At 46.3% G+C, this 71,637-nt stretch overlaps 1 protein-coding gene, 1 non-coding gene and 2 pseudogenes across 2 annotated transcripts; 2 read left to right on the top strand and 2 right to left on the bottom strand.

Moving 5' to 3' along the window:
• The first annotated feature begins 12,951 nt into the window (after positions 1-12,951).
• Positions 12,952-29,047, top strand: CD8B (CD8 subunit beta). The gene is made up of 6 exons (XM_037125599.2): positions 12,952-13,058; positions 16,167-16,526; positions 20,184-20,276; positions 24,422-24,511; positions 26,109-26,145; positions 28,324-29,047. Exons 1-6 carry the CDS (start codon positions 13,013-13,015, stop codon positions 28,334-28,336), a joined length of 639 nt encoding a protein of 212 aa, XP_036981494.2. The 5' UTR covers positions 12,952-13,012; the 3' UTR covers positions 28,337-29,047.
• On the bottom strand, positions 27,429-27,563 carry LOC119034513 (small nucleolar RNA SNORA21). Its single transcript, XR_005079578.2, has one exon. It is a non-coding gene; the product is annotated as a small nucleolar RNA SNORA21 (small nucleolar RNA).
• A 36,588-nt stretch (positions 29,048-65,635) lies between the features above and the next one.
• LOC128627316 (mitochondrial import inner membrane translocase subunit Tim29-like) lies at positions 65,636-66,596 on the bottom strand (annotated as a pseudogene).
• Positions 66,595-70,564, top strand: LOC128627317 (biogenesis of lysosome-related organelles complex 1 subunit 5-like; annotated as a pseudogene).
• The last annotated feature ends 1,073 nt before the right edge of the window (positions 70,565-71,637 follow it).

The raw sequence follows: 71,637 nt of genomic DNA on the forward strand, positions 1-71,637 counted from the left end.
TTTTATTTTAAGATTTTATTTATTTATCTTTAGAGGGGAAGGGAAGGAGAGAGGGAGAGAAATATCGATGTATGGTTGCCTTTTGTGCGTCCGCTGCTGGGAACTGGCCTGCAACCCAGGCATGTGCCCTGACGGGGAATCAAACCGTGATCCTTTGCTTCACAGGCCCACCCTCAATCCACTGAGCTACACCAGCCAGGGCTGGTAGAACCTGTTTAGAAAAACGTTTAGTGTTCTGTGTCTGATAAAGTTGACTGTGCCATGCCATGTAACATGGAAATCCCCCTCCTAGGCAAAGAGTGTACAGTAATGCGAGCTTATGTATCTGAGGAGATGTATATGTGACTATGAATGACAATGTGGTTTAAAAGGGCCCTGGACTAGAAACATCCACAATGACCGTGAATGGATAAATGATCTGTGATCGGAAGTGTGTATGTGTGTGTGTGTGTGTGTGCATTTTTATAGAACACCATAGAGCCTTGAAAATGAGCACATTGTGCTGAAATCCAAACACATGTTGAACACAAAAGTGCATGCTGTAAGATGCCATTCATGTAATACTCTAGAAAAAGCCAAACTAAACTCTCAGTCTTTGAGATTTATGTTTAACTGATAAACTATCCAGAAAAGCAAGCATGAGATCACCGCAGAAGTCAGCTAGTGGGGTACGAGTTAGGAGTAGGAGGGAGCGGAGCCAGGGTTCTGGATGTGGGCAGTGCTCTATCTACTGAGCTAAATGGTGGTTTGGTGGGCATTTCCTTTGTGCTATAGTTTGTGTGTGTGCGTACATTTCTACATGTGTGCTGTATTTTACAATATGAGAATGCTGTATATTATTTACTTTTTTCAGAATAAGCTCTTAAAACAGCATGTAATGATATTGAGGAGGTTATATATTGACTGTGGTCCAAAGTATGAGCTTAACTGTTCCAGGATCACCTTAAAAACTACGATTGGATTCGTTTCTCTAGAGCCTGGAGCTGTGTGCTGATGATCCTAAAATCCAAAATCCAGAGACAAAAGCAGGGCGGGGTCTCCCCGCTTCCCTGCTCCCAGGGGCGGTGCAGAGAAATAGGAGCAGGAAGGAAGTTGGGGTTTTCTCCAGGAGCCTGGGTTATAACTTCCTCCTCACAACAGGACACTGCCTTACTTCCCGTCCAGGTTCTAACCAGTGGACATCTGCCATCTGTGGGCCACAGGACTTCCACTTACATGACCCCAAAGACTTGTAGGCTTAAAGAGGTGAGGGTTCCATCTGATTGTAGAAATTTCTTTTCATAAACTAGTGGATGGTGGTAATACCAGATAAGAGGTGAAACAAACCTGTTTCTTTTGCTCTGAGGTTTGGCGGCATTTGGAGTGCTCTTTGGGAGGGAGGATGGCTGCGTGTGAACAGGAAGAGGCTGGGTTGGCAGAACTCTTTGGATCTGAGGTTCCTAGTGGACCTGAGCTTGCAGAGGGGAAGTCAGGGCCTTTCTTCATTCATTCTTTTACTCATCAAGTATTTATTAAGTATCTATTTGGTGTTAAGCAAAATTTCATGTGTTGAGGACACAGTAATGAATAAGGAATCTCTGCTTACTGAGGAACTTCTATTCAAGTGGGGCAAAATAGAAAACAGACCAAATTTTAAAGTTAAATTGTATCCTAAGCCCTGGCCAGCCAGCTCAATTGGTTAGAACATTGTCCCGATATCAAGTTTGCGGTTTGATCCCTGGTCAGGGCACATACGAAGATAACCAATGAGTGCATAAATAAGTGGAACAAGAAATTATTCTCTCTCTCTCTCTAATTAATAAATTAAAAAAATTATAACTTAGATCCTTGCTTCTCACATCACTTGGGAGTTTGGTAGAAATGCAGAATCTCAGGCCCTGCCCCAGACTCGCTGCATCAGAATCAGCATTTTAACAATATCTCGAAGCACCATTACGTGATGGTAAGCTCCATGGAGAAAAATAAAGCAGGGAAGGGGAGCAGGGTGCCCCAGGGGTTGGGGGAGGAGGTGGTCAAAACTCCGAGAAGGTGCCATCTAAGGCACAGGGAGTTTTCCCGTGGGGATGGATAAATAGGTAAAGAGTTTTGCAGGCTTAAGGAAAGAGAAGTACAAGGCCATGAGGTCAGCATGTGCCTGTGTGCGCCCACCCAGCTGGGAAAACGGTGTGATGGGAAGTGAGAAGAAAGGGGAAGGTTGTCAGAAAGAAACCAGAGAACTCAGGACAGGACAGTGGGACAACCAACAGAGTCTGGGCCTTGTAGGCGCTTTGCAGACTTGAGCGCCCTTCTGAGGGAGGGAGGACACCTGGTGGGTTTTGAGCAGAAGAGTGACGTCAGCCAGGAATATATAACATGAAAAGGAGAGAACCTGATCTTTTCAAGACAAAGAATACATTCATAGCAAAATAATACATTTTAACAGGAAGTTTTTCCTTCATCTTCCCCAACAGAGATTCACCCATAGTCAATCTAATGGAAAACTCTGAGACTTACAACGCTTTTCAACATGAACTTGAGATTACATCAGAAAGCAGAAAGCCAAAGGATTACAGATTTCCTTTAAAAAGGAGACAGAAGACTGTGCGCACCGAGCAAGGGACGGCGCTGCGCCCAAACCTCGCCTGCTGGAGCATCGCCTCTCCCTCCGGAGCTCCCCTACGTCCCCCAGTTCCTACAAAAGGCTGCGAACAGTGGAAAGCCCCTGACCCCTATGATCCAAAACTCATCACTCCACACAAAGGCTGGAATCTCTAAATCACTGTCAGGAAAATCACGTCCATTTCTTCAAAAACCCATGGCTTCCAAGCCCACCTGTGCAAGGAGAGACCGCTGGAGCACGATGCAGAAAAGATGCCAGCCGCTCTCGGAGGGCCGCCCCGGCCGTCCATCAGGCTGGATTGACATCAGGCCAGGGGAGAAGGTCCAGGGAGGAGAGAGCAGGCGCCGCCTGGAGGAACAGGCAAAGCGGCAGAGGAAGCACCGCGCGGATGGAGAGTCGGGCAAGAGAACTTGGGAAAGACGGAGGTGGGGCTAGGGAGCGCAGAAAAGCGGGGAGGACACCGGAAGAAAAGCCACGAAGAGCAGGACGCCACCAACGAGAGATAGCGCGCAGAAGAGGGACCTGTGGGACAAAGCTGCCCTCGGCAATTGTTGCTGATATGAAATCGGTAACAATATTGTTCAAGTCGATACTAAACGACTTGATTCCGTTGGAAGGGCTGGAGTAAATGACAGTGAAGCCACCAAGAAACCAAATTTAGATTCCGAAATAAGACTCTGTTCAAATATGAAACCCGGATGGTTTAAAGATATAAATGTAAAAAGTAAAATACAAAACTACTACAGAAAAATCGTTTTTAATCTTGGAGTATGCATGGTCTTCCTGAACAGTACACATTAGTCAGAGGCAATAAAAGAAAAATAATAATAAACATAATTGCAGAAACATTTAAAATCTGTGTATAACAGATTTTGTTGTATTAAAAAAAGAAGTTAAAAGATAAGCTTTGTACATGTGTATACAAACAGCTCCAGAAAGATACACAAAACGCTGATGACTCTGGACTCAGGGGTAAGAGCTAAGTGGGAGACGCACATTTCTTTCTGTTTTAAATTTTGTGCTATATTAGACAATTACCTTTTCAAGAAGTAAATATTTTTAAATGCAAGCAACATATTTGGAATAAGTATCTGCAACACTACATTAATATCTCTTTTGTCCGTTATCAAATTACTGCCTCCTAACCTCCTAGCGGCTGGCTTCTGCTCAGCTTTGTGAAACTGGACCCAGTAGGCTTGTCTGCTTTGCCAGTTGGCTTGATGCTAGTCTGCCAGTAGAGGGCGCAGGAGGGACGTCTTCAACTGGTAGCAGGAGAAAGGGACTTCCCTTTTTCCAGGGTTGCCAGTTTTCTGGGGCAGCAAGTCTCTCTCTCTCTCTCTCTCTCTCTCTCTCTCTCAGATCTAGCAGTTTTCTGGGGCAGTGTGTGTGTGTGTGTGTGTGTGTGTGTGAGAGAGAGAGAGAGAGAGAGAGATCTAGCTGAAGCCCATGCTATCTGACAAATTTCTTTGTCACTGGTGGGTGGGCTGTGTTACCTGAGGCACCCACGTGCTCTCTGCAAAGGTCTGAATCTCAGTCATGTGGGGAGCCCCCTTCCAAATTTCTGTCCCTTTTATGTTCACTCTCCAACAAAGGTTAAGGGTGGACAAAAAGCATCCTGCAGGCCAAATCCAGCCCTCTACCTGTTTTGGTACTGCCTTCACCTAAGAATGGTTTTCACATTTGGACTCCAACTAAGCAAAATGTTATTCCAACAAAATGGACCCTATTCTGCTTATTAAAGAACTCAAAGCTTGCACTCAATTATTATATTTTTAATTTTATCAATACAAAACGGAACATTTATTTTCTGTGTTGTTATATAATTACTTGCATAATTTCTTTGATTGTGCCTGTATTCCACAAAGGCTGAAATATCTGCTACTTGGCCCTTTACTCAAAAAGCTGGCTAAACCCTCCTTCAATCTCTTGTGACCCTTTTGGTAGATAATCACCTTTCATTAGGGAAAAATTCTTTAAATTTAATTTTATGTTTTATTTATTTGTAAGTATATGTGATTGATTATGCTATTAGAGTTGTCCCTTTTTTTCCTCTCCCCTTTATTCCCCTCTGCCCTGCACCTCCCTCGTACCAGCATTCTCAACCTTAGTTCATGTCCATGGGTCGTACATAACAGTTCTTTGGCTTCTCCACTTTTCATGCTATTCTTAACCTCCCCCTGTCTATTTTGTACCTACCAATTGTGCTTCTTATGCCCTTTACCTTTTCCCCCATTCTGCCTCATCACCATCCCCGCTGATAACCCTCCATGTGATCTCCATTTCTGTGATTCTGTTCCTGTTCTGGTTGTTTGCTTAGTTTGTTCTTGTTCTTGTTTTTGTTTTTATTTTTTAGGTTCAGTTGTTAGTTGTGAGTTTGTTGTTATTTTACTGTTCATAGTTTTGATGTTTTTTTCCTTAGATAAGTCCCTTTAACATTTCATATAATAAGGGCTTGGTGATGATGAACTCCTTTAACTTGACCTTATCTTGGGAGCACTTTATCTGCCCTTCCATTCTAAATGATAGCTTTGCTGGATAGAGTAATCTTGGATGTAGGCTCTTGCCTTTCCTGATTTTGAATAGTTCTTTCCAGCCCTTTCTTGCCTGCAAGTTTTACTTTGAGAAATCACCAGATAGTCTTATGGGAACTCCTTAGTCTTATCCACTCCTTTGTAGATAAATGTCTCCTTTTCTCTTGCAGCTTTTAAGATTCTCTCCTTATCTTTTATCTTGGGGAATGTATCTTGCTTGGGGCGTGTGCTTCCTTGGAGTCATCTTCTTTGAGACACTCTGAGCCTTCTGGACTTCCTAGAAGTCTTTGTTTTTTTTTGCCAGATGAGGGAAGTTCTTCATTATTATTTCAAGTAAGTTTTCCATTTCTTGCTCTTCCTCTTCTCCTTCTGGTACCCCTATGATTCAGATGTAGAAATGTTCAAAGGTGTCCTAGAGGTTCCTAAGCCTCTCTTCATTTTTTTGAATTCCTGTTTCTTCCTTCTGTTCTGGTTGAATGTTTATTTCTTCCTTCTGCTCCAAATCATTAATTTGAGTCCTGGTTTCCTTCCCTTCACTGTTGTTTCCCTGTCTATTTGCCTTTACTTTTTCCTCTATTTTGGGACCATATTCAACCATTTCTGTGAGCATCCTGATTACCAGTGTTTTAAATTCTGCATCTGATAGGTTGGCTATCTCTTCATCGCTTAGTTGTTTTTCTGGAGTTTTGATCTGTTCTTTCATTTGGGCCATATTACTTTGTCTCAGTGCACTGTTACATTGTGTAAGAGGTGGAGCCTTAGGTATTCACCAGGGTGGATAACCCACGTCACTGCTTTGTGGCAGGCACTGTCTGCGGGAGAGGGGTCCAAGAGGGAACAATGCTGCTTGCTCAGCTCTCTGCCGGCTTTCAGTCACTTCCTCTACTACCCACAAGCAAATTGGGCCCTCCTGGTGCTGATTCTTGGCTTGATGGACTTGTGTACATTCTAGGACCCTGTGAGTCTTCCTAATGAATGCCCTTGTGAGCTGGGAGTTTCTTATGCCACTGCAAACACCACAGATTTTTAAAGCCAGGGGTTTTGAGGCTTTCTTTTCTTTTCCCCCACTGGAACCCTGGGTAGAATGGTCAGTCTTGCTCCTCAGTTATTCCTCCCAGTTTACCCACATGGAAATGCAGGACCATCTGGTCCTCCAGCCACCACCTTGCCTGGCGTCCCCTCCACTTGACTGCCTATCTCTGCCCCTCCTACAAGTTCTGGATGAATGTTTCTTCTTCAACTCTTCGATTGTTGGACATCCATACAGTTCGATTTTCTGGCAGTTCTTGTTATTTTTGGTTTTCAAATTTGTCGATGTCCTTCCTTTGTGCAAGGAGGCAAATTATATTTACCTACGCCTCCATCTTGGCATGAAGTCCTAATTTTATCTGTTTTAATTACTGGCATGACTTGTCTTCATAGTTTGACCCTGACTGATACAGCCCTAATAGACAAAAAGCTTCTACCAATGAAAAGGAAAACATAAACAACCCAATAGGAAAATAAACATTTACCTATTTATTAGATAAAATACATTGTTTCTTGTTCTAGGCACTAAAATGAAGCCAAAAATGAAATACAAATGAGATACAAAAAAGGAAAGAAAGAAACTTTGTTATGTATAAAATGGAGCTCATTTTGGGAGCTGGGTCTTAAGAAATAAGGTACCTCGCCCAGACACAGACCAGGAAGGATAGGCTGAAAGACTTGCAGGTGGTGCAGTTCATTGTTTGCTGTTTGGTGCCATCCCACAGTTGTAGAATACCTGGTACCCTTAATTCTTTTACTTTTCTAGCTAATTAATTAATTTATTTTATTTTTCCCATCACCATTTATCCCCCTATACCCTCTTCCACCTTCACTCACCACCCCCTGCCCCCTCCATGGCATCTTTAGTTCTTATCTATTCAATGCCAGTAGCTCCCTCTCCCTACCCAAACACTGTGACGATCAACACAAACCCCCATAAATCTACAAAATGTGCTCCCTCCCAGTGGCTCCTGTGCCCTCTGCGAATGCCTGGCTTAGTGTCTGAGAGTCCAAGTGAACAAACAGTTGAGAATCAAGTCCTGATTTTCTTTGTCCCTGAAGACAATCCATTGGGATAAACTAAGCTGATATTTTATCCCCCTTCATCAAATGAGGAAATCAAGACCCCAGGGCTGCAAGAGCTACATCATGTAATGATCCAACTAAGATCCTTTGAGACCTGACCCACTGCTCTTCCCAACCCCCTTTGTACAAGATCAACGCAGAAAATCAGTGGTGATTCTATACACCAGCAACAAAGACTCTAAAAAGAAAATTAAGAAAAACAATTCCATTTACAACAGCTCCAAAATAATAATATACTAAAGAATAAATTTAACCAAGAAAGTGAGAGACTTGTACATTGAACACCAAAGAACAGCGCTAAGGCACATTAACGAGTCCCTAAGTAAATGGAAAGACATCCTGTGTGCGTGGATGGAAAAACTTAATATTGTTAAGATGGCAAGCTACCCAAAGCAATCTACAAATTCAGCAAAATACCTACCAAAATTCCAACAACCTTTTTTGCAGAAATGAAAAAGCTGATTCTCAAATTCATATGGAAATATGAGGTCCTAGATAGTTAAAACAATATTTTTAAAAGAAGAACAAAGTTGAACAACTCATACATCTTGACTTTAAAACATACTACAGACTTATTTCCGCCAAGATGGAGGCATAGGTGGGGACGCCGCGCCTTCTCACACAACCAAGTTTAGAGACAATAAAATATTAGCAACAGAAAACACCTCCAAAACACAGAAAATTGAACTTTTCGGAAGTCTGATAACAACGAATTCTTCAGCCTGACTGGTAAGAGGGGCAAAGCCAGCAGCTGGCAGAACGGGGTTGCACAGGAAAACTAGGTCAGACAGACTCAGGCACAAGGATCCCAGGCGTGGGGTTGCAACAGGCGGACCCAGCAAGGGCGCAGGGCGGCAGGCTGACCGTGGTCACACATTCGAGAACAGATAGACCGGCAAAGGAGTGAGCAGTGAGAGGGGACTGAGCAGGCCCCAGTGGTGGGAAGCAGCAGAGGAGGCCGCTATTGCCCCACTCCGGCCCTGCTCCAACCCCGCCCCGACCCCACCCCCACATACAGTGTCACAATCCAGCGACCTGGGCGGCCCCGCCCTGGTGAACATCTCAGGCTCCGCTCCTCATTCTTAACGAGCGCAAAGAGACCAAAAATGGCTCAAGAAGATCTCAAAGCCACAGAGCCCATAACTCTAAGCGATGAAGAAATAGCAAAACTTTCAGATGCACAGTTCAAAACACTGGTGATCAGAATGCTTACAGAACTGGTTGATTTTAGTCACAAATTAGAGGAACATATGAAGGCTAAACTAATTGAAATGAATGGAATTGCACAGGAAACCAATAGTGATGAAAAGGAAACTGGGACTCAAATTAAGGGAGTGGACCAGAAGGAAGAAAAAAATGACCAGCCAAAAAAATATAAAGAAACTAGAATTCAAAAAAATGAGGAGAGACTTAGGAAGCTCCAGGACATCTTTAAATGCTCCAATATCTGAATTATAGGGGTACCAGAAGGGGAAGAGGGACAGCCACCAGTGGAAAATTTATTTGAACAAATAATAAAGCAGAATTTCCCCAATCTGGCAAAGGAAATGGAAATCCAGGAAGCTCAGAGAGTCCCAAAGAAGTTGGACCCAAGAAGGAACACACCAAGGCACATCATCATTACATTAGCCAAAATTAAAATGAAGGAGAGAATCCTAGAAGCAGCAAGAGCGAAGGGGACAGTCACCTACAAAGGAGTCCCCATCAGACTGTCAGCAGATTTCTCAAAAGAGACCTTACAGGCAAGAAGGGGCTGGAAAGAGGTATTCCAAGTCATGAAATCCAAAGACCTACAACCAAGATTGCTCTATCCGGCAAAGCTTTCATTTAGAATGGAAGGGCAGATAAGGTGCTTCTCAGATAAGATCAAATTCAAGGAGTTCATCATCACCAAGCCCTTATTATATGAAATGTTAAAGGGACTTATCGAAGAAAAAGAAGTTAAAAAAAAACATGAACAGTGAAAGGACAGCAAACTCACAGTGATTAACAACCACACCTAAAACAAAAGCAAACTAAAAGGACAGCTAGATCAGGAGTGGAAACATAGAAATGAAGATCTCAAGGAGGGTTAGCAACAGGGGAGTGGGAGGAGGAGAAGGGGGGAGAAGGTACAGAAAATAAGTAGCATAGACGTAGGTAGAAAATAGATGGGGGGGGGCAAGAATAGCATGGGAAATATAGAATCTAAAGGAATTGAGACACATGGTCATAAACTAAAGGGGGGGTAATGGTGGGGATGGGGGGGTAGGGTGGAGGGGAATGAAGGGGGGAATAGAACAACTGTAACAGCATAATCAATAAAAAATTTTGTAAAAAAAAAACCAAAACAAACAAAAAAAACAAAATGAGAAGACAACCAACAGTACAGGAAAAAAAATTTGCAAAACATATCTGAGAAGGGTCTAGCATCAAGAATAGATAAAGAGCTCTTATAACTCAACAATTAAAAGACAACCTAATTTTTAAAATGGGTAAAGGATTTGAACAGACATACAAAGAAGGATCAAACGAGCACGTGAAAAGATGTTTAACATCATCAGTCATTAGGGAAATGCAAATCAAAACCACAGTGAGATATTACTTTACAGCTACTAAGATGGATGTACGTATGTACATGTGTGCTTGTGTGTGCGCGCATGCACACAGGCGTGTGTGTAATGATGTTGAGGATTTGGGGAAGCTGAAATTCTCATGCATTGTTGGTGAAAATGTGAAATGGTGCAGCTGCCATGGCAAACAGTTACTCAAAAAGTAAAAACAACTCAGTTTATTCATTAATAGATGAATGGATAAACAGAATGCTGAATATACACACAACAACATATTACCCAGCTACAAAAGGAAGCAAGCACTGATACATGCTGCCACATGGATGGACCTCAAAATGTTGTACTGAGTGCAAGATCCCACTGAATAATGGTTTCACTTAAAGAGGGAGAGACTACATATTTTTCATAAATGAACCAACTTACAAAGTGTACTCATTTATTTAAGGCAGATGATTTTTAAAAATAATTTTGTACGAAACCCCCAAAATTGGTGAAAATATTTTTTTTAGGTAGGACAGATATTTTGATTTTTGTTGGGGGTTTATTTTTGAAACTTTATTTATTTATTTCTAGAGAGACAGGAAGGGAGGGAGAAAGGGAGAGAAACACTGATGTGTGAGAGCTACATCAATCGGTTGCCTTTCGCACCCCCCCCCACTGGGGACCTGGCCTGCAACCCAGACAAGTTCCTGACAAGGAATTGAACCAATGACCCCTCAGTTCACAGGCCAACACTCAGCCCCCTGAGCCACACTAGCCACGGCAGGGACAAATATCTTTTAAAAAAGAAAGAAAGGAAGAATCCAGACTCAAAAGGCCACACAGTATAATTTCTTTTACATGAAATGTCTAGAATAGGTAGAGCCACAGAAACAAAATGAAAATTAGTGGTAACCAAGATTTGGGGAGAGGATTAGGGGGCAAGAGAGAGAAAGTGACTGCTTAATGGGTACAGGTGTTCCTTTCGGAGAGATGAAATGTTCTGGAAATAGAAGTGGTAGTTGCATAACATTGTCAATGTACTAAATACTGCTGGACTGTACACTTTACAATGGTTAATTTTGTTTTTTATACTTTAGTGTTTATGTCATTACAGTTGTTTTATTTTTTCCTTTTTTTTGTCCCCCTCCATCCACCCTCCCGACTCCCTCACTGTTGTCTATGTCCATGAGTCACGCACACATGTTATTTGGCTAATAATCCCCACACCTTCTTACAACCAGTCTCCACCTCCCCCCTCTCCTCCTACAGCTGTCTGTCTGTTCCATGTTTCCATGACTCTGATTCTAGTTTGCTCGTTAATTTATTTTGTTCATTAGATTCCACATATAAGTGGAGATCATATGGTATTTGTCTTTCACTGCCTGGCTTATATCTTTCACTGCCTGGCTTATGTCACTTAGCACAATGCTTTCCAGTTCCACCCATGCTGTCATGAAGGGTAGGAGCTCCTTCTTTTTTCTGCTGTGTTGTAGTATTCCATTGTGTAAATGCACCACAGCTTTTTTATCCACTCATCTCCTGATGGGCACTTGGGCTGTTTCCAGATCTTGACTATTGTAAATAACACTACAGTGAACATAGGGGTGCACATATTCTTTTGAATTGGTGTTTCAGGGTTCTTAGCATATATTCTCGTAAAGTGGTTAATTTTGTGCAAAGGTGGTATTATAGAATTGTACACCTGAAACCTATATATTGGTTTTATTAACCAGTGTCACCCCAATATGTTTGACAAAAAAGAAAAAATAAAATGGTTGATTTTGTGTTATGTAATATCATTTTGATTAAAAAGAAAGCTCACTAGCACCTGGTCTCTGCAGAGCTCTGCTCCCGGTCTGTGGTCAGGCCGCTAGCGGCTCCTGGTACAAGGAAAATGTCATGGGAGACTCTGGCCTTTGCCTGGGCTGGAGGAGCAGCGCGGATTCAGGACACAGTGCTCCCTCTCCTTTAGTGACTGATTTCTCTGCACCTAACTCCACAGTGTTGGTCACCAGCGATGGACAAAGGGGCTGAGGCAGAACGAGGTGCAAAGGAAATTGGCTTTGGACACTGACGTGGACAAGTACCCCTGGGACACTGTCTGCTTTAGGCATCCAGGGACACACCGTCCCCTCTTTGACAAACTCCTAGCTGTTAGGGTGACTCGTGGGGCCTGCATATTTAGGTCCTTTTCGATATTGTGATCTCCTCTCACAGCCACCCCTCCCCAGGCTGCCTCACCCCTGCAGGCCCTCACACAGCCCGCAGTCCTCCTTAGAACGCCCTCCCCCACTCCCCAGGGCCTTCCTCTGTAATCCCCACTGGACCTGGAAGACTCCCCGGGCCAGTGTCCCTGACAGGGCTGGGTGACACTGCCCACAGACAGAGCAGCCGACAGGCAGAGCAGGAAAGCAGGGCGCGCGCGCGCGCGCGCGCGCACACACACACACACACACACTCACTCAGCCGCAAGGTTGGCGTCTTTGTTCATCTGCCGATTTCTCGTTCAGTGCTATTACAACTGTAATTGCACCTGTGGGGACAGTAGGGGAGCCCTAGAATCTTCTCAGCTCTTCCGGGCTATGAAGACCTAGGTCTGGTTTCAACGACCCCCTCGGGCAGCGTTGGGGTTCCCCCTCCGGGGCCCGAGCTTACTGTCCTCAAGCTTCACACTGTGCTTGGGTCACCTTAGTTAACTTCACAAGTGCTTGCCCTTGAGGGCAGGGCCTGGGTCTTGGTGACCTCAGGCCCTGCTGAGCTGGGGGAACCCAGGAGCCTCGCAAATAACTACTCGAAAAAAAAAAAAAAAAGAAGTGCGCTGAGTTAGGGTCCAGCTCCACCACTCACTCGTGGGACTTTGAATACCCTGACCCCTCTGAGCCTCCGGTGCCTTAACTGTCACATGGAGTCACGACCCTGTTTTGACCACCTCCCAGGGCAGGAAGCGATCACACACGTGCAAGTGCTCAGCCCAGGACAGCAGTGTCACCTCCTTGCCTGAAAGCAGGGGGTCCTAGTGCGCTTCTTAAAAACGGAGCCAAGATCTTTGAAATCCGGGAAGGATGAGGGTGGAGACCTTACCAACCTCACCCCAGACTCCGCCCCAGACCCCGCCCCCTCCCTGTAACCTGCTCCCCTCCCTCCGCTGCCCCGCCCGGTCCGCTCCCCGCCCCCCTCACCCCTGCAGGACAGTCTCAGCCGAGCCCTCTGGGTCCGGGTGTTGAGGCGTCGAGATGCGGCTGTGGCTCTGCCTGCTCCTCGCTGCCGCGCAGGTGGCAGGTACGGGGGGCGGGGGGAGGGGGGTTTGGCTGGCAGCGCTCGGGGGCCGGGTGGGTGGTCTGAGTGGTGGAGCTTCGCAAGGCTGTTCGGGTAGGGGGCTGAGGGGCTCCTGGGCTCCCGGAGGCAGGCGGTGCGGCAGAGACAGCCCCTGAGGGTGGAGAGGAAAGTCCTCCAAGGAGCTCAGTATCTCGGGGGTCTGGGGAGCAGGACTGTGGCCACCTCTGCCCAAAAGCCTGGAGCTGGGAGACGAGGAGGCAGACGGGAGGGAAGGAGATAGGAAGGAAGAATAGAGAAAGAGGGAGGAGGTCTGGAGAGGAAGGAAAAATGCCCTCGCTCCAAGACAAGGCAAGATGTGTTCCCAGGAAGGTGCCAGAGGCCCAGTCCTGGTTTGGGTTGTCCCGCACTTGGCCCAGAGTTCTGTAGACACATTTTTATTACTTCCGCGCAAGTTTTCTCAGTACAATTTGTCAAATACCAGGCTGGTGCCAGTTCTCAGGTAACTATGGTGGGGTGTTCCCGCAGGCCGAGTTTCCCTGTTTCCCCAATGTTCCCTGAGGTTGGGTGCGCGTTGTGTGACTTCGGCAACAAGTAGCCAGTGGCTCCCAGCGATAGTCCAGGCTGCCCCTCTGACCAAGGCCAATCAGACCACCTCTTAGAGAAGTCCCTCCGCCTCCCAAAATACCTACTAACCGGGGCTTGGTTTGCTCTCTTGCCCAAAAGCCCCAAGCTGGACACCCCAGGAGGGGTGCCACACCTCGGCAACCCAGTGAGCTCAAGAACATCTGAAGTAAAAGCTGATCCGGGCCATTCAAAGCTACTAACATTATTGCTGATCACTTCAGAAACAGCAGGTCCCTCCCTCTGGGAACAGAGTCATCTAGCTTACTGATAGAATGAAATGAACCAAATGAGACCACACGTGTGACAAGACCTGGCTAGGTGTCTGGCACATAGACAGGGTTGGGCCTCGGCTGGACAGATAGTTCCCAGGGGCTGAAAAACAAGTGGTCACCAGAGAGAGACCAGGGAGTGTCTCGGCAGGAAGTCTTCATGTCATGATGAAGGAAGCGCCCCTTCCGACCTCTTTACCATGGAGGACTCACTTATGGGCTTTCTTAGAAGGTCTTTGAGAATCTGTGTATTTGTGGCCCCACTATGTGCGCAGAACCACAGGTTCCCTCAGTTCAGGGAGGGCCTCAAACTCAGGTTCTGGAGTTGCAGACCTGGCTTTGAATCTGAATCCACCCCACACAGGCTGTGCGACTCAGCGTGTCTTTAACCTTCCAGAGCCTCCATTTCCTCATCTTTAAAGTGGATGTGAAACAGGGTTTGGTGTGGATTAAATGAGATAGTACATGTACCATGTTTGGCAGGTTCAACAAATACTGGCATTTTCAATTCTTATCTCCCCCAAAAGGTCAGTGACCCAAAACAGTAAAGAACCACTACTCTGCTGAACGAGGCAGTATGGTATTTGGAGGGAAAAGCAAAGGCCCAGCAGCCACTTGGGCCCCAGGTGCCATTTCATTCTTGATATAAGCGGAAACCTGGAGTGATGAGAGTGGAGTGAAAAAGTTTAAGTTTACTTCATCAGTGTTAGAAAAGGCTGCTCTGGAGCCTGAGAACAAGCGTAGGCAGGATTGTGGGCACGGGCCATTGCCTCAGTAAGGCAGCCCCTCCTGGGTGTGTGTGTGCATGCACACACACACACACACACACACACACACACACACACCATTCTCTGGCCTCTCCTGCTCAGCCAGGTCTGTGTCCGCTGATCCTGGGTCTCTGCTGTAGCCTGCGCTCTCCCTCCACCCCACAGCTGAAATGAAAGGCTTGCTGAGTCAGATTCAGTTTGTTGGACTCTGTGGCAAAAAAATCCATCTCTTAAAATTTCTCCTTAAGATTTCATTTCCTGCCAGTAACAGCCCCTGATATGTGAGACACATGAACCATGGTCTGCCCATATACAGTGCTTCACAGTTTGCTTTCCTGGACGTGCTGGCCCTCAGAGGCAGTCAGATCAATGGCCTCAAACCACCCTCTTTTCCAACAGAAGAGGGACCATGACTCGCCTTAGGTTCCACAACTGGCGAGGCGCAGAGTTTGGGTGCAAGGCCAGGTCCCTGAGCTCTGCTCCAGTTTTCCGTGAACAGCCTCCTATGGGCAGTGCTTCCCGTCTGAGACTAAAAATGAGCTCCCAGCCCTGCTTCTGGGGTGTCTGTCCTCCCACTCAGGAATGGGGTCCAGTGACCCATCAACTGCTGGGTTGGGGAGTGGTGGTCATTAATTGTGCCTACCCAGGGGCAGTGAGGGTCCAGAAACTGTGGCTGGCCAGCCCAGCCCTGTGCTCTGCCTGGGATTCTGACTTCCTCTCCCCCCAGTGTGCCCTGGGTCTCCTTCAGCTGCTCGGAGCCTGCTGAGGGTCTATGTGGAGAGCTGCAGCAGGGCAAGGTGAAAGGCTTTGACTTCAGACTTTGAATCTTTGAGTTTGAATCCCAAGTCACTTACTAGCTGTAAGTGGGATTTTTTAAAGATTTTATTTATTTATCTTTAGAGGGGAAGGAGAGAGGGAGAGAAATATCAATGTATGGTTGCCTCTTGTGTGTCCTTTGCTGGGAACTGGCCTGCAACCCAGGCATGTGCCCTGACTGGGAATCAAACTGAGATCCTCTGGTTCACAGGCCCATGCTCAATCCACTGAGCTACACCAGCCAGGGCCGTAAGTGAGATTTTTGAACAAGTAACTTCATGCCTCAGTTTCCTCATCTGTGTAATGGAGATAAAAATCCCCAAGTGAGTTGAGTCTTGATTGAGATAATTATGCAAAGAGCCACGCTTGTAAGCATGCAGTCAACAAATGGCAGCTCCCCCATTGTAAAGCTGGCAGAGTAAACCCCAGCCTTGCAGACAATCTCCTGGGAGGTGGGGTGCTCGTGCTCTTGAGTGCAGGACCACAAGGCACATGTACAACAGCCTTTGGACCCTGCAACTGGGCAGGTTCTTCCATGGCTTTTCCTTTGCTACTCAAGTCAGGGTGGCTCTGAGGCTCCGCCGCGGTGGCCAGGAAACCGTGCTGATGGCTGGTGCTCCTTCTGCTTCTCGTAGCTCTCCACAGCCCCATGGTGTACCAGCAGAGCCCTCTGTTCGAAGTGGCTCAGAACAACACACAGGTGGACATAGCCTGTGAAGTCAAATCCTCCCCTGCTAACACGCGCATCTACTGGCTGAGGCGGCTCCAGGCCCCGAGCACGAACAGTCACTACGAGTTTCTAGCCATCTGGAATCCTACAGAACAGCCTGTGTACGGCAAGAATGTGGGGCCGGAGGAGCTGACTGTGAAACAGACGTCAACCCAGACCATTCTCAGTCTCAAAAGTGTGAAGCCTGCAGACAGTGGGGTCTACTTCTGCATGACCATCGGGACCCCTGAGCTGACCTTCGGGAAGGGAACTCAGCTGACTGTGGGTAAGATCCTGGTTCGGTGTTATCGATAGCGTGGAGCACCTACCTTTTGCCGAGCATGTCTCAGACATGGGGGCCACCCCCACTCTCGGCGAGCCCAACTCCACAGCAGGGGCCAACGGCCGTGAGCAGTCACTACAGCTAACAGTAACAGAAAGCATACTCTGAGACTCACCCAGGGCCAAGCACATGCAAATGTTTTACATAGTTCTCTCACTCAGTGCTGCCAACCGTCCTGGGAGGTAGGTACTGTTATAATTCCCCCTGTAAATGAGATGCTTAGAAGCACCACTGTTTCTTATGGGGACAGAACAGCACTGTCTTTCAGCCACATCGGGCCCACCTGAGACTGTGGCTGGGTTGGGCTGAGTCCCCAGACCTGATGATGGTCTCAGAAATCCCCTGTGTGGGCCCACAGGGCCAGTGAGGGGCAGGTGCCTCACATTCTGCATGTGAGCCTATGGCTCAAACCCCTACCCAGAGTTGCAGAGAATGAGGAGACTGGACCCCAAGACCAGCTGCAAATCCTGTTGCAAATTCATTGTGTGCCTTTGGCCGGTCTCCTCAATGGGCCTCAGTTTTCTCATCTGTGTCAAGGGGTTGCTGATGGCCCCTAAGACCCTCTTGGGTCCTTCAAAGCTGCAGTTCCTTATGAGTGAAGTCAGCACATCCAGGAGAATTCCACTGTGAGCCACAGATGTAATTTAAAATGTTCTGTCAGCCATGTTAAAAAAAGTAAAAAGAAACACATGAGATTCATTTAAATAATACATTTTATTTCACCCAACTTATCAACAGTATCATTTTAAAGTATAATCACGATGAAATCATTACTGAAATATTTTATATTACCCTTTTATACTAAGCACTGCACGTGTTTCCCATGAAGGACACAGCTCGGGCCAGGCTGGCTGTGTCCCACATGCTCAGTAGCACGTGTGGCGAGTGGCTGCTGTACTGAACAGTGAGGATTGAAAGGATCAAAGGTGCAAAGGAATCAGGGGCAGAAATTCCCAGAGGCCCACGTCTGACTTCTGCCCCTTCCCCAGTTAGCCCGGGCTGGGGCGACCCCCTGAACGCCTCCCACCATCCTGCTTCCCCCTTGCCTGGGCCCACCTCACACTGGGGGCGCTGAGAGTGTCAGGGGGCTGCCGAGGAATTAGACCACTCAGCCTGAGGTCTGCAGCAGGCTTCGGGGTTTGTTCACTGATTCCTGTATTGAAAATTGGGTTATGGTTGTCAGAGGGTGTGGGTTTGGCTTTGGTTTGTTGTTTTTGTCTCTGTAAGTCCCACATCTTTTCCACTCATGAGATTTCAGGGTCTGAGAAAGGTGGATGGTGAAAGAGCACAGCTGGTTTTCAGAAGCTCCCCCACCTCCACCCACTCACTCTTGGTTTTGACATTTCCAAAGCCCCCCGCAGCCCCGCTCCAGGAGTGGCAGTGCACCCCCAAAGCATGTGCTTGCAACTGCATCATCTCCCCAGGGGAGGGGGTCCAGCACCAGAGCCCCCCTTGCCAGAAAGTCAGTGCACTTTGAAGGAAGAAGCGGATGGTAAAGAAAGCCTTCGGGAAAGACAGCCTTTTTCAGGCCCCTTAAGCACACACCATGGGTCCCAACCCTTTCAAAGAGGAGAGAAGGGGGAAGATTTGACCTGGGTGGGGAGTGTCAGGAGGAATCAAGGGGATCTGGCTCTGGGCAAGAAGAAATTAGAATGGAACAAGGCTGTCCGCAGGCCCCATCGGACCCCGAACACCGTGCCCAGCCAAAGTACTCAGGTCCTACAGAGCTGGGCCCCTGCAGGCTCACCACTGACCTGCGCAGAGGCCTCTGGTCCTCCTCATGCATGAAGCAAGGGAATGAACGCTTCTGGGGCTTTGAGGATGAAGGGGACGACAGAGCGCTGTGGCACCCTCGCAGGGGGCCAGGCTCCTTGGCACTCTCAGAGCACGAGAGCCCCTGGTGTGTTTCCTTTCACACCGGCTCCCCCCCCCCCACTCTGGTGGCCAGGGCCAAGGGTCCACCTAATGTGCTCACTTTTTTGTGAAAGAGCATTTGCCCCAAGGCCATGTGGCACAGTGAGAGCCCAGAAGCAGGGTCTTTTGACTCAGGTCCGGGCTCTACTGTTTACTGTCTCTCACACTTTGGGCAAGTTATTTCAGTGCTCCGTGCCTAGGTTTCCTCGGGCGTGACGTGGGGACACTGGTGCCTGTCCCCAAAGCTGCTGGGCTCAGTAAACTCCAGCTGAAGTGCTCGGCACTGCCACTCGCTCATGACAGAAGCTGAGTGAGTGTTAATTCTGGTTAGTTGGCTCTTCTCAAAGCTTTGTAGAGCACAGCATGTTATCTCCACTCTCCAGAGGTGGCACGGGGTGCTGAGGGTCCCAAATGTCCACTTTTTATATGGAAGAAGCCAGCCCCAAAGTGACCAGTTTGTTGGCTGCCCTTCCCTGGCTTCTTAACTCTAGAGTTTAAGTTCAAGGTTTCACCCTATTCCCTTTCCTATTATTTTACAGAAAGTCATTTCAGTAACACGTCTTTCCTCAACTCACAAAGGCCAAGGTCGGATACAGGGGCACCCAGTGCTAATACGGTCCTGAGGCGCCTCAGGGCCTGAAGTGTCTCCCTTTGCTCTGTGTACTGGATCCCCTGTTTTATCCCAGCGCTTCAGCGTGTGACACCAAATTAGAGCACAAACAGAGCAGTGACCCACCCAGGATTCAGGAGAGGGGTTTGGGGTCCCCGCCTGGCACTTTCCATGAGGGCCTCCGAGGCCAGCTGCTCCCCCTAATTTTGCTGGCACCCACCTTTGAAATTAAAGTTGAGATTAGACTGAAGATCCCTCTGGCTCTGACTGTATATGATTTTTAAAGACACCAGAGAAGGAAAGAAAATCCCAATATATACAACCTTCATGGTGCTTTGAAAAATTTATTGATTGATTTTAGAGAGATAGGGAAGGGGAGAGAGAGAGAGAAACATGGATTTGTTGTTCCACTGATTCATGCAGTCATTGGTTGATTCTTGTATGTGCCCTGACTGGGGATCGAACCACACCCTTGGCCTTCTGGGATGACACTCCAGCCAACTGAGCTGCTGGGCCTGGGCCACCTGCATGGTACCACACCTGCAGGAAAGGCGCCCCACCTCCCTTCCATGAGCGATCTGCACTCACCTAGGGGTTGGCAGGGCTCAGGGACGCGGGCTTCAGCCAGGCAGAGCATCGTCTGCTGTGCACTTTGCTGGGCACACCATCCCCATTTAGTTCTCACTTCAGCCCCAAGAAGGGGGCAAAGACCATTTCTATTTCGGTAGATGGGAAAACTGAGGTACAGAAAAGTGATAGGACTTGCCCCAAGTTACACACTGGTGAATGGCTAATCAGGGGTGCTGGGCTCGGTTCAGGTCTGTGTAGTTCCAGAACCCCAACCCCCCCCCCCCGACTCCAAGCTGAGCCCCGTCCACAGGCCCACACACAGATCTGAGAGTTGGGGAAGCCGTTCAAAGGTTTTATTGTTCTGTGACCCCGAGGCTCTGGAGCAGCCCAGGCAGTGGTCATAAGGACTTCAGTACCTGGAGGTAGGAAGCGCAGTGTTAAATTTTATCTCTACGTCTGCCTGCTGTTGGCCTGGCTAAGATATGGGTCTTGCTTGTTTTCTGTAGTTGACGTCCTTCCCACCACTGCCCAGCCCACCAAGAAGACCACCCCTAAGAAGAGAAAGTGCCGATCATTCCCGACCCCGGTGACTCAGAAGGGTGAGTTTCCCCCACACCCCTAGATCCTCAGAAGCGCAGCAGGCACAGTCACTCCCTTTCTTCCTTCCTTCTTTCCTCCCTTAAGCTCTTCCCAAGCACACACCCTTGAACCTGTCCCCCTGGCCCTGAGCTGGGGTCAGAGGGAGGCTGTGCTGTCCTTCAGCAGCTCACGGTCTAGTGGGGGACACACTCACCAGTCATCACAGGACAAAACTTAGTGAGAGATGAGTCCACCCAAAACTTCCACACCCTTTCCCAGCATCATTATTCATAGTAGAGTCCAAAAGTAGAGGCAAATCCAATGGACAACAAAATGTGGAATATCCATGCCACGGAACACGACTTGGTCATAATCGAGAATGAATTGCTAATACATGCTGCAACATGAATGAACCTTAAAAATAGTACGCAGTGGAAGAAGCTAGTTACAAAAGACCAGATATGATATGATATGATATATGATATATGATATGATATGATATGATATATGATAATGATGATATGCTATGCTACGGACATTGATGTGAAAAGTCCAGAATATGATATTCCATAGAGACAGAAAGTAGATTCGTGGTTGCCCTAAGGCCAAGCAGTGGGGGGGGAATGAGGCGTGACTGCCAATCGGTACAGAATTTCTTTGGGGGGAAGGATAAAAATGTTCTAAAATCAGATTGTGGTGCTGGTTGCAATTTCTATGAATTTACAAAAAAAATGTGAAATTATACATTTGAAACGGGTGAACTTTACAATATGTAAATTATATCTCAATAAAGGTCTTAACTAACAAAGAGTCCAACCCAAAGGACCAGAACTTTAAACCCTCCCACTCTGATGCCTAACACACGGTATGTGCTCACTGTGTGTGTTAATGGGGGAGCTCGCTGCTCCTCCCGTGGGCACCGGACACTGCAGCTACAGCGCACACACACACACACACACACACACACACACACACATACACACGCACCCGCTTCTTGAATCCATAAACCAAATATGTTTTTAGAAAAATACTGACCTCTGTCCCCAAAAGTTGGTGGCAGCAAACAGAAAGTACCGTCTGCTCCAACCCATAGAACAAACCACACCGGGCTGCCTCGTGCTCCTGGGGCTGCTGTGTCTTAAATAGATGTAAAGTCCCAGGAAGAGTCCAGGGGACGGGAGGGGGAAGCTGCCCCATTAGGTCACTGTAAAAAGAACATCAGAATCTGTGTGCAGAGGGCAGTGTCTCAGGGAACACAAAGGTGGAGACAGAGTGACCTCATTTTACCAGTTGATGCCCCAGGACTTCGCCTAAAGGATTTCAAGCAGAGAATCTCAAAAAAGGAAGAAAGGGAAAATACAGGAGGGCCAGGAGGGCCATAAGGAGGGGCACGACAAACACAGCCCCAGGCGTCGGAGCCTTGATCCGTCCAGCCTTAAATTCTAGATGAAATCCGATCTGCTCGTCCTTATGTAAGGATAGCTGAATGATAGTGAATTCAGTAACACTTCTATAAGTGATGGATGGAAAGTCTTCTCATTTCTTGCCTCATTTCTAATATTAATCTTCAGTAAAATCCTGGGGCAAAATGTAAATCCAATGTTGGTAGGCTCCTTAAAATAAACAGACAGCTAAGTGGTGTGGAGGGGGTGGTAGGTGGTGGTTGCATTTGGGGTGGGGGCCATGGGGCAGTGTAACGTGGTCAGTCGGCCAGGCCTCGGTTATAATCCGTGTCTACCACTGCCTATACCGTGTGACCTTAGGCAAGTGATTCAGCCTGTCTGAGCCTTAGTTTCCTCATCTGTAAAATGGGGGCATTTGCCTGCCTAAAGGGAAGGAGGATTAAATGAGATGCTATCCACAAGGCATTCAGCTGGGCGGGACACCTAGACGGTGCTACAGCTTATGATCATATTGTAAATCATGTGTAAAACCCTCACGGCAATCACAGCAGGCACCTTCTCCCCAAGGCTCAGGCTGCCCTTGGAGAGACACTGAGAAGTCCCGGGGGATAGTTTCTAAACCACTGTCACAGGAGAAATGTGGCGAGATTCAGACCTCAGGAGACCCCAGTGAGGACAAGCAAGCCTAGCTGCACGTGCACAGGCACGGTTCTGGCCACAGCTCCCTGCCCAGGCAGGCTTCAGCGGGTCTGCTAGAAGCAATGGCTTCTCCTGGCTGCACTGTGGACCGGGGCTGCACTGCCGGCCCCAGCTCAGCCACGTGCACCTTCAGGAAGCCACCCTTCCTCAGAAGGGGCCCTTCCCGCCCCGCGCGACCCTGCGACCTTCACCCACTTCTGTTACTTTTCTTAAAATTACCACTTTATTGAGGAATAATTTGCATAAAATTCACCATTTTGGGCATGTCACTGATTGTCAGCACCTTTACTAAGTTATGCAACCATCTCTACAATCTAGTTTTAAAACATTGCCATTAGCCCCAAAAGATACTTTGAACTTGTTTACAGTTAGTTTCTCTTCCCACCCCAGCCCCTGGCAACCTCTAACCTACTTTAGATTTTCTGTCTCTATACTGTAGATTTTCTGTATCTATAGATTTTCTGTCTGTAGCTTTGCCTCTTCTGGACATTTCATATACACAGAGTCATACATACAAAATGCGGACTTCTCGTGCCTGGCTTCTTCTACCTGGCATCACGTGTTTGAGAGAACACAGAGGAGGTGAGAGGGGGGCAGATAGAAACCCTTGCATCTCAGAGGTGGGAAGGACTTTCAAGGACCTCTCTGCGGCCTCCCACCCAGTGCAGGGATCTCCCCCACACGTGGCGCCATCGGCCTTGGTGAAGGCGGCTGCCTCCCATGGCGGGGTACACTCGCTCCCTCCCTGCCTCTCATGCCCCCAGGCTGGGGGGGGGGGCCAGCAGGGGCTTTTGAGCATGGAGGATCTAGATTTATATTCTGGCCCTGCCTTTTGAGAAAAACCAGAACCTTGGTTTTTCTGAACTATAAAATGACAGAATAAAAATGATAGTAACACCCTCCTTTCTCTCAAGATGGAATTTTCGCAGTTAGTGTTATCCTTGGCACATAATAGGTATTCAGTGAAAATTCAAATCTAAACTCTAATTTTTTCCACCTGTGACCCCTTGCCTTTTTCCCCCATGAGTCTGCCCGTCAGCTACTCACAGGCACCAACTGTAGAGGCACCAGGTGTGTCAAACAAGGATTTGGGGCATCAATGATGGACGTTCTGCTGTCTAAGTAGCCCACAAAATGGGCAAAGGAGCAAATAGGCAACTCATAGGAGAAAAAGAAGTGGCCAATATATGGAAACCTCTGGGGCTGACAAGTAATCAAGGAATTGAAGTAAAATATTTTTCACCCACTGGACTGACAAAACCCCAAACCTTTGATAACATACATCAAGTGCCAACAGGGTGCGCAGCTGGAAATTGGAGGTGGAATCAGTGCAGCCCGTGTGCAAGGCATTTGACAGGGTCTATCAGAGCTTCAAGTGGACACACCCTACGGTTTATCAGGTCCTGTCTCAGTGTCTGCATCAGGCAGGCTCCCACCTAAGAAGAAACATACTGGGATGTTCTCTGCAGTCGTTTATAAAACGCAGGAAACAAACAGAATTGCCCACTGATGGCAAAATGATCCACAGTACATCCATAGTCAAATGTTGCTCTGCTAAAACAGAATGTTCGAGTAACAAATCCAGTGATTGCAAGACAATGTGTAGGATGCGACCCTCTGTTTTTAAAAGACCGCATGTGCCTGTGCAAACTGCGTACGTGAAGATGCCAAGGGAAAGGCACCAAATTGGCAATGGCATTTGTCGCTGTGAAGGAGTGAGGGTGTCAAGGGACGCTCATACCCTTGAACCTTTTACAGTGAAAATATATTTAGCTATTTTTTAATGAAATTAAAGTAAAAAATTTTAAAAATAAATGCCCCAAACCCCATAATCAGTTGTTAAAATGGTCTGATTCCCTTGAATATAAATAGATCTTAAATTTTAATTTGGATGTGGGGCATGACATTTTATATATAAAATTATACATGAAATTATAAAGGGGCTAGAGAAAAGACTAGAAGAAGATATGCAGACAGCGGTGTCCTCTGGGAGGTGGGCTTTTAGTTGATTTTCCCCACTGTGTGTTGATCTGCGTGTCTCAGATGTTCTGTGTGTCTCCCAGGCCCGCCCTGTGGCCCCCTGACCCTCGGCCTGCTGGTGACTGGTGCTGCGATTCTGCTGGTGTCCTTGGCTGTGTCCATTCGCCTCTACTGTAAGTGGTCCCCTCTTGGGCCATCATGGCTACCCCTTTTTTTGCTGTCAGGGGTGTCCATGAGGGTCCCTTCTTCTCTAGGGACCCTCATGGGGGGTCTGAGCCTGACCCCAGGGTGTTTCCAGCAGTGATTCTCACCTGAGGCCACGTGCAGGGGTCAGAGACCCCCCGTCTCTGGAGACAGACAAATCTGGGTCTGAATCTAACCCCACTGCTCCCCGATTTGGTGGCCTCGGGTGTGTGTCCTGGCCTCTCTGAGCCTCCCAGGGGTGCTGGGGCGGGGGCAAGGACACATACCTCCCAGAGTGGCCATCCGTACAGTCCTGCCCCAGGTGCCCAGCTAGAGCCCGTGCTTAGTGAGCAGGAACTTCTGCGGGCGGGCGGGTTGGAAGCCGTGCATGGGGCAGATTGAAGTGGGGTCTAGGCTATGTTCCCAGAAGCCAGAAACCCCCTCCCCTCTGTGAGGCTGAAGGAAACCCAGAGACGGCTGCTGCTCTCCACCACGGTGGAGAGAGAGTCATACCCTACACGCCCTCCTCCCCCCGCTGCAGGGGAGGCTGGCACAGCTGCCGCAGAGCCCAGCGCCCCAGGCTCACCTGTGCCTCCCTGACCAATTCACTCAACCTTTCTGGGCTTCAGTAAATGGGAGGGGGTGGCCACGCAGGGCTACGGACCAGACCAGAGCCTCTTTTATAGGTCTCCTTTGGCCAGGCGATGACACTTCCGGACCCTCTCCCTAGACAGAAGTGTCAGGGGCACATCTGTGCGTGCAGCTGCCTCCCACCAAGGAGCCCATTTACGCCATTCTAAGAGCTCCATAGAAGTTCAGTGATCTGCAAACCTTATTTAGTATAATATGTATGAAGCACACCTAATGTGCTTCAAAAATAAAACATTATAAAAGATAAGATAGACTCATATAGCCTTGCTCCTATTTCCTTCCTTTATGATAAAGAAAGTGTCAAACTCATTTTCACCGGGGTCACATCAGCCTTGTGGTTGCCTTCAAAGGGCTGAATGTAATTTAAGGACTGTATAAATGTAATTACTGCTTAACCGTTAAGCGGGAGCTCAGCGCTGCGGCCGGGTAGAAACAAGGTGCCGGCCGGATAAAGCAGGTGGAGGGCGGGATTCAGCCCCCCCCCCGGCCTCGTGTTTGCCCCCTGTGCTTCATCCCAATGGGAAACCTTGCACACCTCCCAAATGCACAGGTTCAAGAGCACCTGTCTCTACCACCTCTCATTCCTGATGTGCTGTGAAGGGCAGAATGGCACGTTTAAGGATACACAGACCGGAATAGATTAACCGAGTGTGAATTCTGGTCTTACCTCTTACCAGCTGTATAACTTTGGGCGCGTTACTCAGTAACACACTTGCTCCGTGCCTTAGTTTCCTCATGTACAAGACGGGCGTCGTAAGAGTCGTATCCCACGCCCAGGTGTGCTGGCAGCGCTAAGGGAGTTAAAACACATGAACCCAAGGCAGAGCCTGGCACCAGAGGAGTGGTCTGAGGTGCTAGCTGTCCCTCCCTCTCTTCACGCTCCTTGCTCCCTGGGCTTGGGGTCAGCTGACTTGGGCTCTTGGTTTCTTTTTCTAGGCCTACGGAGGAGAGCACGGCTTCGCTTCATGAAAAAGTAAGTGCTTGGGCCTTGGACCAGTGCCCACGCCGACGCCCTGGGTGTGGTCCTGGCTTCCTCAGCCCCTGCTGTGCTCACAGCCTCTGTTGGCAAGGAGCCAAAGCCAGACACCACCTTCAAAAAAAATCATAGACTCTGTAAGTCCATGGGGAGCTAGAGCTCAAGAAAAGAGATCACCTAAACAAACAAGATGTCTTTTGAGTACAGGAGAGTCAGCTCTCAGCTCTCCTGGAAGTAACGAGCTGCTCTTGCACACAGGGAGCAGGGCCAGAGATCCCAGAGGCTTACCTAGCCTTACCTGTTCTTTTGTTTGACTCGGTCCTGCATGACATGGGAGGGTTATTTTTACAGAGCAGTTGAAAGACTCGCTCAAAGCATTTGGAGCAGGAAAAGAGCAGAACCGGGTAAAAGCAAGAGCAAGTGGGTCCCTCCGGGGCCACTGTCCTCCCCACTGGTGTCGGATATTGTGCTGCTTGGTCCCGGCACAGGAGTCTGCTAGCTCCTGGTCCTGGCTCCCAGCGGTTAGCGAGCCCACCAGCTGACTCCCCCCCACGCAGGGCTAAGAAGACCTCATCCACTGGTCCCACTGAACTCTGTAAGCACAGGCAGAAGCCAAGGGACAGACGCCTCAAGGACTTGTGGACCCTGCTTGGGCCATGGACAGTGTTCTTGGGTTGGTTTTCCTTCCACAAACTAGAAAATGTTTCTCATCTACCCATCTCATTAATTGCAACCCTCTCCACAGAAAGTCGTTTGAAAATAAAGCAAGCCCAGGCCTCTAGATTGCAGAGGGCAGCAGGGCCTGGTGCCCAAGAGCTCTGGCTCCAGCAGGAGGCAGATCTGGGTTTGAATCCTGCCTGCCACTCACTCACCATGCGATTGTAGGCGAGTTGCTTCCCTGAACCTCTGATTCGGCATCTGCAAAATGGGACGACAACACCAAGCTCGCGGCCACCACAGCACGCGCTCATATCACTTAGGAGAGACAACTCTACAAGCCAACAACCAAAACACAAAATGCATTTTTAAATACTCTAAAATTATAATTTCCATATGAGCTCTCCATGTTATATGTTCCACATTATAATATATATCATATTTTGTACACATTGTTGCCTAAACATGCCTGCTGTATTTTATGGGCAATTTTCAGTGATAATTTTAACTGTACAATTTTCAACTCACATGCTGGATTTGGAAACTAACCCCTACCTAATAGACAGTAACTTGGGTGTATTTGTCTAAACCCAGGCCCCCAGAATGTTATTTTATTTTTTTTCCCTTGTCACACCACCAATTGAAGTGGAACAGCACGACATGCTGCCACTTCACCCAAAAGTGGTGTTTTCACTTTGCCCTTTCTTGAGGCTCAGTGGGTCATTAGCAAAAGGCCCAACGAGTGCTTTTCAAAGGCCCCCAGAATGTCCTTTTATGGAGAATGAGTCTCCCTTGGGGAACCACCTATGGTTCTGCCCCCCACTCGCCCTTTCCCTTTAACTCATTCCCCAGTGATTTGACACCGATCATGGGGACCTGAGCACAGTACCTTACACTTTGGCAAACCCGAGGGCTCTGAGGATCCAACTGAGGCAGAGAAGGAGCTGGGGGTGCTCATGGGGGAGGCCCTGAGTGCCCCTCACCTTCTGTTCACAGCTCAGCTTGCATCTGTTGCCTATGGTTACACTTTACCTGTGAGACAGCATTTGAACAAAAGGGTTTGTGGTTAAAAGAGCTTGAAAACCACCTCTGGTTTTGCTGTGATCCAGGTGTGGACAAAATAATCTGTGGGCCTCACAGATAAGCTGTTCCCAAGTCAAGGTGCGATTTGGAGCAGACACCCTCAGCCTAGCCTCTAACTGGCCTCAGAAAACCACTCTACCAGCGGGCCTCCAGCTTCTGGCCCCATGGTGTTCATTTGTGAAACGCTTGTCTTAGAAGGTACTGCAGGAAGTAACACTCTTCAAAGCCAGAGCCTTTTGAGCTGCCTTTTTTTTTTTAACTTTAAAGGTTTTTTTAATAATTAAGATGGGCCCTAAAAACATACTAACACAGAACTCCTGGCCCGGGCTACTAACGGAGTGATGCCCTGTATCCTTGTTTGCCATTTGTGTGCTGCAGAAATTCAAGAGCGTTTGTCTGAAAATAAGTGGTTTCACAACTTGCTGTTGTTTCCAGGTTTTATAAATGAGCAGAGAATACGCATTGGGTGTCCTGCTACAAAAACACGTTGGCCAGTATGAACGAGACCTAGAAAAACGAGAGAGAAGGGACACACTGAGTGAAAAGTTCACTGCCCCGCTGAAGCTGCCTGCTTTAACTCTGCAAGTTCCTTCTGTGGGCCTTGTGCGTGGGGACAACTTGGTAGTTGTCTGGAGTCTTACAAAGAAGGCTCCAGAGCCTGGACACTTCCTGTACCTTGGACACACTGAGCACTGAGTAAGAAATGCCGCCCATGGCACCACTTCCTGATCTTGTACTTGCCCTGCGCTAGGCTGGGCCTTCTGGGGTTGGCCGTCCAGCCACTGTCCAAAAGTTGTTTTGCCCTGGTAGGGCAGTGACACTGAGACCTGGGTCACAGCATAGCACTGGGCTGGCTTCCCTTTGTTCTTACCAGGCCGGGGCTGACTGTCCTCACAGAGGGCCCAGAAGCCAGACCCAGCTTGAAAAGGAAGCCTCCAGGAGGAGCTGGCCCCTCACAGTCAGCTCTGTCTCTAAGGACCACTGCTGGGGCCAGGAACTTGCGGTTTTGGGTGCAGGAGGCCACTTCTTCTCCCAGTGGGAACTTCTTGGTCCTTGGTCCTCATTTCTGCCTTCCAATGGCTTGTATATTTCTTCTTTCACTTTCTGTTCTCTTTTTATAAAAATGTCTTGGTTGTAAAAATAAAGTCCCGATTGAAAAATCAAATGGCTCTTGTGATGTAAAAGCATAAAAGCCATCTATTCAGCAAAGATGTCGATGCTTAGTTAAAAAGAAATGAGCATAAAATGTGCACGTCCTCATTTGTCCCCACAGCACATCATAGTTCGTGCTGTAGGCAAAGAGAAGGTGGAGGGGCTGGTAAGCACCCGGACACGCGGAGCCAGACAGCAGGTCCCTCAGGGGCTGAGGTCCCTGGCTCACTCCCAAGTTGCCTTCACTAGCACCTGTTCATTTCTGTCCGGGCTGGAAACCCACGGACTTCTGGCCTCAAGACCAGTGACCTTGCTCCAAAGGAAAGGTGAGAGGCACCAAGATGTCTGTCACATGTCCATTGATTTATTTTACTGTCTCTCAGCATCGATGGTCAGAGAAGAAAAAGGCAAGGAGAAAATGGAGAGGAGAGGAGAGTCAAGATGAAGACTCATGCCCTTTGAAAAGGTCCAGGGATCCTGTCTTAGGTCCCCGCCCTGGGCTTTAGCATCATAAGAGCTATTGAGCCAAAAAAGAGCCTTAGCCTGCGTTTATAGAAGCGCCATGCCCAGGTCAAATGAGAAGAGGGTCCCACCTGCTTATCCAGCCTGGCTCTGGACTGAGAGGTATGATATAAGAAGGGTATTGGCAAGCCAGATTCTGTTCAGAGGCCTCTGGCAGCCACAGAACACAAAGAAGAGACAGTGCAGCCACCTCTGTCATCTGATAGGCTTGCTGCCTGCGGGGCTGGAGGGCACAGCAGGACTAGGTGTGGTGGGCGGGAGTTAGAAGGGCACAGATGCTGGACGTGCTCAAGGGAAGCAAATGCTTTCTGCCCATCAGCTTCAAGGGCAATGGGACAGGCTGAGGGAGGGGGCGGGGGGGAAGGGCCAGGGTCACCTGGACCAGACTCTTCCAGGGATCACTTTTAAGGTGGACTCCTTGCTCAGAGACGTCCTATGTAAACCATAAGAGCCTAAGGCCCAGGCAGGCGGACCGCCCGCCCTCGGGACTCACACCCAGTCCGCAGTGAGGTAAGCACAGGCTGCAAGGGCCCTCATCTCACCGCAGGCTCTGCTCTGCAACTTAACAGTGTCTCCCCGCCGCTGTCTCTGGGAATGTGTTTAGTTCTTTGCAAGTTTGTGGAGGGGGCAAGGGTGTGGGGGCAGGGGTGGGGGTGGTGTGCTCCTCGGTGTTTACTGTGCCGCAGGCACCTGCCGAGGCAAAACAGCTCTGCTCGGCCTGCCCAGGGAACAGGCTTGCCTGCCAGTAGCGGGGGCTGCGGTGAGGAGGTCTGCACCCAGCACCTGGTTTTTGTTTTGAAGAAGAAACTGAGCTGTTACTTCTTTTTAGAAAGCCATTATGGCAGAATATCAACAAATAATTATTTTTTTAATACAGCTGTCTTTTGACTATCAATTCTATCTGTAGGCATTTATCTTTAAGAAACACACATCTCAAAGTTACATGCACAAAGAAATACACACCAAATTGTTTCTTGTCTTTGGCTTATCAGCCAACAATTGGAAACAATTCAAATGTCCATCAAAAGGAGCCAGTGAGAGTAACTGTGACACAGCCTTGTGAGAGAGTCCACGACAGCTGTTACCAAGCCAGGCCCCTATATGCTGGCATCACGGGATGGCCACTCAACCTGCACACATTCTAACAACATCTGTAGTGATAATTCTCACATTAAATCCAGTACATGATTAAAATTCAAGCCCAGATAAAATTGGGTAAGAGACATATACGTTAGAAGTGGGGGCATGGTTGCTCTTGGTGCAGGGTGAGTAGCACAAGGCGGCACAAGTTCGGGCGACGGCACGTCCTGCCTCTCCATCCGGGGGCTGGGCAGAGTGTGTGCGGCTGTGAAAAGTCACTGAGTTGTATGTTTGTGAGATGTCAGCTTCCAAGTATGCATATGACTGTAGATGCAGATTATACTTTAATAAAGAGGTATTTTGACATTCACAGACAGGACGTTAATGTGTAAAATCAGTATTTAAAAGTTTCTTGCTCTTTCATATTTTTTCTGCATGCACTTTTTAAAACAGAACATTGCAGTCTTGTAAAATATATAATACATTAGATATAGAATACAAAATTGAATCTGATAATAGTCTGCATATTTGATTCTTTTCTCTAATGTTATAACAAGGTCTGTGGACATACTTGTTTGTATACATGTAAAAGAAGGTCTAAAAAAATATCCTCTAAGTTTCCAATGGCAGTTACTCTGGAGAATTTCCATTTCTGAGTTGTTTACTTCCGTGTTGTATGAACTTTTACAATTCATACACTTGCATTTGGGGGGAAAAGTTTGAAAAAAGAAACAGCCTATTTTATTCTATTATGTTTTCTTTTGACTTTAGATATGGAACGTTGCACAACTGGCGTGTCTTCCTGGCGCAGGGCCATGCCAACCTTCCCTGCAATGTCTGATTTCAGTGTACATGCTGCCAGCAAGCATAAAAGGGCCCTTTTCAAAGAGGCTTTGGTCACTGTAATGTTAAAAAAATTGAAATCAGCTTAAATACCTGTCAATGAGAGACCTGTTCATAAATTATGATTTTTTCAAAATCTGTCCCAAGGAAGTCACTGTGGCGCATGCCAAGGTGGCCAGAAGCAGGGCCTCACTTTACGGGCTGTGTGACCTTGGGCAAGCTGGTAACCCTGTGAGCCTCATTCTGTCCTTTGAAACAAAAGCACCAGTGATGTCTCCCCCTCAGTCTTGCCCTGGGCCTTGTGCCGCTACAGACAGGAAGGTCTGGGAGCAGGACTGGTTTCCTCCCCTCCCTTCCTCTCACTAAGGGCGAAGAATTCTGGGCAGCAGCCTGCAGCTGGGGCGCCCAGCAGGGCCACGTTCTAAGGGGGAAGGGGGCTCCTACACCACCAGCTTCCTTTCATCCTTACTCATCCCCACCCCGCCCCAGCAGCTTGTGTCTCTAGTGTAGGAAGTGGGCAACTTGTTTTCAGAAAGTGATCCCCGACCCTGTGTGGGCTGCAGAGCTGGTGTGAATCTGCTACCCAGTCAAAGGGAAAGAGAGAAAGAGTCAGGTCTTCAGAAGCCTTTCCAGGTGTGGAAGATAAAAGAGATTTCCTCTGTCACTTCTTGGGAAACCTCCTCAGATGCGTCACTCACTCCTCGGTGACCATGAGTCACTGGTTCCTAGAGTCTCCTGGCTACATAACTCGGTGCGTTTACTCAAACAGAGGGAAGCCGTATTCCCCAACACCACGGCAGCTGGGGATTCACAGAAGTGTGCACGCCCGTGAACGCAGCAGTGCCGTAAAGGTGCCTCTGCACTCCTGCCCGGTGTCTTTGGCTAGTCAGGAGTTCTTTTCTTTCTTTCTTTTTTTTTTTCCATTAAATTATTGCCTTCGACATGCAAGTACCCATTTGGAGCTTAGCATAGGCTTCTGAATTTGAAAGGAAACCAGCTACATTTCTTTCATATATTTTTAATTGTGGACCATCTCCCATTAAGTCCCTCATTTATGAGTGAACTCACCCTGCTCCTCTCTCTGCAGTTAGTACTCCTATTCCTTAGGCTTCTTGCAGCCAGTTCAAATACAATTATTTAGGCACCTTGCGTGTGCCCGCCTACTCTGTGCTGGGTCTGGGGGTGGCCGGGACAGACTCAACCTCCAGGGCGCCCACCTTGCTCATTGCACTTAGCAAAGAGGCTTCTAGGCTTCATTTCCCTTCTTACTGGCCAGTCTCTCACCTCCTGGGGGACCAAGCCCTGAGGGAGCTGCCATGCTACAAATGGTCAGCATTCCCAAGCCTGGAGGCCAGAATCTGAATGAACGAATACAGGGAGCAGAAGGCTGGTCCAGGAGGTCCGCAGGCTCCCGCAGCAGATTCTGCTCCAGATGTCAGTGAGGGAGGCTGGGAAGCAGGTCTTCTCCCTTGGCGCCCCTCTCAGCGCCTTTCCTGCCAGCATCCTGACCCGGCACCCCAACACCCAGCTCCTCCAGGCTGCGAGGACTAGAATTCCCCACACTTCTGAACGTTTGCTCTGCTGAGTGTAGTCGACAAACCCCATGGAGAACATATTGCTCAACAAATTAGATATTAACTGAGCACCTTTCGTGTTCCTGGAACTAACACGTGAACACATGCAGACACTGTCCCCGACCCGTGGGCTTACATGATCTTGGGGGACACAGACACAAGACCAGCACTTGTGTGACCCCGAGACTGCCCTCGGCACCCCATCCACCCCACCCTAGCGCCAGTCATGGACAGACAGTACACCAGTGAACAGGTAAACACCCAGGCAACGTGAACACGGGCAGAAGGCACAAACTGCCTCCTCAAAAAAGGTGTGTTTCGTGATACAAGAGTTTGCAGCCTCTCACAGGAGATTTTGTGGAGGTCTCTGCAGTTGGGTGGGGGCAAAGTTAAGAGGGGAAGATTTGAAGTGTTGGTGGGGAGGTGGAAGCCCACCTTCCCCAACACACCCTTCCCAGTGCCTCTTCAGCATCCTGTGGGCCGAACGCTGGTGGTGTGGCTAGACCTGCTGGCTGGGTAGGACCAGGCCAAACAAAGGGGAGGCCTGGACTCCTGTCCCGCTACCCTCCCCCAACTCCAGGCCCCCAACTCCAGGCCTCAGCCAAGCTTGGGGAGGAGGGCCTGGGGAGCAAAGAGCAGTGGGAGACTCAGCCAGCACAAAAGACAGGACTGGCTGGAGATCACCAAGCCCCTGGGTGGGCAGTGCAGGAGAAGGGGAGTTTGAGTTGTTCCTTCCATCCCTCGTCTTCCTCACAGCCACGAGGGTGCTTTGGTTTCAGGAAGGGGAGCGAGGCTGAATTCCACAAGAGCAGCAGACCTCTGTGGGAGTCCTTTCCTGGGCCCCACTCACAGCCCACCTCCCCAGAAACTCGGAGAACCATCCCTGGCAGCCAGTATTGTGGCGTCAGGGTTGAAGGAGGTGAGGAGAAAGGTGTGCTGGGACTCACGCGAACCAGTCCTTGCTCTAATGGTTTCTCACAGCTTCCTCTCTCGAGACTCTGCCAGCCTCCCAGCCCATAGGGAGCTTATCAATAGAAAAAAAATAATAATACTATTGGGATTTTATCTCTATCACTTCAGAGTGAGTGTGCCCCTGCGTGTGCCGTGTGCAGTGGGGGCGGGGCTGTCTGCCTTGTAAACTGCTCCTGACTATTGTGACACACAAGGCCTCTCAGTGGCCAGCTGTCCCCGAGTGCAGCCTGGTCAGACTCCTGCTGATGTTAACTCAGACCCTCCCCACCGGCTTTCCCCCTGCCTGCTCTTAGTGACCAAACCGAGTGAAGGCCTCTGAGTGTGTCCGCATGTGTAGGAGAGGGAGGTTGATCCACATGTTCTGCGACCTACCGTGACCTCTGCACCAAAATTTCTTCTTCACAGAATGAGTTGTGGCTCAGTCAATATTAAAAATACATCCTCCAGAAACATTGAAATTTGTCATTTGCATAGAAATGCCACTGGGTGGGTGAAAATGTGAACGAGTGACCCCACTCTGCTGGTGAGGACATGGACAAGGGCACTCAGTACAGCCTTGTGGGAAACAGTTTGGTAATATCCAGTAACATCTGAAACAAATCACACACTTTAACTCAGCGGTGCTGGGAATACGTCTCCTGGAAAGCAAAAGCATTGTTACATAAGAATAAAAACACATGGGAAAATACAATAAAAACATTTTTTTTAAATCTGGTGAAACCACTCTGTCCATCAAAATGCAGTGATGACGAAGAAAATGGCGTTGTATTCCTGAGTGTGTTCTGCAATTGACCACAAAAGATACTGTCATCGGGTTCAGCGAGCTTTGTTAGGGGTGATGAAAGCACACTTAAAGCACACTCCATTAAGTATCACTATGGCTCCAGTGTGAAAGCAAAAGAAATATATAAAGTTGATTATTTCATGTTTTTGGACACAATAAGAACTGGAAACAACCCCAAGTGCATTCATAGGGAGTTTTAAATGAACGTGACCCATCCACGCCCTAACGTATCAGGCAGCCCTCAAAAGAATGACTTCAAAGAATGACCTGATGAGACTGCCAGGAACGCTCAGGGAGGGAAAGCAGGACGTCAGAGCGCATTTAAAATAGGATCCTATTTTGGTAAAGCCGACAGTCACCTGCAGAAAACCCCGGGCACGTCTAGTGCTGAGCGTGTACGACTGTGTGAGAGCCAATGCGCCTGTGCAGCACTCACCTGACCGCCAGCGTCAGGCACCGCCATCGGAAAGCAAACGACCCCCTGGCAAACACGCCGGTTTCACTTCAGTTCCGAGAGATTAAAACCGAAGCATTATTCCTTCTGTTCGATTAAGTTGACTGTTAAAACTCAATTTTACAATACATCAGAAAGCGCCGAAGAATCAATATAATTAGGAAAAATTATTTAAAAATTATGTATTAAATATCAGAGGGAATACTTTGTAAGTATGCTGTATACCCGAAACTAATACAAAATTATATTAGTGTAAGCTGTAATTGAAAAACAGAGTAAATTTTAATCAGTATACTTATTTACTCTTGCACTGGCTGTTTCCTAACGAGATTTGGGGGCTCACCAAGCTGGCACACAAAGGGAGCTGTGCAGGGAGCTGCACTCCGCCTCCCAGCGGCCGTGCCCGGCCCCCACTGGCCCAGCTCGCAGGCGACTGCGTAACCGCCCGATGTCACTGTGCCCGTTTGACACATCTCCTCCTCCTTTCTGGTTTTCGTTTTGATCACTCCCGTTAATTTCTTTTCCCCTCTGTACTTGCCTCCAGGTGCAGCTCCACCCAGGCACACTGAGCTGCTCTGGCTGCGGGCACAGGTGTGACGCCCAGGTGGTCAGAACTACAGTCTGGTGAAAGGCACACCTTCCACTCACTTACACTTTTGTTTACAAAGGTATATTTGTTATTATGGTAGCTAAACATATTGTTAGTTTCTATATTAACAATGGTGGCACTTCAAGCACAGGGACATCAGAAGTTGTAGACTCAGAAAGGCGGGCTCTACAGATCAGCTTGTTTCCTAAAAGCCTGAGAACGATTCAGTTCTTAACTTCTTATCAGAGTCTCAGAACTTGGCTGACTTCTCAAAGTGTCGGGATCCCTGAGGCTAATGTTCAGTTTCTACTGTGAACCCTGGAGGGGGGTCCCCTCCGCTTTTCCCAGGAGCTCCATTACTGGTTGGCCAGGTTCTGCATTCTGGATTCCTGCTTCTCCACCTAACGCTCTTTTCCCATCCTCGAGTCCTGGCAGAGAGAAAAACGGAAGAGATGAAGGAATGTGACTCACCCACCTTTTTAGAATCAGAAAGGGGTTCCTTCTCAAAGGCACGAGCCTCTCCTCCCGGTGGGCTTGTCAGCTACTAGACACATAACTGGTCAACTTACAATGACTGATTCCAATGATTAAAATGAAGTGATACAGAATAGACCCCAGGAGCATGCGTGGGTCACAGGATACAAGTGGCGTCACAGACACAGGGAAAGAATGGGTGATACAAACAAAGGGCGCTGAGACAATTCGTTGTTAATTCTTTGGAAAAATTAAGTTTGAGCCCTCCAATCTTACCGAAAGAAATTCCAGGTGGTTTAAATAAATGAATGTTTTATAAATATACTGAAAGGAAGAAAGAAATCAGAACGACAGTAATTTAAACAATAATAAACTCTAATAAAATTAAATACACCTGGCAGAATGGCTCAGATGGAGTGTTGTCCTGTACAGCAAAAGGTTGCAGTTCCATCCCTGGTCCAGGCATGTGTGGGAGGCAACCCACTGATGTTTCTCTCTCACATCAATGTTTCTCTCTCTCTTTCTCTCCCCACCTCATTCACTCTCCCTAGTCAGTAAAAACATATCATTGGGTGAGAAATTTAAAATAGTAGGAAAATTAAATACAAATATTGTAATAACTGTGATAACTATGTATGGTGCCATGTGGGTACTGGAAATATCAGGAAAAACACTGTCGGAACATGTTTGAAACGGATTCAGATGTTGGAACATTTAAAGTTGTCCTGGAGGTTCTGGCGCCTCTCCTCATTTTTTTGAATTCTTGTTTCTTCATTCTGTTCTCGTTAAATGTTTCTTTCTTTCTTCTGGTCCAAACTCTTGATTCGAGTCCCCGTTTCCTACCCTTCACTGTTGGTTCCCTATGTTTTTTCCTTTATTCACTTTTCACAGCCTTCACTCTTTCCTCTATTTGCGACCATACTCAACTACTTCTGTGAGCATCCTGATCACCAGTGCTTTGAACTCTGCATCTGATAGGTTGGCTATCTCCTCATCACTTAGTTGCATTTGTGTTGGAGCTCGATCTGTTCTTTCATTTGGGTCATAATTTTTTGTCCTCCAATGCCTGTTATGTAGTAAGGGGCGGAGCCTTAGGTATTCACCAGGGAAGGGCAACCCATGTCACTACACTGTGGCTCTGTATGTGAGAGAAGGGTCCGAGCAGGAACAATGCTGCTTGCTCAGCTCTTTCAGTCACTTCCCTCACTACCCACAAGCAAATTGGGCCCTTCTGGTGCTGATTCCCAAGTGGGTGGGCTTGTGTACATTCTAGGACCCTGTCAGTCTCCAACAAACTCTCCTGTGAGGCTGGGAGTTTCTCCCTCTGCCACCTCAACCCCCACAGGTATTTTCAGCCAGAGGTTTGAGGTTTTATTTCCCAGAGCTAGGGCCCTGGGTTGTAGGGTCTGTCTTGCTCCCCAGTTGTTCCTCCTGGTTTCTCCTCATGCAAATGTGGGAGTGTCCAGCCCACCCAGTCCGCCAGCTGCCCCTTGCCAAGAGTCCTCTCTGCCCAGCTGCCCATCTCCACCCCACCTACCGATCTGGATGAATGTTTCTTCTTTAACTCCTCGGTTGTCAGATTTCCATACAGTTAGATTTTCTGTCAGTTCTGTGGGTTTTTGTTTTTTTTTTGTCATTGTTCTTCTTTTGGTTGTGTGAGGAGGCAAAGTATATCTACCTACGCCTTCATCTTGGACAGAAGTCCTCCGACAAGATTTTTTTTCAAATGCACCCCAATATAACAACTGTCACAATACAATCTAACAAAATTGTCCTGAATGGAGTTTAAAAAATTAAGAGCTACTAGAGCCATCTTATAGAAAAAAAACAAAATAAAATTTTAGCCAACCCAATAAATGATTGTTTAACCACTATTGCTGTACACCTGAAACTAGTACAAAATAATATTGAAACTGTAATTGAAGACATTTAATTAAATACAAACTAGTGTCCAATATACAGGAGGGCAAAAATAGGTTTAGAGTTGTTTGTATGGAAAAAACAATAAGTAATAAATAATAAAACAGCCCTGGGTGGTGTGGCTCAATGGATTGAGTGCTGGCCTGGGAACCAAAGGGTCACTGGTTGGAGTCCCAATCAGGGCGCATGCCTGGGTTGTGGGTCAGGTCCCCAGTTGGGGAGCGCTCAAGAGGCAACCACACATTGATATTTCTCTCCCTCTCTCCCTCCCTACCTTCCACTTTCTCTCGAAATTAATTAATTAATTAATTAATTAATTAATTAAAAAATTTTAAATACTAAAACAAGAATGAACTCTGTGTTTTACATACTCACAACTGTAAACCTACTTTTGTCCAGCCCTGTATGTAGATTTGAGTTGTTTAAACAACAAACAAAAAAAAGCAATGCATTTGTAAATGCATTTTACCAGATTACACCAGAATATAATATTTCAGGTAGACAAGAGAACTTATAAATGAGCCCATTAGTGTGCTACTGCCAGGAATGCAGACTGGTTGCCATTGTAAAGGACAATTTGGTAGCATAGATAAGAAACATAAAGCTGTACATATTTCTTTGAAATATGTATTTTTCACTTTTACAGACTTATCATAAAAAGGTTATTATGGTTATGCACAAGGATTATTAGAGGCAAAGGCAGGCGTCCCATAAATGTGAGCACGCTGAGAACATGCCAAAAGCCAGAAGTGCGATGAATGATAATCCATCCTCACAATGTGACTGGAGCCATTAAAAGATGCCATGCAAGAATGCTTCATAACTGGAAAAATATTCGCAATGTCTTTTTAAATTCGAAAATCAGGTTATAAAATGTTAGACATTATTTGTACTAAATCTCAGAGGAGAGGGAATTATCTGTGTGTAAGAAACATGCATTAGAAAAAATAGTCCAAAAGCATATAGCCAAAATGCTAACTCTGATTATAAGGGATTTGGGGGAGGTGGCAGGTTACAGATATTTTTACTTTCATGTTTATGCATGTGCATTATTTCTACCTGTGTATCACATTTATAGCCAGGCAAAAACAATAAACCAATTTCAATTTTGAAAAACTATACAAAGGTGGGCAAAAGTGGGTTTACAGCTGTTTGTGTGGAAAAAGACATGTAGGTTATGATTATTACAAAAAAAATGAACTGTGTTTCGCATCCTCACAACTATTTAAACCTACTTTTGCCAACCCCCAAATCTGAGGAGAATGTGCAGTGACAGGGAAAGTTACTGTTTGAAAGTTCAGAACGACTAGAATATGGCCCATTTTTCACAGAGAGAGAATCTGGAAGGCAGTAGAACAGAGATTGCCAGTTGTATCATCAGGGGTAGGACTATACAAATATTTTTTTCTCTTTTCTTTGCTATATCCTAGATTTTCTCTAAAAATACCACGATTTTAATTTAGAAAATAATGTTTTAAAGACTGTAAGTTTTAAAACATACTGGAACACAGCTTTACTCTTCCATGTTGGCCTGAAGTATCACGGGCTCGTGGCCCTGCGGGTTGCACTCCCGCATACTTAGGACCCTGGAAGAGGCAGTGCACTTTCAGGAACGAGCTCAACTGCAGCATCTCCTGCAGCCACCAGTCTCCCAGGAGATGAAAACTCTAACCGGCAAGTAACACAATAAAAACAGATTTTAAAGTTGCAAAATATACTTTGTACATCTATTTTTAAAAGTTGTCATCAGTTTGACCACACACATGCACACAGAAACATGCACTTCTACCTGTTTTAAAAGAAGGGTTGACTACATCCAATCTCACAAAAGCCTCAGGCGGCCAGATGACCCCACCTCCTCACATTGTTTATTGGCATTTGCCCTCACTTCCCAGCCACTACCTCTACTTATTCAGCGCTGGTGACATGGCTGGTACTGTACTGTTTTGCCTGCATTCTCTCGGTGCACCCCTTACACATGGATGCACTCTTGCCATTTTGCACACAGGACAATAAACCTAAGCTCCCTCAAGTCACCAGGCTAGAAAGGGGATGGCGAAGACTGAACTTTACCCAGACACCACCATCCAATGAAACCTGGTGAGATGTCCTGTTCCCCTCCCCCAATCCAGGGAGACAAAAGCAAGAGAAATTTAATCTTAGGTCCTGCACAGGTTTACCTAATCTGGTCACTATGCGAAGCTCCAGAGTTCATGGTCCCTGCATGTAAGCCATCCCTGTGGGCTCTTTCTCTACTTATGGCTAAAGCAGCAACAAACTCTAACTCAAACTCATAAATTTTTGTGACTGGTAAAATCTGATCCTTTAGAGTTATAGACCTCTATGTTGGGAAAGAAACTTAAAGTCTATCTGATTCAGCTTCCAAAACAACACCAAACACCCTTTCCGATAACCCTGCCAAGTGCTTGTCCACCCCACATTTAAGCACCTCCTGTGACAGAGCTCATGTTCTCCGGGCCGCCCACATCACATTTAACTAGTTCTATCAGAAAGTGTCTTTCTTGGAGGAGGTCCCTGCAAGCTTCCAAAATCCCCTCAAAAGCAAGTCTACTCAATGGCTTTTGCTTGACTGAGGTTTTGGATCATTAATGCACCAAGGTGGTCGTTTTGTCCACGTGTGACCACGTCCACGGCCAGGTCCCAATGTGCCACCTATCATTTCATCCTTTCTAGTCCACTCAAGGAAGACAGTGACACTATTTTACAGTAATAAGCTTGAACCTTCTCCCCCCCTTTTAAAGAAGTGTGTATTTTTAATTGCCACACTTCACACCCAGCAGTGACGCAGTAAGGTGCCCCCGCAGAGAAAGTTATGAAGGCGAGGAGTTCTTTCCGCGTGGCAGGGCTCAGGTAACAAACCCACTTCCAGCAGTCTGTTGGAGCTCCCTGGGCCCAGAACCCCTGCAGCTTTCAGTGGTATCATTATGAATTGATCAGCAGTTCCTGCTTCCTCTGCATTTACAAACCCATACCACAGATTCTCAGAATATTCCACTGTTTGAAAGAAAGTCACCCTTTAAAGTTGTTCTTTGTTTTGTTTATTGGAACGAGCACACTGGCTTTATAACTCCATCACCCTGCCGCAAAACTGGGGTGGTGTCCCGGGCTAACCAGGCGGCAGGTGTGACTGCCTCTTCCCTGCAGTGACCCAGATGGAACCCTCTGGCAATGGGGGAAAGCTAAGAAGACAACACCAGCCTTTGTCTCGCCTGTGCAGCGCTTCCCCACGAGACCACATTTCCTCCCGGGTTTTCAAGGCACATCTATTGATAAGATACATGAGACTTCTTAAAAACCACCTAAAAACTCAAATGCCTCGGCCTGTTTGGTCTACAAATTTGTCAAGGCTTGGGGGAGCTGTCTTGGATCTCTTCCCCCAAGAGCACCGGCCGTCCACATCCACGTATTCAGGTAGGTGCTCCCGTTCACGACTAACGTGTCTCGTATTAACCTCCCTGAGGACAGGGTCTGCGGTGCTGTCCGCAGTGTGTGGTTGGGAGCGGCTGACAGACACGTGCTGAGTCACGCAGCCCGGTTCAGCCAGGTGATGGCAATAAAAGGCAAGGATGGATGGGCAGAAGGTGAGCAGCTGGCACCTCTTGGGAAGGACGTGTCCCTTTCTGGGGAGCTCCTACACCTCTGGTCACAGTCTGCTGGCCGTTCAGACTTGGAGGTGGCAGCCAGGAGCTCTTGGGGCACTTTTCTTCTCCCTTGTTGCTTCTGCATACATATGCCTTCTCTTGGTTTCTTCCACAGCTTTCTGGCTCACAGGCATCAATCAGCCAATCAGAAGCTGAATGCACTGAAGCCCAGGCTCCTGGGGCTGAGGTCTCTCCCAGAGCTCCAGGGCTTTTCCCACCTGGGAGGTGCTGGGTGGCACCTGCCAAGGCAGCTATTCTCTGATTCCAGATCACAGCGACCAAAAGCCAGCCGCAAGCCTCTGTCTTTGTGACGGTTACAGACTCTGGGGCTGTACTTCAAACAGGGTCAGATTAAAATGTGTAGGAATTCTGGTACCCCGGACTCTTTCCCTGGGAAGAACATGTCCTTTAACCAGGGGAATAACCTTAGGAGGGGCTGGAGGGACACTTGAGGCAGGTGATTGTCCCCCTTGAGCAGGGGGTGCCAGGGAGAGCTGCCACCAGCCTACGTCCCACCCACACACACACCTGCCCCTTTTATGTGGGGATGCTATGTAGGGCAGCCCTTCCCCCTCAGACAGTGCCCCTCACCCCTACCCACCTGCTTGGGACAGGAGGAACCGGTTTATTTAGAAAAGCAGATGCAGTGTGTCAGCCCCGCTGCGGGGCCACCACTGCCAAAGGCTCTGTGCAGGACCGAACCCTTGGGCCCAGGGACACTGCTCAGACCTTTGAAACCCAGTCTGGAGACCAGTCCTCAGGAAGCGCCACTTTCGGTGTTGTTAGCATTACTGAATAACATTGTTTATGTATTTTAGAAACCCCAAAACAACCTAAATGATCCGACAGTAAGAGGGAATTGTAATAAATGTGGTCCATTTACTTGGGACTCAGTTATTCAGAGTCCCACAGTCGTGACCATGAGGAGTTTGTAAGGACTCAGAGAGCATGTACGCAAATGACTGAAAGGGGAATAGGACATGACACTGCACCCACAGCAAGTGAGGTCCCGGCCAGGCCTCACCGAAGAAGTGCGAGAAAGACCCATCTCATGGTCTCGTGCGCTCCGGAGAGCCTAGATTCTTTTCTCACCTTCTGTGGTGGGCCCTGCCCACCTCCGCTCCCCTCCTCCAACACCCCTCCCTCTGTCTTCTCGGGGGCAGCAGAGCGTTGAAAAGCCCCTTCCCCAGGACCCTGGGAGGGAACAGCCAGGGAGAGCGTGTCTTTTCTCCCTTTTCACTTGCTCCCTCATCCAGTCACATTCCCTCTTTACTCACTTGCTCCTCCACCTTGGGCAGCTGGCTTCTCGTCCCTAAGTCTTGGTTTCCACTCCTACAAACTGGAAATAACAATCGCCTCCCTGCTGAGCCCCAGACTCTGTGCACCCAGCCACCAAGTGGGGCACACAGATCAAAGGGCGATTCCCCCGGCTGTGCCCATTTAGCGGCTCCAGCTGTGGGAGAGACTGCGTTGACCTGGGCCTCTGCCTCAGTGTCAGAACCCCGGCTGCTGGGTGCCTGGCCCAGGAGGTCATGTGGGTGCAGACTGTGGCAGCCTCGGTGCCCAGCACCAGGTACTGGCATTTGTTCTTCGCCTTGGCTGTGCCCTCAGCCAAGCCCAAGGCCCCCTTCCCCCTCTCAGGCCTGCCATCTCCCACAGGGCCCACACTCGGACCCCCCACACACACTCACACAAATGCACCAGTTGCATGCGGGGGTCCCTCTGTCCTCAGGCTCCGCGCTGCCTCCCTCTGCCCAGACTCCCCAGGGCTCCCCTCGCCCTCCTCAGGGACAACTTCCCAGGTCATCCTACGGACACTCAGGTTTTCAAAGGGGCTGTCACCACACTCAGCACATTCCGTCCTTCTCTCTTCTCTGTTTCCCTCGTTCCCACGGCCCCACCACAGCTGTCAGCCTGCCAGACCTCATGTGCTCGGAGCCTCGCCCAACCCTCTTAGATGGCCCATCTTAGAGGCTGCATAGGTGTGCAAACGAACTTTACGTTTGAGATGAAAACAAACCCTGGGCTTGGTCCTTATCTTCGGAGGACTTTAAAAATGCCTGTGGAAAAAGGGCAAATGTATGATTCCACTTCTCCGAGGCAGCTGAAACAGTCCAATCCATAGAGACACAGAGCAGGTGGTGGTCACCAGGGGCTGGGAGCTGGACCCGGGGAGCTGGTGTTTGATGAGGACAGAGTTCGGTTGTGGGAGGGTGGACACTTCCGGAGATGGACGGGACAGTGTGATGGTTGCACAACAATACGAATGTACTTACTGCCACCGAACTGTACATTTTAAAATGGTAAATTGTATGTCAATATACATTGTACCACAATTTTTAAACATTGTTAATGGTTGTGGAGAAAGACATAAAAATGTATTAGCCTGGAGAATTGAGAGACAGCATACAAATGAACGGCGCAGACCACACAGGGAAGAAGTGATGCATGCGCAGCCGACCACCCAAAGGGGAGAGTCGGCTGAATGCTGCCCCTGCCCCCGGCTGTGCGACAGTGAGGCTGTGCGACAGTGCGGCAGTGCAGCTGTGCACTGGGCTTCTCTCCCCGCAGAGGGAAGTGAGTTCTCTGAGTCTTCCACTTGTAAAAGTAACATAATTACAACAAACTGCTCTGAAGAAACTTAGAAACTAGAAAAAAGAGCACAGGAAAATCATCTTGTCTGTTCCTCTAATGTTTTTAAAACATTTTTGCATACTTGCAATCATGCTGAATGTGTGTTTATACAATATACCATGAGCATTTTTCTTGTTCCTACAGTTTCAGGATTATAACACTTTATAATTTTAATTCTTAAAATCGTATTGAATGGATTATCATAGTGTACTTAGATAATCCTTTATTTCTGAACATTTCAATTGCTTCCAACATTTAAAATCTCTACTCATACCTTATTGTGCCAAGTCTAAAATTATATCTACTGGAGAAAGTTTCCAGAGCAATATAAACACTTTTATAGCTCCTCATGCTTGACACCGAACTGTGTTCCCAGCCCCCAGCATGCACCCAGTTCCACCCGCTCTCACCTTCTCCCCCCCCAATGGCTATAGTTGGGAAATACTTTTACAAGCATTGATAATTTTGTGTTAGAAGATTGCCACACTATTAAAAGACTACTTTTTAAAAAGCAGGGTTAGGTTCACAGCAAAATTGAAGGGAAGGCACAAAGACTCCCACTTCCCCTTGGCCCCCCACGTGCAGAGCCTCCCTGTTATCAACACCGCCACCACAGGCAAACATTTGTAACGATCCCTAAGCCTATACTGACACATTGTTACCACCCAGAGTCCATAGCCTGCATTAGGATTCACTCTTGGCGTCACACATTCTACGGGTTTGGACAAATGTACAAACGCGTGTATCCGCCATGATAGTGTCATACTGAGTAGTTTCACTGCCCTAAAAATCCTCTGGGCTCTGCCGGTTCATCTGTCCCTTCCCCAGCCCCTGGCAACCACTAATGATTTTACTGTCTCCATAGTTCTGCCCTTTCTGGAATGGCATCTACTTTGATTCTTAAAGTGTGCAGTCTTTTCAGATTGGCATTCACCACTTAGCAGCAAGCACCCCAGGTTCCCTCACTTCTTGTTGGACTGAGTGACCGTTCGTTGTCTGGATGTTCCACAGTTTATCCACTCACCTGCTAACGGGCATCTTGGTTGCTTCCAGTTTGGCGATTATGAATAAAGCTGCTATAAACATCTGTCTGGACATAAGTTTTCAGTTCCTTTGGGTAAATGACGAGGAGTATGATTGCTGGATTGCATGATAGCGTATGTTTAGTTTTGTAAAAAAACAGAAAACTGCCTTCCGAAGCGGCTGTACCATGTTGCACTCCCACCATCAGTGAATGAGGGGGGGGTTGCTGCTGCTCCACCTCACCAGCCTGGGGAGTCGGCAGTGTTTTGGGTTTCGGCCATTCTAATAGGTGCGTAGTGTATCTCGTTTTAATTTGAATTTCCCTAATGACATACAATGGGGAGCACCTTTTCTTATGTTTATTTGCCATATGTATATCTCCTTTGGTAAGGTGTCTGTTAGGATTTCTGGCCCATTTTTAAATTAGGTTGTTTGTTTTCTTATTGTTGAGTTTTAAGGGTTCTTCGTGTATGTTGGATAACAGCTCTGTACCAGATCTCTCTGCAAATGTTTTCCCCCAGCCTTCGGCTTATCTCATCACTCTCCTGATGTGGGTTCGCAGAGCAGAGGCTTTTCATTTTAATGATGCCCAGCTTACAACTATTTCTTTCATGGGTTGTTTCTTGAAAGAACACAGCATTTTAAACTCTACATTTCCCAAGTGGTGCATCTTTCCTTAAAGCACACAGAACCACCTGCTGTGTTTAAGAAATAAAGCCCACAGCTTATGCTACAAACAGGGCAGGAACTCCAACCCTAGCTGGGTTTCTTCTGCACCACGTGCGTGGGGCACAGGAGGGCAGGCTTCTCTGGGAGCCCTCATCTAAGCACAGAGGTGCACGTGGTTGCTCGGGGAGGCAGCAGGACCGGCTCCTCGCCCAGGCGGTGGCCATAACCTGAAATCCAGAACCTGAAAGTTGTGCCCAGGGTGCACTCGCCTCCAAAGCAAGAGAGCAACAGGGTCAGAAAAGGCAAAAGAATGTGAGGAGTTAAGCAGTGGGAAGGGAAGGGTGCAGGCAGCAGGGTTCTTGAGTAGGCACGGCGCCCGCCAGAGGACTGCCCCTTTGGAGAGGACTGCTTACCATGGGGCTTTCCCTCTCTGCAGCAGGGGCTTTGCTAAAAGTGAAACTGTAATTTTCCAAGAGCCCTGAAGGGGTTTGCCCTGGGGGGGAAGATGTTCCACTTGGGGGTCCACACTGACTTAAAAACAATCCCCGCCCGCTTTTAGGCACTGCTGCAATGGGCCCCAACTGGCCCTGCGCCTCAGCCTGGGCCGGAGTTCTGTCAGAGTCCAGCTGTGTCCCACAGAACCAGACCCTACCTGCTTCCTCACCGGGAGACATCAGGGCGCTACAGCTCCCATTGGCCCCGTGCGTCCCAGGCACCGGCCCCTTGCTGGGGACTGTGTGCCTGGTAAAGCAGATAGCAGTGACCCTCTAACAAGCAAGGAAACGGAGGCTCAGAGAGGCTCTGTGGCATGATCAAAGTCACACAGCATTTAATGAGTCCCAGAGCTAGAATTCGGTTTGAAGCAGCCTGACTCCAATGCCTTCCCTACCCCCACACAAGAGCCAGACACAGCCCAGCTCTTCCCCGCCACTTTGAGAATAAACAGGCCTAGGAGTTTAGAGAAAAACTTAGGGGAAGGCCTGTGTAACTTGATAAAAAGTCTGAGTTATTGGATTATTTGAGGAAGAAAACAAATAAGTAAGCTTGGTTCTTTGAAACCAAATAACCCCAGCTACACTGGAGAAGAGGCGAGGCTGGAGGGAGTTGGGTGGGAGCACGTGGACAGACACAACAGCTCAGTAGACGCGGTGGCTGGTGGCTGGCACCCTGTGGCAGCCCGTGTGACCTTGCATGAGGGACCCTGGCTATTCCCTCCCTTTCTCCCTTGTATTGGGATATAGATGATATATAACATTGCATTAGTTTAAGGTGCACAACATAATAATTTGACGTATGTATATATTGCAGAATGATGACCACAATAAGTCTAGTTAACATCCATCACCTCATATAGCTACATTTTTTCTTGTGATGTGAGAACTTTTAAGAGCTACTCTCTTAGCAAGTTTCGAGTACTGTGAACTACAATCACTGTGTGTACATTACATCCCCATGACGTAGCTTATTTTACAACTGGAAATTCGTACTTTTTAACCGCCTTCACCACAACCACCAATCCGTTCCCTCTTTCTATGAGGTCAGTTGCTTTTAGATTCCACGTGTAAGTGAGATCATACAGAATTTGTGTTTCTCTGACTTATTTCACTGAGCATAATCCCTCAAGGTTCATCCAGGCTGTCAGCAGGACTCCCTTTTTTACACGGCTAACCAGTATTCCGCTGTCTCTGTGTACCGCCTCTTCACCCACTCGTCCACAGACGAACGCTCAGTTTGCCTCCACATCTCCGCCACTGTAAATAATGCCGCCATGAACATGGGGACACAGGCGTCTCTGTGAGGCAGCGATCTCGTTTCCTTTGAGCATTTGCCCCAAAGTGAAATTGATGAACCGTGTGATTATTCTGCTTTTTATTTCCTGAGGAACCATCACATGTTTGCATGGTAGCTGTACCAATTCGCAGTCCCACAACGAGGGTTCCCTGTCCTCCACATCCTCACCAGCATTTATCTTTTTTTATTTTTTTTGAAGACAACCATTCTAACATTTCCGAGGTGTTATGTCATTGGGGTTTTGATTTGCACTTTTCTGGTGATTAGCGATGTTGAGCACCTTTTCATGGACCTGTTGGCCATTTGTATGTGTTTTGGGGAAAATATCTCTTCAGTTCCTCTGCTCAATTTTTAATAGAGTCGTTTCTGTCTTTTGCTATTGAGTTGTGTGAGTTCTTAGTATCTTTTGGATATTAACCTCTTATCAGATATGATTTGCCCGACTTTTTTTTTTTAACAACCTAAATCACACCTTCACTCAAGGACAACAAAAGAATATTTTATTAGCCTTGGAAACCCTAGTTCTACTAACAACACAGAGAATGTAGAGGCGCCAACCCCCCCAGAGTCCAAGATCCAGGGGTAACTGGCAGGTCAGCTGTGCCTGGAACACAGCAGGCTCCCACCGCGTGTGAGTGTCGTGTGAGTATCTACTGACCTCCCAGAGGGAACAGAGTTTTACATTTTCATTTTAAATTATGAAATGTGTCAATATAAAGGAAGTACCGAAAGTTTAATGAGATACCCAGATACTCCTGTCAGATTTGCAAATTTTAACATTTTGTCAATTTTTCTTTAGTTTTTTATTTCACAAACAATAGTTAGTACCTACTCTACCCTCATTCCAGTCTCCACCACCAAGGGCGTCCCCATCCTGCAGTTTGCAGGTTTCACCGGTTCAGGTTTTTGCACTTTTATCCTTGTAGTACTTTTATTATGTAGCTGTGTATTTATAAATAATGCTATAATCATAAATAAAATATAGCATTAGTTTGCATGTCATGTATTTTTATCAGTGTTCTCACATTTTATGTACGCTTAAGTAATAATTTGCTTATTTATTGAACATCACCCATTTGAGATTTGTCTGTTGAAATTTGTCTGTGGATCTAGTTCATTCATTGTGTTATTTGATTGATCACTGTTTATGTATCCATCTGTCTGTTATTACATATTTAGGTTTTTTCCAATTTTTGTTATTACAAATATCCAGTTTCTGTTCTTTGTACCTCCGTCAACACTCTTATAGTTCCAACTTCCCCTGAGTGATGAACCTAAAAGTGGAAGTGCTGGCGTTGGGAGGCTGGAGAAACTGTGCATCTTTGTTTTTACTAGATGTCGCCAATCTGTCCCCAGAGTGGCTGTGCCCGTTTATATTCCCATCAGTGTTACAGTTCTGCAGCCAGCTCCTCACTCATGCTTGATATCTTTAGTCTTGTTAACGTTTGCTAATCTGGGTGTGAAGTGACAGCAGTTGTTTTAATCTTCATTTTCCTAATTTAAATAAGATTTAGTGTCCTTTCATAACGTTAGTGGCTTGTTCGTGTACTTTGCTCATTTTTTAGTTATTTGTCTTTATCTTACTAATTTGCGATAGTCTTACATATCATAGATAATGATCTTTTCTAGTTTCTTTGCATTGCAAATATGTTTTCCTAATCTGAGATTTGTTCTTTTACTTTGTACTTACTGGTTTTTGTCCCACATTCTTTAAAAAAAATTTTAATATGGTAACCATAAGACCTATATTTTCCTGTCTTGATCAAGAAATTCTGCCCTTATACTATGTCATACAAATATTTTTTTCAGAAGGTTTTAAAGCTTTGCTTGTCACATTCAGTATCTGTTCTTCCTGGCACACTCTTTTGTGAGTGGTTTGCCATGGGGTCAAGTTTTGCATTGTTCCCACACGGAAAGCCAATGGTTACAGCACCACAGACCGAATCCTTTACCCACTGATGTGGACAGCCGCCTCCCGCATGTCCATGTATAATCTTCTGGGCCCCCTGCTCTCTTCCACTGGTCGATTACTGTTCAAATTCCTACAGCTTATAAACCAGGATATTTGGAACAGCGATGCTCCAGTACCCTTCAACAAAATTATCTTAGCTATTTTAGATCTTTTACTTTCACATAAAATTTATAATCAGCTTGTCAAAAATATCTGGTCAACATTTAGAATACACTGAATCTGTATATTATCTGGGGAAACTGACATCTTGAAGCTCAAGCTTTCTTGCCCAATATAATGTACCTCCAAGGGGAAGTTGCCATCGGAACAAACTCACTGATACTTGAGATAGATGGGCTTGTCTTTCAACCTGAGAAGACAACATTGTCCCACCTCACCACCCTCCTGGGAGCAATTTTAAAAGCACGAGGATGAAGCCCTGACCCACATGGCTCAGTTGGTTGGGCAATTGTCCCACAAAACAAAAGGTCACACCACTTGTTTCCTGGTCAGGGCACAAGCCTGGGTTGAAGGTTTGGTCCCCAGTCAGGGTACATGAGAGAAGAAACTGACTGATGTTTCTTTCCCTCTCTTTCTCCTTCCGTTCTCCTCTCTCTAAAAATAAATAAATAAAATCTTTAAAAAGAAAAAAAAAGCATGAGGATGTATTTTGCAGCTATAGAACCTTACATCCTTGATTCCAAACACCAGGGAACTAATTTGCAGGTCACACCCTTCCAAAATTCACATGCTTAACCACAGCAATAAAATCCAGAGTAATGCCCTAGAGGGAGGGGTAAAGCCCTCAGCCCACTTCCCCAAATGAGATTAACTCGCTTAATTAGTGGGCATAATTACAATATGTGATTCTGGGTGTGCAACTTCCTTTTTCTGAAGAAACAGAAACAGAGTTTTCTGGCTTCAAGATCCTGAATTAAATCAGCTGGATCCCGCTGTAAACCTGGGCCTGCTAAGTGCTATAAACCTGGCTCTCTCTATGTGTAAGTTGACACAAATCTGACTGGCCACCAGTGTAATAGGGGAAGCCAATCTGTCGTGTAACCAGAGTGTCGCCAACTTGGTGCACATCTGGAAGCCCTCTTGTCTTCTGCAAGGCCTCAGAGGAAAAGTATTTCAGTGATTCCTGCCTCTTGATGCCTGTCTGGAAATTCAGCCATACTGTGATCTCACCAAAGCTGCTTGGCCCTGGATCCCTGAGAAGCTTTGGGGCAAGAAGCACAGGTCCGCATGAGTGGATCTTTCATATTTGACCAGATTCCCTCCCTCTATCACCAGGGGCCCTCCAGCACCCCATGCCCAGAGCCTTTCCTGACACCACCACCCCAAATTCTTGGAGTCTCTCACTTTGCCCTGGTGAGCCACCAGTCTTTGTGAACTACAGAGTGTCCACCCTGACTCAGTTTGCCCAAAGTCCTAGAGAACGCAGCAACGGTAGTACTGGAATTGGCCAGAGCGTGGGAGCACCTTTGCTCCCCCGGCCTCCAGCTCGGATCAAGGGTTGTGGCGCGTCTGTTTCACAGGAGCAGTCCCAGCTCTAAGGCTGGAAAAGGCTGCTTGTGTCAGACAGACCTCTCCTTCAGAGGAAAAGCACTTGGAAACTTCTTTCATTTTTAAAAAGCTTGAATAATATCTGAATGCAATTTTGTCAGAAATAAAAAATGTAACCAGCAGGTTTTTTTGCTTTCCCAAATCCACCCTCATCACACCAGTTTGTATACCAGAGCTGTTTCTGTGCATTTACACACGGACACATACACTTTTTATGTAAAAGGATCACGATGTTTATATTGTTCTGCAGCTTAGTTTTCACCGAAGAGCGTATGTTAGGGTTTGTCTTGTTCGAGGATGTGTGGATGGATCGGCTTACTTTTAACTGCTGCGCGGTACTCCTTCGGGGCAGTGAGCCCGGATTCCAGTTCCCACTGCCCACTGATGAACACCGATCTGCTCCCCAAATTCACTTTGTAGGCACAAACACTTTCGTACCTGCCTCGCTCATTGTGTACAGGTGTGAGGAAGCCTATTTTGCTACATAGAGCTACACATAACGTTGCTGAGGCAAGTATTGGAAAAACATTGATAAATAATTATTTCTATGGATGGAGCAGGAGAGGAAAAGAAATAACCAAATAACAAGTGCAACTAATAATAGAAAACAGTTATAAACCTGATAGATATTAATCCAACAACATCAAAAATAGTTTTATGTCTCTAATGTCTTATATTTTATTTTGGTAAAATTGGTATATAAGATTACATATATTTCAGGTGTATAATATTATAATTGGGTATTTGCATGCATTACCTGGTGTTAACTACTGCAAGTCAGGTTACCATCCATCACCACACTGTAAATCCCCTTCACCCAGTGTGCCCGCCCCCTTCCCTTCTGGTAACCACCAATCTATTCTCTGTACCTATGAGTTTGCTTTTGTTGTTGTTCAGTCTTTTTTTTTTTTTTTTTAGATTTCACATATAAGTGAAATCATTAGGTGTTATTCTTTCTCCATCTGACTAATTTCACTTAGCATAGTGCCGCCAAGGTCCATCCAGATTATCTCAAATGGCAAGATTTCCTTGTTTTCTTGATTTTATTTATCGAGTGATGTTTTTAGAGAGAAGGGGAGGGAGGGAGAAAGGAAGGGAGATAAGCATCAGTGTAAGAAAGAAACATCGATCAGTTGTATCTCGCACACCCCCGGACAGGGGACCAAACCCACAGCCCAGGCATGTGCCCGGACCAGATATCAAACTGCCAGCCTTTCGCTTTGTGGGATGATGCTCCACTGAACCACACCAGTCTGGGCAATTTCCTTCTATTAAAAAGAAAGAAAGCTAGCAGCCTTATTGAGCTATAACTCACTTGTGACATAAAGCTCACCCTGTAAAAGTGTGCAAATGAGTGGTTTTCAGTGTGTTCATGGAACTGGGTGTCCACTACCACTAATTCTAGAACATTTTATCACCTTAAAAAGAAATCCCAGGCCCATAAGCAATCACTCCTCATTCCTTCTTTCTTCCACCCCTGGCAACTGCTAATCTACTTTCTGTCTCTATGGATTTGCTTATTCTGGGCATTTCATATCAATCAGCTCACACAATATGTGTCTTTTTGACAATAAGCCCCTTTTAAGAACTTTTTATTGAGTTTATTGGGGCGACTGGTTAATAAAATTATATGGGTCTCAGGTTCTACAACACACCATCTCTACATTGTTTAGTGCGTTCACCATGTGAAGTCTAGTCCCCTCCCATCACCATTTATTCTCTCTCTGCCCCCTTTTACCTCGCCACACCCTGCTTCCCCTCTGGGAATCACCATACCATCGCCTGTGTTTATGAGGGTTTTTTGTTTGGTTGTTTGTTGTTTTTCTTAATCCTATCACCTTTTTCTCCCAGCCCTGCAACCCTCCCTCCCTCCCCTCAAAATTTCCTTCTTTTTATGACTGAGTAGTGGTCCATTGTATATATGTACCATTCTTCATCCATTAATCCATCAGTGGACAACTAGATTGTTTCCATATCTTGCCTATTTTAATGCTGCATAAAGACTCAGGTGCATATATATTTTCATATTAGTGTTTTAGATTCCTTCAGATATAGACATAGAATGGCTGGGTCATATGGTGGGTCTAGTCTTGATTTGTCGATGAATCTCCATACTCTTTTCTGTGGTGCCTGCGACAGTTTACCTTCCCACCAACAGTGTACAAGGGTTCCCCTTTCTCCACATTTTCTCCAACACTTGTTATTTATCTTTTTGATAATAGCCATACTAACAGGCGTGAGGCAGTATCTCATCATGGCTTTGATTGATGGTTTCCTTCACTGTGCAGAAGCTTTTTAATTTGATGTAGTTCCATTTGCTTATTTTTTTGCTTTTGTTTCCCTTGCTTTTGTAATCAGACCCCCCCCAAAATTACTAAGACTGATGTCAAGGAGCTTATTGCCTGTTTTCTTCTAGGAATTTAGTGGTTTCAGGTCTTACATTCAAGTCTTTTACCTATTTTGAGTTTATTTTTGTGTAAGGTATAAGACAGTGATCTGGTTTCATTCTTTGGCATGTTGCTGTCCAGTTTTCCAAACATCACTTATTGAAGAGACTGTTTTTCCCCATTGTATGTTCTTCACTGCTTTGTCATAAATTAACTGTTTGTATATATGTGGGTATTTCTGAACCCATACCACACTGTTTGGATTATTATAAGCTTGTAGTATAGTTTGAAATAAGGGTGCATGATATCTCCAGCTTTGTTTTTCTGTCTTAAGGTCACTACAGCTATTTGGGGTCTTTTGTTACTCCTTACAAATTTTAGAATTATCTGTTCTAGTTTTGTGATAAAAATGCCAATGAAATTTTGCTGAGAATTGTATTGAGTTTGTAGATTATTTTGGGTAGTACTGAATTTTTGGACAAGATTAAGTCTTCCAATCCATAAACATGGAACATCTTTTCATTGATCTGTGTTTTCTTCAATTTCTTTCACAGTTCTTTCTTTCTTTCTTTCTTTCTTTCCAGTTTTTGGTGCCAGGTTTTTCTCCTCCTAGATATTTTATTCTTTTTGATGCAACTGTAAATGGGATTGTTGTCTTGCTTTCTCTTTTTCATTGTTTATTATTTATATATAGAAACCACAATTTTCTGTATATTTATTTTGTATCTTGCAACTTGACAGAATTCATTTATTAGTTCTAAATTTTTTGATGAAGTCTTTACAGTTTTCTATATATGGTATGAATCATGCAAATAGTCACAGTGTTACTTCTTTCTTTCTAATTTGGATGTCTTTTATTTCTTTTTCTTGCCTAATTTCTGTGGCCAGGACTTTCAATACTACGCTAACTAACAGCAGCAAGAGTGGACATTCCTGTCTTGATCCTAATCTTAAAGGAAAAGCTTTCAGTTTTTGTCATTGAATACGATGTTAGCTGTGAACTTGTCATTTATGATTTTTATTATGTTGAAGAACATTACCTCTATACCCACTTTGTTGAGAGTTTTCATCATAAGTAGATTTTGGATCTTGTCAAATGTTTTTCTGCCTCTTCAATAATCACTTCAAGTGTGAATGGTGTAAACATACCAAGTAAAAGACAGAAATTATCAGATTATTTTAAAAAGACTCAATCATATGTTTTCTAGAAGGAATTTATTATGAATGCAAAGACTCAAATGGATTATTAAGAGATAAAGAAAGCCATATCATGTTGGCAGTAATCAAAAGCTGGAGTAGTTATATTCATTTTAGACAGGGAGACCATCAGAACAAGCAAAACTATCAGTATTAAATAGGAACATTATATAATGTTAAAGGAGCCAATTCTCCGAGAAGACTGAACAATCCTTAACCAAGGATTCTGGTTGCATCCTCTATGGATGCACTTAATAGAGCATCAAAATATGTGAGACAAAAACCAACAGGACTGCAAGGAGAAATAGGCAAATCCTCTACTAGAGCTCAATATTCAACATCTTACTCTAACTAATTGATAGATCCACCAGACAGAAAAATCAGTAGTGCGTTAATTGATCAGCAGAGCACCACCATCCAACCTGACTTCATTGACTTTCATAGAATGCTCCGCCCATCAGCAGCACACACATTCTTCCCAAGCTCACATGGAACACTCACCAAACAGACTATGCAATTCTGGGACATCGCATATACCTTAGCAACTCTAAAAGAACATAAATCACACAAAGTATGTTCTCAGACTGCAATAGAATTAGACTAGAAGTCAATAACAGAAAAATATCTGGAAAATCCCCAAATAGTTGGAGATTACGGTATATGACATACTTCTGAATAACACATGGGGACGTCCGCCAAGATGGAGGTGTAGGTGGAAACACTTTGCATCCTCGCACAACAAAATCTAAAAATAATAAAGTTTTAACAACAATAAACGCAACCAAACCACACAGAAAATCAACCATATGGAGTCTGAAAATAACGAACCGCTCAGCTAAACCGGTGAGAGGGGCAAAGCCAGCAGCGGAGCGGGTCGGGCAAAAAAGATCTCCCGACCCGGTCAATGCACAGACAGCCGAAGGTGGATACAGGGAAGAGGCACAGCTGGCTGTCTGCGGTCGGTCGCACTTTTGCGAGCAGATAAACCAGTGAAGAGGTGACCACTGAGATCGCATGGCGCAGGGCACGGGCTCACACATTTGCGCCCAGATAAACAGGCTGGGGCGAGCAGTGAGGTGGACTGGTTGAGCGGAGAGGACCACCATTGCTCCCTCTCTGACCCTGCCCTCACATACAGTGTCACAAACCAGCAACCTGGGTGGCCCTGCCCTGGTGAACACCTAAGGTTCCTCTCCTCATACGTAACAGGCACAAACAAATCAAAACATGGCTCAAGAACAACTCAGAGCCCCAGAGCCAATAAATCTAAGCAATGAAGAAATAGCCAAACTTTCAGCTACACAGTTCAAAACACTGGTGATCAGGATCCTCACAGAACTGTTTGATTTTAGTCACAAATTAGAGGAACATATGAAGGCTAAACTAATTGAAATGAAGGGAAATGCAGAGGAAACCAATAGTAATGGAAAGAAAACTGGGACTCAAATCAAGGGAGTAGACCAAAAGGAAGGAAAAAAATGACCAAACAGAAAAATATGAAGAAACCAGAATTCAAAAAAAAAATCAGGAGAGGCTCAGGAACCTCCAGGACATCTTGAAACGCTCCAACATCCGAATTACAGGGGTACCAGAAGGGGAAGAGGAACAGTCACGAGTGGAAAACTTATTTGAACAAATAATAAAGAAGAATTTCCCCAATCTGGCAAAGGCAATAGACTTCCAGGAAGTCTAGGAAGCTCAGAGAGTACCAAAGAAGTTGGACCCAAGAAGGAACACACCAAGGCACATCATAATTATATTAGCCAAGATTAAAATGAAGGAGAGGATCCTAGAAGCAGCAAGAGATAAGGGGACAGTCACCTACAAAGGAGTTCCTATCAGACTGTCAGCAGATTTCTCAAAAGAGATCTTCCAGGCAAGAAGGGGCTGGAAAGAACTATTCCAAGTCATGAAAACCAAAGACCTACAACCAAGATTGCTCTATCCAGCAAAGCTTTCATTTAGAATTGAAGGACAGATAAGGTGCTTCTCAGATAAGATCAAACTCAAGGAGTCCATCATCACCAAGCCCTTATTATATGAAATGTTAAAGGGACTTACCTAAGAAAAAGAAGATCAAAAAGATGAACAGTGAAAGGACAGCAAACTCACAGTTACTAACAACCACACCTAAAACAAAAGCAAACTAAGAGGACAGCTAGATCAGGAGCAGAACCATAGAAATGAAGATCACGTGGAGGGTTAGCAACAGGGGAGTGGGAGAGGGAGAAGGTGGGAGAAGGTACAGAAAATAAGTAGCATAGACAGTAGATAGAAAATAGATGGGGGGAGGTTAAGAATAGTATGGGAAATATAGAATCTAAAGAACTTGGGACACATGTTCATGAACTAAAGAGGGGGAATGGTGGGGAGGGGTGTGCAGGGTGGAGGGGAATGGAGGGGGGAAATAGAACAAATGTAATGGCATAATCAATAAAATAAAAATATATTAAAAATTTTTAAAAATTAAAAAATTAAAAAATTTTTAAAAATTAAAAAATTAAAAAATAAACACTTCTTTTGCCCAGAAGAAATAAATAAATAAATAAATAAATAAATAAATAAATAAATAACACATGGGTCAAAAATAAGTCTCAAGAAAAATGTTTAAATGTTTTAAACTAAATGAAAAGTAAAACACACCTTTTCAAAATTTGTAGGATGCAACAAAAGCAGTGTTTAAAGGGAAATTTATGGCATGAGACACATATGTTAAAAAAGAAGAAAGACATAAAATCAATAATCTAAGCTTCCACCTTAGGAAATAAGAGAAAGAAGAGCAACATAAGCCTAAAGCACGGAAGGGGGAAAAAAAGAAATAAGAATTAGAAAAGAAATCAATGAAACTGAAAACAGAGAAAATCAATGAAACTGAAAGCTGGTTCTTAGAAAAATATCAGCAAAATTGATAAATTTCTAGCCAGGATAACTAAGAAAAAAAGAGAGAAGACCCAAACAACTATTATCATAAATAAAAGAAGCGGTCATTTCCACTAACAGCATAGGCATGAAAAGAAAACTGAAGGAATACTGGAAATGAATGGGGCCACTTGTGTGTGACAGGCTGGGCCATCTCTCCTCTTTCTTTGCCCTGAAAAAAGCAGAGACTCCCTGCACGCCAAGCCTTACTCTCTCCTCCTGACACGCCACACTCCCTTTGTCTGACAAGAAAATCATGTAATCTCACTGGGCATCACTTTCCCCCCATATTTCAGCCCCATCACCCTAAATTCTCATCCCTCTAAAAGAGTTCAAGAAACCCGTCCCCCAAGTTTAAGACCTTTAGGGCCCACAGATCCCCTACCCGCTTTCCGTGTGCACTGCAAGTTCTGCTCAGGCCCAGGGGCCATGGGGAGAAAGGCAGTCAGGATGAATTTGAAGTATCTGCTTTAATAGGCTAATTTTTTCTTTTTCAATAACATGTTTTATGGTAGAATAAACATAAACATAATTCCTCAAATGTAAGAACTGGAAGAGATTAACCTCCTCAAGTTAAAAGTTAGAAAACAGAAGCACAAAAGGACAAGAATAGACAATCCACATGTAAAAAAAAAAATTCAACTGATAATCAGACCTGCAGGGGAAAAAAAGTCAACTTCAATACACATTCAAGTAAAATTTTTTAAGTATCTCCGTTTCTTGCCTCTCCCAAAATAACAGCATCTTGTTTTTCCTTTATCCCCACTGCTGACCAGGGCTCAGTGCGCAAGCCGCTCTCGTGGCGACCCACAGTGCGGGGTGAGGCTCCTAAGGGGCCGGCTTGGCTTTCAAACCCATTTCCTTCTGAAAACCCAGTCCAACAAAATAATTAAAAATGCATAAAAAGATATTTATGGCCATATGTTTATTTGTTTATCATCCTAACAGACATATGATTTTTACACTTCCACTTTAAAATACGGAAAAAAGTGGTCAAAGGACATAAACTTCCTGCTATAGATGAATGTGAATTCTGGGAATGTAATGTACAGCATAGTTAACAAGACTGTATGGTATGTTTGAAAGTTGCTAAGAGAAATGATCTTAAATATTTTTAAAAAATACATATTTTGTGTGTATTTTGTGTAGTTACACAACAAAATGTAACTATGTGAGGTGACGCATATGTTAACTCACCTTACTGGTAATCATCTTGCAGAATATATGTATGTAAAGGAAATCATCATGGACACCTCTTAAATTTGTACAGTGTTATATATCAATTAGATGTCACTAAAGTTGAAAAAATTAATAAATAAATAAATATGTAAAACACAAACTCTTCAAAATATAACAGCAATAGAAATAATAATAATAAAGAAAATGGTAAATCCACAAACATTCTGAAAACTTACAGTTCTTTCAGAAATTAACAGATCAAGTGAATAAAAATAAAGAACATAGCAAGTATGAATAATATATTTTACTAAGTGTGATCTAATATGTAGAATTTTATACTCAATTATTCATTCAAAACTATGCTAAAAGTTGTATACAAAATCAACCATCAATCAAAAGTTCAATACATTCCAAAAAACATAAACACAGCTCATATTCTCAGACCACAGGGCAACGTGATTAAAAGCAAATGGGGGAAATCTATCCACTGAAAATTCTGTAACATCTCTTAAGAACTCTTAGGGTCAATAAGAAATAAACAATTGAAATTACATTCCATTTAGAAATCACTATCATATTGAAAGAATAATATGACCTAAATGTCTTACTAACTGGGTACTAAATGGGAAAAATATGAATAAAATATTACACAGAAACCAAGTGAGACTTATGAAGAACATGTTACATATAAACGTGTATGACGTAAGAATTTTTAAAAGCATGCACAAACATGAATAAAAATATGATGGCAGTAATGAAAAAAGTTTAAATATACAGCTATAGAACTGGAACAAAAAATACGAAATAAATACACCAAGACGTGTATTTATTAAGTGACCACAGTTCCATATTGTCACTATTTTTTTCTATTTTCTATTTTCCAAAATATGTTTAACCTAAAACAGAAGGCAAACACTTTTAGGTTAAATATTGATTGTACACATCTGAAACAAAGAGGGATTTACAGATTGCTAAAATCACAAATTCAGTGCATGATCCAGGCACCCACTGCACCTGCACCCCCCACTGCAGTGTCTAGTCAGCTCAGAACTCCCATGAACAACCAAAATCTATGGTTCACATCACCAGAAGAAAAAGGCTGAGCATAATGACTTGTTAGTGGCAGACAGCAGGACACGTTTTGACCAAGGGGCTTTAATTCCAGGCACCACCAGGACCCGCACAAGAGCAGAATGAAATCTGTGAGTAGACCGAAGGAACCTCAGCGAGGCCCTGGCTCCTGTAACCTCCCCCCTTGGTGCACCGAGACTTTCCCTCTGCCCGCCGGCCCAGCGCCCCAGAGGCTGGACAGGCGGCCTTGACCTGTGTCTTCACAGCAACCTCCGCGTCCGGCGCAGGAGACCAGGGGCGGGACACTCCACCTGCCCCCAGGACATCCCGCGCATTCGCGCGCCGTCCGCTTCCCGCCGATGCTCCCCTCCCTCCCGGTCCCGGGGCCCGGGGACCCCCCTCCCGGGGCTACAGGTCACCGAGCTGATCGAGCGACAGGATCCGCGCCTGGACTGAGCGGCCCCGCCAAGGGGCCAGCTGACAGCGGCGACCAGGGCAGCCCCGGGCGGGGCTCCAGGCGTCCGGGAAACGGAGCTGGAGTCTGGTACCCCGCGTCCCCAGTCGGTCGCTCGAGGGAAGGAGAGTTGGGAGAACTCCCAGCCTGACCCAGAGAAGAGGAGTTCTAAAACTGAGAACTCCTATCCACCATTAAAGCGTTGGCATTCTAGCTACTTCCACGGACGGCGCCTTGCACAGGTGCCTTGGCCCTGATCGTTAGACACTCGGGGGCTGGGGGAGGGTAGGAGTCCACCCGAAATGTCCTCCCGCCCGATCCTGGGCCAGAAATTCCGCTTCGTAATTAAAGTCACTCGATCTCTTTGAAAATGCAAATCCCGCTCTCAACCCCACCCCCTTCCCCCCAACGGGAAGCCCGGTCGCCAGAGAAAAGCAGGCCTCCACGGGGCGGGTAACCGGACAGGTAACCTCCGTCCGGCGTTGCAGGGCCGGAGGAGCGCCCGGGCCGGAGCCGCGGCGGGCAGACTGGGGCCGCCAGGTGGGGCGCGCACACGGCGGGACCGGGGCTAGAAGGGAACGCGCACACCGTCGGCCTCGCTGGCGATCCCGCGCGGCCCGAATTCGCGGTCCCTCGAGGCCGCTGCCCCGCCCGAGTGGAGCAACGTCGCCGCCTGCCGGGCGGACCGCGCGCTCTCTTTCCCGGGGCGGCACGCGGGCCGGGCGTGGTAGGCAGTGTCCGGGGCAACAGGTCTCAGCTCTGTCCCGGCCGCTTGAGATACTCGTAAAATACTCCGCCCCCCTGGGCCCCCGTTTTTCTTCTTCCATAAAATGTGATAGATGAGAGCTTCTCTGAGTTCACTTCCAAGTCCGGACTCTGGATCCCTCCTTTCTCCTCTCCCTCCCAGGAGCCCTCAGGACTTCTTCCCCTTTCCCCTCAACACAAGGCCCTGACCACCCCACTATGGGACCCCAGTTTCTGCCTCGGTGCTGCACGCTGAGCTCTGTGCTCTCCCTACCAGTGAAGCTCCGTAAGGCCAGGGACTTGGCCACTTGCTTTCTGGAGTAAGAGAGGAAATGAGCTGGCTGCCAATGATCGGGGCTTGCTGTGCACAGAAAAATAACTTCCAGGGAGACATAGTGGGAAGGATTCAGGGCTTGGATCAACCAGGGTGGATATTTTAGACCTCTGCCAGGGCTGTCCCAGAAAATTGTACAGAATGAGCACCTGAGCAGGGGAGGGAGTGCAAGCTCCTTCCATGTGCTGCTGTGAACCACCCCCCCCACCACCACCACCACTGCACCTGCATTAACCGGCCTAATGGGTGCCGTTTCCCTAAACTAAGCAGCTTCTGGCCACTGCGCCTTTGCAGCAATGCCTGACTGCAGCCTGACTCGCACCACTGCTCTACCACGCCTGCTTCTTTGCCTCCTTTAAGACTGAGTTCAGGCACAGAGGCACCTAGTCGCCCTGCTCACCCTCCACACCACCCCCCTTAGTAGCTAAAGGAGTCATCCTGGGCTGGGCTCCTTTTGTGCGGGTCCTAGCTGTACCCACCACATCCTGGAACCCCTATGTGGGTGGTATCACGTGTTCCCATGTCTGCCCCCACTGCTGAGGTGTCCTTCCGTGCTGGCGCCTGCAGAACTGGAATCAGAAGGCCATGAAGTAGGACACCAACTGCAAACCCCACCAGGCACCCCAGTCCCCTGTAGCTCCTACTTGCTGCACAGCCTCCAGGATAGGGGTGCGGGGGTATGGGTGAGGACAGGGGAGACCCTATTTCGTGGTTGTGCCTCTGGACACGTGTAGGAGCCTTCCTGATGGACAGAGTGCCTCAGTGTCTGAGGTATGGAGGAAGTTCATTTCTCTCCTTTGCTAAATGGAATAAGTGAAAGTCATCCTGGGAAATTCTCTAATCCCCACCCAAAGAAAGAGAAAGAGGAACCGGAGGGCTAGTTGAGAAGGAAACACCTTGGCTTCTCCATCTTCTTTTCTTTTCTTCCCAAGCTCCTCCTTTTCTGCCTCCTTCTCCAAGGTCACAACTCTCCTCCTTCCCTTCCCAGAGGTGAAAACTTCTAAGTGGGTCACCATGCTACAGAAGGGGCTGGAGCCTTGTCAGCCGCCCTCAGGCTCTGGTGGTTAGCTAGTGGAAACAATTGCTCTCCCCTCTTGCAACATTTCCATCACTGCTCCTCCACCTTCCACAGCTCGCCCCATAGACACAGAGACAGAACCGCTCAGCTCCCCTCGGAAAGTTGCACGGGTGGGGGGGGGCGTGCTTCCTACCCGCCAGGTCACAGTTTATAAAAGACGAGAATGAAAAACCCTTACGGGTGAGTGAAGTTACTTTATGGATCCTTGGCCAGCACCCACTACAGAATGAAATATTTTGTGTAAAAGTAAAATTTTCCACTAACTTTTTAAAGTTTCAATTGGGGATAAACTGTTTCAAGACAATATCTCTCTCTCTCTCTCTCTCTCTCTCTCTCACACACACACACACACAAAGATGAAAGAAATAAGCCTTTGGACAGGCCTATTTTATTTTGCCCCAAGATGTTTTTTTCCAGAGCCTGAACTGCAAACACAGCAGGACTCAGGAAGGCTCATGAACAACAACAAAAAAGAGCCAAAGGCTCATTTGGTGGTTAAAATGAGTGGTGCACACCAGGAAGACACCGCTGCCCAACGGCCTGGGTGGGATGTTCCCAAGCTCTTGTTTTCCTGAGATCCCAACAGGCACACACAAAAGTGTATGAATATTGTTTTTAAAGGTTTCATAGTAAGTTAGTCTTCCCTTCTGTTTTCTTGAAAGCTTGCAGACCCGGTGGCCAGGAGGTGTGGGACAGACCTAGCCTCACTCTCGCACAGGCTTCGGCTTTTCTGGAGACTTCCAAGCATCAGGACAGGTCATTAGAGTGGATGTAGTCAGGGGAAAGCATTGTTTAGCTAGCCCGGCTGGGGAAGAGGTTTCTGAAACGGGGGTAATTCTTTATAAAAATGTGAACAATGAATTTGTTTCTTAAATAATAAAAATTGTTAAAAAAAACAGGAAACAATTTACATGTATATATTAATAGATCTTACAGTGAGTGAAATAGCTGATTCTCTCTTTTCTCATCTTTTGGTTTGTTTTTTGTTTGTTTGTTTTTCCAGTAGATTTGAGATGGTATTCTATTCTAGTCGAGAATCAAGTTTTGTAGTGGGACCAGAAATCACTTATCCCATCCTCCCAACCCCCACCCCGCCTGGACCTGACTCTGCGGGGTTCAAAGTTCCAGTCAGGCTTTGTCAGGCCACCTGGTGTCTTTCCTGCGAAAAGCAGGTGTGCAGCCATGAGCTGAAGGGCGAGCCTATGGGCCCCCGCCCAGGGAGCAGATAGGTCCAGCAACCAGGGATCTACGCTAACCACAAAGTTTTCCACCTGGGATGTGAAGATAGGAGGAGTAGGTAGCTTCTCCCCTTCTGAAGAGGGAAGGGGCATAGATTCTCACTCTGTTAACCTGCAGTCCAGGGGGTGCAGGCTCCGAGGCTCTGGAGCCCTGTCCTGGGGTCTCCCAGGACCCCTGGTCCCAGGTAAATGTGAATGGAGACAGGTGTGAGGGCCTGTCCTGAACCTTGATGCTCCCCAGCCCCCAGCCCACAAGCCCAGCCTCACAATGGGCTACCTAAGAAAGTCTTTCCCCTGCCCCACACTTAGCTGCTCAGTGGTCCTAGAACTGGAGGACGATCAGGTGGAGCTTACTTATGTGAGACAAAAATGTCTTGTCTGGCTGCACCTGCTTATGGTTTAGCTTTGTATTTTAAGAAAAGGGAACAAACTTGAAAATTATTTGTCATTATAGAAATAAAACACTTATTGCCAGGTGAGAAAAAAATAAATTAATAGTGCACAATTGTTGGAAAGAAATCAGGTTCTCTAAGCACCAATAAAATTTGTCTTTTAAGTGATGTGAGCCCTGGAAAGCAGAGACAGCCTGGTGAGTGGAAGTTGTGTAGTTGCCGCCCAGCACAGCAGTAGGCACAGAATGCAAACAGGCACTTCCGCAGGAGAGGCAGGCAAGGCACTCACTCTCAGCCTCAGTGAGGGAGTTGGAAGTCTAAACAACAATGAGACACCAACTCACACCCATCGGGGTGGCAGAACTGAAAAGACTGACAAAACCAAAAGTTATAAACCATGTGGGTAAGTGGAAACTCAGTAACTACAGGGGGGTTTTCATTGTTGTTGTTTTGGTTTTTTCATCAACAGATTTTATTAACTAGCCAAAGGCCACCTAGGAAAGAGAGTTAGTCTCATTCCTGTAAGTCTAGTTTTTAAGGTGTGGTTTACCATAACCTAGCTGAGTAGCAGCTATGCACACTAACATATTTCTCCCCTCAGGATTCTTTAAATGTCATTAAAGTATAACATGACCAGAGTCTATGATTCCATGTAGATTTCTACATCAGAAAATGTGTCATCCTTCCAACTCACTTTAACATCACTATCAACACACAAGTGGTAAAAGCAAATAGTTCTGCAAAAAGTTTCCCTGTAAAATCCAAATAACCAATTCTAGTTTGGGTCTGCTTATGTAAAATGTTACCATTTGGGGAAGGTGGGAGAAAAGCGTACAAAGGGCGTCCTGTATTTTTTTTCCAGTTTACTCTGAGACTATAATTATTCCAAAATAATTCAAATAAAATGTTACTCATGAAAATGAGAGTATAAACATTGCAGCTCAAAATATAAAACAAAAAAAATCTGAATAGGTTTTGGAGAGCTTAGGAGTCCCCTGACAGACACGATGTCCAGTCAGAGGGGCCGAGAGGCACAGTGAAAAAAAGCCTTATTTATGTATAATGCTGCTCACTAACTCTGACAGTGGTAAGCATCATACGAATGTCGCTGCTGCTCTCCCCAGTTCCCAGACCAAGAATGCTCTGAATTAGCTTCGGCTACCAAGAAACAATGTGAGAGGAAGAAAGGCCCCCTGATTTTGTGAAAACCCAGTGAGAACACTCTGCATATCATTTCAGTCTGTCTGCATCTGAGGCTCACTCCCACCAAATGCACAGTCCCGGGCAAACAGTCTGCCTGGTGTGCCAGGGCTTGGAGCTGGGTGGGGTCCCAGGCCTCACTGACTTTCATCTCAGGCCCTCCGCGCCAGCGACTTGTCTTGGCTCAGGGCCAGCTCGTCCTTCTCTTTCTGCGAGACCTGCCCCTCCCCCTGCTCCGGTGGTGCCTGGTCCACCTGATGGTGGACGAGCGCGAAGAGCTGGTATTGCTCACCGAAGAGCCGCTCACCGTGGTCCGAGAGCAGCTGCTGGTGCCCGACTCGCAAACGCACGGGCAGGAGGAGGAACTCGTCCTCCTTGATGTCTCAGTCGCGCATCCCAGCCGCCAGCACCCACCGTCAGCCCCACGAAGCTCACGTCCAGGATATGGTCCTAGAACTCCGCCCAACCCAACGGGGCTGCAGGTAGGGGCAGCGAGCCTGGTTGAGGTTGGCCCGAGCGCTGCGCACCAGCGAGCAGACGCCCAGGTTCTCGTGGGCCGAAGCCAGAGCCTCTGCTACACTTACGCTTGGCAGTCGCTTTTTCCCCTAGCGGGTGCCTGCAGCAGGAGTATCCCGGAGGCATCGAGCAGCGCCTCCTTCAAGGCCACTGTGCCGGGCAACCTCACGTACACTGCTGCCAGCCAGGGCCGGGCTGGGTAGCCGCCGCCCTAGCCCCGGAGCAGCGCGCGTCCCCAGGCGCCCAACCTAGCCCACAAGCCTGGCTTCTTGGCTGCTCGCTGCAGGTTGCCGGCTGCCGAGCAAAGTCAGTAGCTACAGGTTTGAAGGGAACCATGGACGAGTCAGTCTTTGCTCTCTAAGTCTACTTGCTTCTAAGTCACTCCTCTTCCAGGTCGACACCCTAGAGAAAATCTTGTACGAGGACTCTAGGCAGTAGGTATAAGGCTATTCTCTGGAGTATCTGTTTATCGCAACAAAAGCAGTCAAACGGCCCATCAATAGAGGAATGTATACATAAGCAGTGGCAGTTGTGATTACTTCTTACTGTCCTTGCATTGTGCATCCTCCAGTATATGAAAGACTATGTACTCCTACATTCACTAAAAAAAAAAATCTTCACTGTGCTAAAATGGCTGTAACATACTAACCCTGTGAACCATTTTTGAGTGTACAGTTCAGTTGTAACAAGGATAGCCACGTTACTGTGCAATCCACCTCCAGAACTCCTATCTCGCCAAACTGAAAGTCTGTGCCCACTGCCCACTAACTCCCCGCTCCCCTAACCCAGGCCCTGGCAGCCACCAGTCTATTTTCTGCCTCTTGGCTACTCTATGTACCTCCTAGGAGTAGAATCACATACTATTTTTCTGTTTGTGACCGGCTTATTTCACCTAGCATAAGGTCCTCACGGTTCACCCACATTGTAGTATATGTCCAAATTGGTGTCCTTTTTATTTTATTTTTGATTTCCAAAAAAATGTGTGTACAATTCTATACTACATCATTTACATATTGTATTGTGTGTTCACCACCCCACACCAGGTCTCCTTCCATCACCATTTATCGTCCCTTCACCGTCCTCTATCTCCCCCGACACCCTTCCTTTTTAAGGCTGCAAAATATTCTACTCTATGGATTTAACACATTTTGATTATTCGCTCATTCGCCCACCAATGGGGACCGGGGTAGGTCACATCTAAGGTATCATGAATAAAGCTACTACCAACTGGGTGTGTGCCTTCATTCAGTTTTAAGTTGACATCATTCTTCACAGAAATTGTTTTAAAGCATATAATTTCCAGTGTGTTGTAAATGTGGATATCTTAAAATAAAACTTTTACATCACTCTTTTTCATTGTTTCTAGTAGACTATAAATAAATATCGATTTTATTTCAACCATCACCCATTTTAAAAATATGAGAAAAAGTTCTTCCTTAACCTTTAGAAGTTTTTTATCATTCTTTTTTCTCCTTGAACTTATGATGCTGTATACTTGAAGATTTTAAATTGATCTTCTTCTCTGCCAAAAATGTATATAAGTTGAAATTTTAATTTCCTGTAACCATAATTTCTAAGTACTAAAGTTATTCAGATTACACCATCATTACACTACAACTATTAGTAGTGCACAATTGTTCAAAAATAGCATAAAGAAGTTATAAATCTCAAAAATGAGTTATTAAACAAAAAGTAGCCTGTGGTGATATTGTACTATAGTCAAGCAAGACCTTACCATCGGGGGAAGCTGGGTGAAGGGAATTCAGGATCTCTTTCTACTATTCTTATAACTGCAATGTCAAGTTACAGTTATTTCAAAATAAGAAATGTAATTTAAAAAGTAACCGAGACTCTAGCCAGTGTGGCTCAGGTGATTGGAGTGTCGTCCTGCAATGGAAAGTTTGAAGATTCCATTCTGATCAGGGCACATACCTCTGTTCAGTTGAACCAGGTTTCTGGTTCAATCTCCAGTCCAGGCGTGTACTGTTGCTGTCCCGGTGGGTGCGGGAGGCGACCAGTCACTCCTCACTCGCACTGCTGTTTCCCTCCCTTCTTCTCTCCCTTCCTCTCTCTCCCTTTAAAACAAAAGCAATACATATATATATATACATATATATATGTATATATATATATATATATATATATATGTATATTCTTTTTAGGTAACTTTGAGGAGAAATTCAGCTCTCAAAGTGCTGGGTAGGTCTGGGTCAGGGTGAACGGTGGAGGGATACAGACCCACAACTGTGGGTTGTGAAGCCACCTCTGGAGAAATTCATTCAAGGTTGGTAGATCACAGACCAGTTATCGAAAGTGAAACCCATTATTTTGTGAAAGAATCTAAAGAAAACTACGGTCTTGGAGAAATGTGAGCTCTTGAAAATTTGAAGGATATAAACAATGAGACAGATGAACCCGTTTTCCCCAAATGTAGAGGAACAATACGAGACGACTTACACCGAGTTCTCCAGAGATTGCAGGCAGCTACTGACTCGGCTGCAGGCTCTCACAGAGAAAGCAGGAATAAAACAAGATTCATAAGGACCGTTTAACAGCTAGTGAAAACCAGCATACAATGCAGTGCGAAGATTCCATGAAGAACAACACGACAAACAGGCGGAAGTGCAGGAAGAGCACAGAAAAGCTATGGAGAGGCCTAAAGAACAATGTGCTGAGATGGGGAAGGACCTAGAAAAACTTTCGACCTTTTAAGAACTTGAACTTGAACCACAACAATGACAAACTAATGAGAAACCATTGATATCCCCGGAAGAACTACTCCCACCAAACCATTTAGCCCCTGCTTCAAGCTTAGCAATATATTCATGGCACTCATATCAGAAGCAAAGAATTCTACTGGAGTTTTAGTTAAATATTTGGTGGAAGAAAAGTGCGACATTTTTCCAGTTTTAAGTGTATTTATATATATGATTATTTGAATGGGGAGGAGTAGGAGTGAAATGGGATGTTTATTCTTCGTTAATCAGAATTGTTTTTTTTATTGGTTATCAGAGAACTGTAAGTATAGGCTTCTTAGAAAACTAATTAAATTCACTCTCATAGAGGGTTAAGACTAGTTTATTATTGTGGTTTAGAACACAGATATAATGGTGTTAGCCCCTTGGCTACTGGAGGGATGTGTAAAGTGTTACCCCACGAGCCCTGCAGACACGAACAGCTGTCTGGGGAACGGACCACAGAGAAGAGCAGCAAGAACCACAGGCTCTGCTGCCGTGAAGGCGGCCACGCTGGTCCCCGACCGGCCCGCTGGGAAGGGCACAGACTGTGCAGGGCAGCACAACGCCACGTGTCTCCCTGATGACCAGACACGCTTGTTAAGTTTGTGGCCTTCAGCACTTAATATTTTCAACTATTGAGCGTGCTCAGAAGGAAAGGCTTACCAAAAATACAGCTGACTTTCAGCCTGTCCAAGACTCATTTTTGTGTCTGTGTTGCAGTGTGTGGGCCTCGTATAATAAGACAAATAATGTCTGTACATGTTTCAACTGTTTGAAGTGTCATCAGCAAAATCCGCCAAAAAGTCCCCCCGGAACCATATAAAGATTCTGGCTCTGACTATACCAGGACTGTTTGCCTACACGGCAAATGGCCCATGTTAAATGTTAGTCCCTTTTAGTGTTCAACGTCTGTTCTCACAAGGAGGTGTATTATGATGAAACGTGTACTGATTCTGTCATCTCTGCAATCTTAAAAAATCTGCATTTAACAGTCTAATTAGGGAACTAAATTGATTGATTATTTGCCATAAACAAAGCAAAACTAAATGCAACAATTTCAAGAGACTTATGGCAAATGAATTTGAGGTATGGCTATATCTTTCAAATATTTTTTAATTTTCTTCAATAAAGAAAGGCACAAGAAAGAAAATACCCAACTCTCGGGTGATCTCAGTGTTGCTGGTGGAGAAAAGTGACAATTCTTGCTTGTGTAAATTACAGCGCACTGTCAGTGCTTCATAGTTGGCTGCATGTTGAAGATGTGAGAAAAGGAGATGAAAAAAAGTTGGCTGGGTCCAATCAGTCAGTGAATCCACAGGGCAGCACTGCTTGTTGCTAGAATGAAAGGTTCTTTCTCTACCCCATCCAAGCTGCGACGGCGGCTCCCTAAAACATACTTCAAATACTGTTCCAGCTTCCTCTAGCATTCTGGGATGCTTTCCTCTCATTGCTTTTGATGTCTTGTGGTTCTCTTTGGTATGTTCAGAAAGGGATACACAGTATTTTCACTTGTTCTATTTGGCACTCTAAGCCAAGGAGGGGTCAGATTGAGGGTGGGGGTGGGTGGAGGGGGGGAAAGTAGTGGCAGGAAAATGGAGACAACTGTACTCGAACAGCAATTTCAAAATAAATAAATAAATAATAAAAGATAAAAGATAAATGAAACAAAATAAGAGCATGTGTCTTTAATTGTGGAAAATCTTCAGCCATGATCTCTTCCAATATTCCTTCTCTATATTCCCTCTATCCTCCTGTTTCTGAAATCCTGGCAAACACTCCACAGTGCTGACCCACGTTGCAGCAGCTTTGCAAACTGCTTCCGTCTGTACTGCTTCAGCCTTTATCTTCCTGCTTTACGTTCTCTGTGAGCTCCTCAGTGCTGGTTTCTAGTTTACTAATTTTCCCTTCATTATGTCCAATGTGGAGTGTGTTCTAGTTTATATGTACAGTTTTCCTTTCCAGCATGCTCAGTATTTATCATTGTTCAGTTGTTCCTGTATAATTTCTGCATCTTCTACATGCCCTTATTCTCTTTCTTTCAGACTCTGTTCAGGCTGCTACATGTACTGTGCATCTCTTCAGGAGCAAATCCACAACCAGACTGAGTTAAATATTCCTATGTGCACTACTAATGCCTCTACCTTCTCCCCCTCCTCCTCCTTTTCCTTTCGGTCACACCCCGACTGTGTGTTAAAGCAGCAGATCAGTACCGTCTCAACCAAGTCCAATGCCTTGTTCTAAACAACTTCTCTCCCAGTTCTAACTTGTCTCCAAACCAGCCACTTTGTAAAGCCTTTCCTGACCACGCTCACCTGACATTAACTACCTGACATTAACTACCTCTCTTCTGGTTTGCTGCACCCTGCTTTTGCTTTCATTTAGCATTTACCAAACAAGGGTTTCTTGAAGACCAAGAGTGTGTAGGCACCACAGTATAAACATGACCAATACAAGGTCTCTTCCTCAAGGAATCAAGGGTCAGGTCGTCAAGCTGGATGAGTGAACAAACTACTGCTATGCAGAGCAAGTGCTGCAGTCCACGGATGTCCAGGGTCCGGGTGGAGGGGGCAAGGAGCTGAGCCCCACAGAGGGGAGATGCTTGAGCTGGGTCTTGAGGAACAGGAGTTTGCTAAACAGAG

The sequence above is a fragment of the Artibeus jamaicensis genome, unplaced genomic scaffold (assembly GCF_021234435.1).
Source record: "Artibeus jamaicensis isolate MK-2021 breed Jamaican fruit bat unplaced genomic scaffold, CSHL_Jam_final contig_384, whole genome shotgun sequence".
NCBI lineage: Eukaryota > Metazoa > Chordata > Mammalia > Chiroptera > Phyllostomidae > Artibeus > Artibeus jamaicensis.

Coding starts and splice junctions, on each gene's coding strand:
- CD8B (XM_037125599.2), top strand. CDS start 13,013: ATGCGGCTGTGGCTCTGCCTGCTCCTCGCTGCCGCGCAGGTGGCAG. Junction 13,059..16,166: donor CGCTGCCGCGCAGGTGGCAG/GTACGGGGGGCG, acceptor TGCTTCTCGTAG/CTCTCCACAGCCCCATGGTG. Junction 20,277..24,421: donor GACCCCGGTGACTCAGAAGG/GTGAGTTTCCCC, acceptor TGTGTCTCCCAG/GCCCGCCCTGTGGCCCCCTG.